Below are 65,189 nucleotides of genomic sequence, written 5' to 3' on the forward strand. Positions count from 1 at the left end.
ACTTTGATTATCCTACTGTGCTCAATATTTTCCCAATGTTTGTGGAAAACAGTACTTGCCTTTTCACACATTCCTGATTTTTGTATCTCCAATACAAATAACTTTGCTTAAACAGTCTCCTGAGGCCTTCCTTCTACCACTTCTGCAGCAATGTGGTCAGAAAGGCAGTCTCTAGGGTGCCACAGTAGTTGTAGTCTTGGTCAGCTAGCTCACATGGACCTGGACGTCTAGATACTGGCTGCAATTCATATACGACAGTCATTGGACTCCCTTTCCTGTGATAACCACTCAAATGGATTTTCACAGGGTCTGGTAACTTTCTCAAACTTTAGTGGGAACTGCATATTCTCCTGAGGACAAGTCTCTTCTAATTAAATAAAGCATGTTCATTGTAATGAATGAACTGCAATTTCATATTTTAACTAAATATTTCTGTTTGACCCCCTAGCAATACCATACCTTTGGTTCCCAGGATCCATTGTTCTTGAGTTACTGTTTCTAGAAAAGGAAATAATGCAATCCATTTATTAGAATTCAGATATTAAAATGGAACTTCTTATCTAATAAGGATGACCTTTATGTTTTCTCTCTTTACTGAAATCGTATGTAAAAATTAACTGCCACGATTTTTAATAGAGCTTACCATCCACATACAGAAGAAATAAAACTTGCGTGTGGCTGTACTGCTGGGTGAAAAGGCTATATAAACATTTCATTTGTTTTTGCCTTTACTGATTTTTAGTTTTACTCATTCATAACAAGTACTGACAGGTAAACTGCACTTACAAATCAACAGAATTTTGGGGTGCACCAAAAAAGCATTCATTTTATAAGAAAATTCACTTTAGGACTGCAAGAATACTCACTTACACATACAAGATTTCTGTACCCTTGTGAATATTCCATTTCAGTTTTTTAGACACTGATGATAATTATATCACCTTCATGCTCTTTTGTCATTTAAAAAGAATGACATGTACCTATGCACTTCTTTCGAGACAAAATCTGAAAACTTATTAACATAATTCACTTCAAAATAAATGTAAATAAAAAATAAAATTAGGTAGGAGCTTTGAATGGCATAAAGCAAATAATTACCATCCTTTATAAACATCAAAAAACATTTGTCAACACGAAAAAGTTGGCCTGACATTTTGCTATTTGTAAGACTGCTTGTGTTTTTCAATTTCTTATTGTAATTAATACTTACTGATATTAAATTGAGGGAAAGCAGATGCTTAATTCTATTAAATAATGCTCAAGGTAAACGACTTGGAAACTTCTCAGTGTCTTACTTTTACAACAGTCCAACCTAAGGTCCAACACATAGAATCTCTTTAGGTCAGTGAACCACAAAGTCAATGCCAATGACTACCATATTAGAATCACTTAGGGAGCTTGTTGAAAAACTCACCTCAAACCTATAGAATCAGTGCATTTCAAACAAACACCTGAGGTGACTCTTATAGACACTGAAGTTTAAGAACCACTGCTCTAGACAATACAAATTCTATCATTTCAGGCTCAGTGCCTTAGATAACACTGGAATGCTGCACTTTGTTTTTGAGTGGCAATGTTTATCACCACCTAGTGGTAAAGTCTCATTTCTATTCTCTGTCCATTAATATTGAGTAGGTTGAGAACAAATTTCTGAGAAAGCTACAATTTTAGAGTAATAATTTCCTTAGTATTTTGCATTAACTTTTTATCAAGGGTGGGATAAAAAAGTTAAAAAAAAACTAAACTTGTAGGGCTTCCCTGGTGGCGCAGTGGTTGAGAGTCCACCTGCCAATGCAGGGGACACGGGTTCGTGCCCTGGTCCGGGAAGATCCCACGTGCCGCAGAGCGGCTGGGCCCGTAAGCCATGGCTGCTGAGCCTGCACGTCCGGAGCCTGTGCTCCGCAACGGGAGAGGCCACAACAGAAAAAAAACAACTTGTAAATAAAACTGCACCATATCATATGAATAAAAAAGTCTATATTTCAGAAGGATCTTTCCTAAAATCTACTCCTTGTAACACTAGTGCCTCTAAAAACATACTTATTTCACAGTGCAAACTATGGTCCTCTTTTAGAGATATAGGGATGGGGTACATTAGCATATTAAAGGCCCCGGAAGCTTCATGGTCAAAAAACCTGTGAACTAATAAATAACTGAACATTTCCTAAATATACTGGACCATGAAAATTTCTTTCCTAAAGAATACGTATTGACTTCTCTCAAGAGAACACTATTTCAAGGAACATAGTTTGGGACATGGTGCTCTAGAAGAGCAAATCTGATAGCTGCTTTCAGCATCTGTGATCTACCGTAAAAGACCTGACAATAAATTTACAAGCAAGTTTGATTGGGCTTTATTTTAAATGTTAGTTATTATGCGAACCACTTATTTGAAAGAGAATTTTATTGATCTGTATTGCTTAGCATTTTCTTTTAAGTAAAAAAACCCCATAACTAATAAAAACCCCACTATGTTGGCAATTTTATTAACTGACGTATGCATGGTATTGAAATATCTATACATTATATTCATATACCAAAAGTGCATTTGAGAAGTAAACATTTAGGTGAAGACATAAGCACTAGATTATTAAATGCTATTTCTTAGGTTCTAGAATTTCCTCATTTTAAGAAAAATGTGCGATTCCGGCTTTTAAAGTTTTAGGGATAAACTGAAAGCAAGAGACAGGAAAGCAGGAATAAGGCTAAACGATTAAGATTAAATGCAACACTGAAGCCAAAGTAACCATTATTTACTGAGGCATGCAATTGGGAGAGAAAACACAAGAGAAACTCACACTGTAAAAGCCAAGAACTGTTTTGTAGACAGAGTATATACATGTATACGTGTTTTTTTCAGAATTTATATGAAGGACTCAAGGAAATAAACATAGACGAGGCACTTCACTGAAACCACGACGGTTTGCTGCAACTGGCTACCTGAGCTTAAATGCAGAATAGAAAATTTGGGGTCATTTAATCTGCACTAGAAAATCAGTGGATGGCAGGAGGGTATATGACAGCTACCATGTGAAATAGCTAACTTCAACAGGGTCCAGTGAAAAACTTTAACAAGTAAAATAGCAGGGAATCAGGTTTTATGTCAATTATGGGGATTAACCAAAGATGTAATGGACTTAGGCAGGCAGTAGGGAGCTTCCCATTTTTACATATTTAGATTAACCACCTGGCAGGAATATTTCCGGGGGAATTCAAGCATTACTTGAGTGTTAAGAGCCAGATAACCTACAAGGCACAATTTAATTCCAATCTGTGAAAATGGAACTATGTGTGCAGTAAATGAGTTTGGGATGAATAAATCTATTGGTAATTAATCCTCAACTCTCCTCAGTTAAGTTTTTCATTTCTAAAGACCCATTTGCTTCCTTTTTAAAATATGGCTTTTGGCTCACAGAAAGATACTTGGTTCAATTCTTGTTCAGTAAGTCTTGCCTGGGAAGATAAGACAGGATATTTTCTTATCTAAATTTATTAAAATTACTGATTCAAAAAAAAAAAGGATTTTAATTTTTCAGCAGAGAAATGTCCAAGTATGAAATATGCTATTATGCTCAGTGAATTTAATCTTTTCACTATTTTTAATTTAACTCAGGATGTGAAAGGCATAATGCGGAGGTAATTAAGTGATGTTTTAACAACTGCATGCCATTTAATGTCTATTTTTTTTAAGGTGCCAAACTCTTGACTTAGATATACCTTTTCTGATACATATCATTCACCTCAAGAGCAGATAAAATTTTTTTCTTGGATTTTCAAAATACAAGCAGAGTAGGCTCCTCATTTTTAATCTTTTATGAAATGACTATTCTTCCTATCATAGCCTGTACTGAAAATTGCTTATATATCATATTTTTGGAGTGGCCATTATGTTCTGTACTTATAAAGGGAAAATGTCCACCTACCAAAGCCACTGATATTTATTTAAACATATTATCAGTGATAACTTAAATTTTTTTTCCCTTAGCACCACTGCTCTAAAATCTTGAAAGGGACTTCCCTGGAGGCATAGTGGTTAAGAATCTGCCTGACAATGCAGGGAACATGGGTACGAGCCCTGGTCTGGGAAGATCCTACATGCCGTGGAGCAACTAAGCCCGTGCACCACAACTACTGAGCCTGCGCTCTAGAGCCCACGAGCCACAACTACTGAGCCCACGTGCCACAACTACTGAAGCCCGCACCTAGCGCCCCTGCTCCACAACAAGAGAAGCCACCACAATGAGAAGCCTGCACACTGCAATGAAGAGTAGCCTCTGCTCGCCGCAACTAGAGAAAGCCCGCTTGCAGCAGCGAAGATCCACAGCAGCCAAAAATTAAAAAAAAAAAAAAATCTTGAAAGATCTGTACAAGATTACCAACAAACTGTTGTATCTTGGTATAAAAAAATCATTTCTAATGATATGTCTTTGGGCTTTTGCTCTAGAGTAAGTGTAAGGAGCCAATCTATATGTGTAGGTTGAGTAGCAATTATATTTTATTGAATCTAAGATGCAACTGATTGAAAACAGCATCTTTATGTTCCACTAAGAAAGAAAAAAAGAGGTTGTCGATTACAGTAATGGATATCAAAATATTTCCAATGTCAGAAGTGTAAAAATGTGCATCTCAAAATCAATGAAATATGTCATTTAGTCAAATTCTTAACCCTGACTTTCAAGTTTTTTCATTTCTGATCTTTTACATAAATAAGGCATGATTTAGTTAAGCAAAGAAAACTTTATTTCTGCCACACATAACAACATATTGCTCTAAGAAACAACTACTATATTAGTTTTAGCATTAACGTGTGGTTTAAAAATACATGTCAACAATCCCTGCTCCCCAAGACAAAACAATGCTGTGCAGAGACTATCAGGTATATGAAAAAAAAAAGCTGTCAACTGTCCACAAGGAGTGCGTCCAGTCACATTTTCAGTCAGTCAGCTGAGGATTATGTCATTAGTCTTTGTTCTGTAGAAAGAACACAACACAAGTATGAAAATCATCACCTGAAAGGAAATAGCTGTTGTATATAGTATACCTAAAAATGTTAGGAGTTATTCCTTTATTTCGTATACCCAATGTTACCTGCTTACTTAATCATAGATGCCTCCAAATAAGCAAAACTAAACTTACTCAGAAGGATGATGCAAGCGGGTACTGAATTTCTGGAGGGAAAATGTTGTAAATTAATACAAAAATCATGCATGTGAGGATGACAGCTTTGGGTTTTATCCCTACACACCAGGCTGATGAGTGGGCGTTCGTAACTGTCTTCTTAACCATGAGTCCAACTAGAGCATGTATGCTGAAATATTTTGTACTTTTGGGTAGCTAAACTCAACTAACCATAATTGTTCAATCATAATTGAGGGACAAGGATAAAATTCAGAGGGATTTTCCTCAAAACAATATGTCAAGATAGAAAACATAGGAAGTGAAAAAAGTGACAGTTGTACAAACCGTTTTATGTGATTAAAAAAGAAGGAAATGGACCTATAAAAAAACACACACACACAAATCAGGATGCTCTAAAATACTAAAATTTCTGTTTTCCTCAAATAGAAGAAGAAACATATTTTGCACATCAGATCCACCTCAAAATAGAACTCAGCTATTTTCAAAGTGATATTCTTAGACCAGTTTCTTCTCCTATTTCCTAGTCATGGCTCAGTTAATCCTAGGCTTATTCCTCAGAGACAAAAGGAACTAGCCTTCATGAGTAGTGTTCGTGTTCTCTTAAAATTAAAGTAACAAATGAAAAAGTGGCCCCCATCTCCCCTAAAATCTTCAATGGTTACAATCATGTAAAACTTAGAAAAGTCTTTCATACTATCTTATTGAACCTTAAAATAATATATTATTTAACGTACCAACAAAAGAGGTGAATCTCATTATGAAGTCCATGGGAAATGGGGATTCGAAGCAAAAATAAAAAAAGCCGTGCTGCAACTAGAAGACATTCAAAACCAATATAGCTCATTATGTCCTACCATTTTCAACTAATCTGACCCTACTTTACCTTTGCCCTGAATATGTATAACAGCTCAATAAAGGGACAAAGGAGAGATTTATATTTCATGACTAGCCATGCTGAAGAATATGCACTTCCTCTAATGTAGGGAATTGGATGAATGCATATCACTTAAACATGATATTATAAAGCTTCATTCTCACACACTTGCTGGCTAGAAGGTAGTTTTGTATCATTAATCTTAGTTTCTTATTGTTTTGATGAGATGACATAAAGGTTTCACTGAAGTCACCAATGCACGAGTTTAGCTCACACTTTCAAAGCATATTAAAATTTTATTTTATAAGGAATTTTGCTGACTCATTTTCTTTCAATAACCCTATGGAAAAACTCGGCCTCAGAAAGGTGAAAAGATCTGCCAAATCATAGTTAAGTGTCAGAGCTGGAACTCCAACTCAGATCTTCTGATTTTAAGTCTAATATTCTCTATACTATATAAATAATTATTTTAAAAAAGGCTCAATCACAGGAGTAATTTATATATTTTCCCCATACTAAGAAGTTAGTATTATTGTCCTTTTTTAAGGACAAAGATTCTTTGAGTAAGAGTAAGAACTGTTATCTATATTTTGAAAGACTCACAGACATGAGTAAGCAGTTTTGTATGCTATTTTAGAAGACAGCTTGTGTAAAGAGAATTCAGTTCTTAATGTTTTATTTGCAAACACAAAAAACTGCTTTGTTATAAGAAAGACTTGTTAATTCTTTTTCACTGGCAAATTTAATATTTCTGAATTGTATGAAGTAACGGGAGTGGATTTTGTAATTAAATAAAACATTTCTAAATTGAGATGATTCATAATGGGCCCAAAAGGCACTTCCTATTGACAACTGCCTTCTGTAAGGAGGAACTAATCACTTGACTTGCTCTATCAGAGGAAAGGTCATCAGCAGTTAGAATTCAGACAATTCATTTTGATACTTCCTAGTTCTCATAATTGGTCAGAAAGAAAACCTGGTGAAAAGAAAATTGCTTTCAAGTAAGTAACTTCAAACTGACTCTAAAGTACTTGCCAACTGCTATTATTTGACCAGCAGTGGACTTGGGAAGCTGGTGTGTGTGTGGGAATGGGGAAGCTCTCAGCTTCCCCTGAAACTCAGGATTCATTTCCAGAATGAAAAAGTGAAAGAATCGAACATTTCTAACTTTCAATAATGTTTCTCCAAACCGTGGAGATGTGAGCTGTCCTAGAAATAGAAATTTAGGTTTGATTTCTTAAAACTAAAAGAAAAAGGAATTCATAAGGCTGTATGTAGCATTATTTATAAGTGACAAGAGTTTCTGGAAATTGTCAAGGTTATTTTTGAAAATACATATATGCACATGAGAGTATTTTCTGAACGTGCAGTTTTAATGTACAAACTCACAAATATGAGTCCAGAAAAACACCAACGTTTAGGTTCAAAAGGTTCAAAAAGATGCATTACAATTGACCCTTGAACAATGTGGGGGTTGGGGTGGCTACCCTCCACAAAGTTGAAAATCTGAGGATCACTTATCATGGGTCCTCCATACACGCAGATACTCCTTACCCACGGTTCTGCATCCACAGATTCAATCAACCTCGGACCCAACCAACCTCAGATCATGTGGTACTGTAGTATTTACTACTGAAAAACATCCACATGTCCACAGTGGACCCATGCAGCTCAAACTTGGGCTGTTCAAGGGTTAACTGTATTTGGTATTGCTTTTTAGGCATTTCACTAGTGAATGTCAAGACATTCTTTATAAAGACTGTCATAAATTACCTCAATTCATAACTCAAAACATTAACTGTTCAAGTTAAAAATCTTTAGAAGTATTCCAATTTTAAAGTTTATGTAACCATATAGTAAAGTCCAATTCTTAATAGCAAAGACCTTCACACACACACAGACACACACACAAATACCATTTAATTTTCTAAACTGAAATCTGATTTTATTTTATAGGATAGACATTCTCCCAGTCAACATCAAAAACATTTTTTAAGTTTAAAAAGTTCAAGTTTAGGGCTTCCCTGGTGGCGCAGTGGTTGAGAGTCTGCCTGCCAATGCAGGGGACATGGGTTTGTGCCCCGGTCCGGGAAGATCCCACATGCCGCGGAGCGGCTGGGCCCGTGAGCCATGGCCGCTGAGCCTGCGCGTCCAGAGCCTGTGCTCCGCAACGGGAGAGGCCACAACAGTGAGAGGCCCTCATACCCAAAAAAAAAAAAAAAAAAAAAAAAGTTCAAGTTTAAAAAATATACTGTAAAATTATCAGCACAGTGCTTTTAAGCCACAGTGCTTTTAACCAACAACTTGTAAATCCTTAAAAAGAAACTCTATACATATTCCTTTCGTTACACTATTTAGCCAATGTGTTTTAGAATTTAGATTAAAAAGAGCATACCTCAAGAATCAGTAAGTTCTTTGTCGTTTGTTAGATTCTTCTCTTGGGGAGTCTGCCAGCATAACTTTAAGTCTGACTCCATTCAGGATCTTTCCATGTAAAGTAGTAATGGCATCATTAGCACTTACTCTATCTGCATACTTGGCATACCCCACATTTTTTCCTGACACAAGGTAAACTTCGATCAGGTTACCAAAACGACTGAAACAAAGTAAAAAAAAAAGATCAACTGAAACTGATAAGTAAAGATGCTCAGGTCTAAAAGTTGGGGTCCATTCTGGACTCCTTTTTTCACTCCTTTTCCCACATCCAATCTCTAATAATGTCAATCTTCCTTCTTAAACATTTCCTCTATCAGTCAATTTCTCCTCATTATCACTCAGATCTCTTTCCTCATTCTGACCATCATTATCTTTTTCTTAGTTTACTCTAATACCTTCTTCACTAGTTTACCTGCCCCCTGGGTTTATCCTTCTCCAATCTATTCTCTATCCTGTCTTCTGAGTGATCTTTCTAAAACACAAATATGACCATTTCCTCCCTAAAAGTCCCTTCAGCTGCTCTTCATGCCGCCAGGGTAAGGACAAGCTCTCTAATATAGCTTGTGGGCCTTTCTTGACTTGGGTCCTTGTCCTCTGCAGCTTCATCTTCCCTCAGTCTCTCAAATCCCATATTCCAACAACCTCCTTCCACGTTCTCTCCGGCAGGCATAACCCCCCACACGCCCAGCTTTCTTCCCTGGTTAAATTATTTGTATCCTCCAGGCCTCCACTATACCTTGCTTCTTTCAATAAGTCTTCTCTGAGTTTCTAAGGCAGGTGCCCCTCCTATGTATTTCACAGACTGAATACTCCTTTTCACCATACAACCTCTCTAGGTTGTAATTTCCTATTCACTTATCTGTCTCCTACATGTGATTAGTTCTAAGAGGACAAGAACTATTACATCTTGTTTACGTAATATAATGTTTGTTTACACAATGTCTCTGGCACTTAGCACAGTGACTGCCTGGTACAGAGGAGAGGTTAAAAAAATAAACGAAATAAATTGGTTAAATAAAAATCAAAATACTTGAACCACATCACTGATATTTTGTGAAGTTCTTTAACAAGTTTCTATCTATCTTTTAAATAAATTCGCTAACATTGTAAGGCAAATAGGAAAAAGACCAAAAAGAAAAAGTTACGGTTAAAGAAGTTACATTAAAAACAAACAAGTCTTCCCCCTTTTTACACTTATTTTATATACGTACGTACATACACACACACACACACACACACACACACACTCTTCCCTACAATCAAGTAATTGTTTACTCAATGTAGTTATATAATCTTTAAGGGTCCAATAGAGTGCTGACAAAATAGAAGATGCTTAATAAGCACTGTTCAGCTGAATTCTAGAGGACAGGTCTATACAGATGTATCTTCTATTAAGAAACAAATGATTTGTTCATTCTATGTATGCAACTTTTCAAAACAATACTCCATGTTTTATGTCTTCAAAACAAAATAAAAGGAAATTCTGTGTGGAGACTTATGACATGTAAGTAACAAAGAAGAGAAGGAAATAATTATATATTTTAAAAGGTGATATAAATAAGAACTTTTTTAAACCACAGAACGAATCATCTGTACCTGAAAGGTACCGCACATAGGAAGCTTCAAGAGTGCAAGGCTGCTTAAATGACTGGTTTAAATAAATTATATTATCTAAAAATGTAACTCTGTGGAATTGAAATCTTACCAGAATATATCCTCTAGTACATCTAAAGGTAAAGGATGTGGATTAAACACGATAAAAAGTCTTTCTTTCACCGGAGTTTCAGGAGGGGCTTTTTTTTTGCATGACGGAAGTACAACATCTGTCTGGATTTGAGGCAGCTGTGATCCAGAACTTCCTCCAAATTGCTGTTGAAGAATTAGGTTCAAAACAAAAAAAAAGAAAAACTGCACTTTAGGGATTTTTAAGTCAAGAGCTAAAGAGATGTGTATCATGGCACCTATGTGGTCTTTTACTATATCTCTGAAAATTTTCTTACACAGGTAATAAACAAAGGCCACATTTATTTTATACTGCTGTGAAGGTTAAATTCTTACCTACTTACCAGAAATTGCTGCTGACTTGGGTTATTCCACACCATTGACGCAAGCTGTGCAGCTACCATCTGTGTTGCCATTTTTCTAAGGAGACTGGAGATAAGAACTGGTAATACACAGAAAACTAGAAATGTTCAGTCTCTAAACAGTAACTTATTTTGTGTGACTTCCTCACCTGAGAGGTCAATTCTATTTTTATTCTCCAAGTCATATCACGTATATCCAAAGCTTGGCTTTAGGCTAGCTCCTGGAATGGTACTTACTCTGATGCATTACTCCCATCATCAATGAAGGAAACACCTATCCGATTCCCAGGAGGATACTGAAATCCATGTAACTTGTATTTTGCATAAATAGCAGATGCTACATTAAAATACTGAACCACTCCATGACCTAAAACAAAGCAGAGAATATACGGGAATTAGAAAAAAAGCAGATTCAGTATCTAAAGTTTGTGTTGCCATAAGAATGAAACAATAGAGGAAAACACTAATATCACACAATTAGTAAATATATAATCAAATGTGTCAGAAACCAAAGTTCTGTTATACATGTGTTCAATACCTGTGTTCCTATAAAGCAAAGTATAAACCAGATGTTGGTAAAAATATGAACATGATATTTTTTTAAAAAATGGTATCATTAGCTTAAGTTCTGTCCAATGAATTTAATTTTAAGATCTTGGCTTTTCTTATATGACAGAGATACAGCTAAAAGCCAACCAGTTTTTCTTAAAATTTTCATTCTTTGAAATATACTTTGAAATTCTAAAATTTTCCCTATCATAGTAAGAAATTAAATGAGAAGTGATATATGAAAAGAATATATAGTCATCTTGACTAGCTGAAGTGGTAGACAGAGAAAAAGTGATATATGTAGTAAAACCAAAAAGCAGGGGAACAGAGGGTTTCAGATCAAAAGTCACATATTTCACATTCCTTTGAAGACCTTTTAGCTAAGGGGATAGATTTCAATTCAGGAAGGTGATGCTACAGGGGGGGGAAAATTTTATACAGGAGCCCTTACATGGCAAGCCCAGGAGCTTGTAACACAACCAAAAGGTTTTCACAATACATTTATACTATAACTCACTTTGGGAATAACAATGTTTTAATTTAATGTTCCTCTCTAAATCTAAGCATCTCAACATTTTAATGAAATTGAAACTCAGGAGCAAATGAACATATAAAACTAATTCAAAAAAAAAATTCAAAAAAAAAATCAAAAAAAAAAAAACTAATTCAAATAGGATTCTAACTATATAATACCTCTATTAATAAAAAGGTGTTCCAATGATACACATATTTATCAGACACATCCAACCAGAGAAACAATAGAGAAGGTAAAGGAACAAATACATTTCAAAGTACCAGATAAAAAGGAAAGACAATACAAAACAAATAGAATTACATATGAATATAATAACAGATATGCCAAAACCCACAAAATGTGCACCTTAGAGTCACAACAAAGAATGACAGCAGGGACTTCCTTAGTGGCCCAGTGGGTAAAGCTCTGAGCTCCCAATGCAGGGGGCCCGGGTTCGATCCCTGGTCTGGGAACCAGATCCTGCATGCATGCCACAGCTAAGAGTCTGCATGCCACAACTAAGAAGTCCACAAGCTGCAACTAAAAAGGATCCTGCATGCCGCAATTAAAAAAGATCCCACATGCTGCAACAAAGACCCTGCATGGGGCTTCCCTGGTGGCGCAGTGGTTGAGAGTCCGCCTGCCGATGCAGGGGACACAGGTTCGTGCCCCGGTCTGGGAACATCCCACATGCCGCGGAGCGGCTGGGCCCGTGAGCCATGGCCACTGAGCCTGCGCGTCCGGAGCCTGTGCTCCGCAACGGGAGAGGCCACAACAGTGAGAGGCCTGCGTACTGCAAAAAAAAAGATACTGCATGCCACAACTAAGACCCAGAGGCAGGCAAAATAAAAATAAATAAATTAATAGTAAAAAAAAAAAAGACTGATAGCATAAGACTGGGTTAAAGTTGGAGATGGTACAAAGTAGGTCAATGACTTTTTAGTAGGTCCTGCTAAAAGACCAGTGCTGGGTAGAGTAATATTGATTATGTGGGAGTGTCTGTATGAAGGGTGTGGACACTCTAGGTCAGTCAGTCTATATAATCTGACTCATCTATTTCCCCTCAACATCCATAAAAAGACACCCTAAAATGACTAAATCAAGTATATCTATAGTACTGGAAGAGATGCCAAGTATGATTTCTCTATACCACCCCTCACCTCCAATTCTTTAAAAACCAACAAACTGAGTGCCTATTATGTGCCAGGACTTGCAGTAGATATCTTATATATATTATTTCTAATTCTTATCTAACCATGGCATAGAAGGTACTAATAATCCCATTTTACAGATGAGGAAAGAGAGACTAGATAGAATAAGCAATTTGCTAAGGTCTTACAACTATGTGTCATTTTTGGGATTTGCACCTGAGTTGGCTGCAAAATGGAATGCCAACCTTTTCCCATTACGCCACTAGGGCATTTTAAAAAAGCCTTAAAAAAATCAAAAGGCTTACAAGAATACAAAGGTGGATTAACCTAACACTAGATAATAGGTTTAATCAATGAACCAGTTACCAAGTTCAAATGGCTGACATTAGAGTCTTGCTTCTACTAAGAGTGGGGAGAAGCAGAGAGAGAAGTAGGGCAATTAAAATGCTTGAAATGGGAAAAATGCTTGAAAAGGGAAGGAGCTCCATTTTGAGGTATAAAGTTTAAGAAAAAGAGACTTAGGGAAGAGGAGAAAACTTTAAGGGTTTTATCACTTTGCCTAGCATTAATGAGAAGTACAGAAAGAGACCCTATTCTAAAGTATTTTTGTTGTACAACTGGAAACAGAATGCTCTATTTTATGGGCGTTAAAACAGTTTTAAAAAAATAAATGACTATAAAGTAGATGTATTCCCAGGGATTTGTTTATTGAGGTATCACTATATTTGAAAGTTTAAGGTAGAGAAAAAAGAAACAAAAAACTGTCATACAAACAGTATCTGACATAAAAAGTGCCATTGGAACAAACGAACTTATTTACAAAACAGAAGTAGAGTCACAGATGTAGAAAACAAACTTATGGTTGCCAGGGGGAAAAGGTGGGGGGAGAGATAAATTGGGAGATTGGGATTGACATATATACACTACTATCCATAAAAAAGATAACTGATAAGGACCTACTGTATAGCACAGGGAACTCTACTCAATACTCTGTAACGACGTATATGGGAAAAGAATCTAGGAAAGAGTGGATATATGTATATATATAACTGATTCATTTTACTGTACAGCAGAGAGTAACACAACATTGTAAATCAACTATACTCCAATAAAAATTAAAAAGAAAAAGTGCCACTGGAGGAAAGCCAGTTTAACAAAACACAGTATATTAAAAAATAATACAGACATTATTTTTACCATAATTAGAATACGGATCTCGTTGAACTTCACAGTATTCCAACCCTGGTACTATATCAAAAATGCTGAAAAGCTGCTCTTCAGTGAAAGGAACTCTTGATACAACTGACAGGCGTTTGGAGATGGATTCCTGGCCTCTGTTGTCATTCTTGTCAAAACTTGAAAATTCAGATTGTTGTTCTCCAACAATATAAAAAAAAGCGCAAATCTTTAAATTTCTATACATTCAGAGATTCATTTAACATTTTAGATACTAGAAAATAAAATGAAGTGTCATTAAGTCCTCTGCATTGAACAAAGGCACTGTCTTTTGTAATATGCTCTTGGTCATCAGCACTATCAGGAGAGACAAGGACAAGAAAACAGACAACTCTCCCCATTTCCCTGCCTTGATGCAGAAATATAAGCAGAACTGTGTAATGTAATTTCACAGGAATACGTTTACTATGCAAAACTGCAAAATATGGCAAGTGTTTCACCTAAAGGGAAGTTTATGCCAAATAACATTTACAGGTCTTACTTTCATCACTCATTTTCCCCCTTTTCTAACTTCTACTTTTGTCATTCCTCTCCTTTCTCTAGCCCTAATTTTAAAGCAGCAGTAACTTAGGGATAAAATTTTAGGATTCATACTGAGGGGATAACTGTATTATGTCTTTCATATTTCTTGGTCAGCTGCCTACAAGCAGCAGCTCACCGCCCCCCCCCAAAATGGCAGTGTAACACTGCCACTGACAGTGACACAGTGTAACACTTAGATAATCCATAACTAACCACAAAAACTATAATTGGAAATAAGTTAAACAAAATAAGCATTAAATAATGACATTAGGTGTCGTGACCAACTTCTTGAAAGAAAAAAAGCCCTATAAATTCTTTTATTCACTACGTGAACTTCAGACTGCTGATAAAAGAGTATTAAAAAAAAACCCTCCAAATCAGATTGCATACACTACTTATGCCATTAAAGTAAAGATAGCCCACTTACCAAATGGAAACATATTCACTCTAGGTTCATGTCCCAAAGTCTCCTGCCTCATATTACTATAATAATCTTGTTCTGAGGATTCAGATGCTTTATTTTTAGGTTCAGCCAAGATTGCCCTAAAACCTGAAAAAGAGAATCCATAAATTTCAAACTTCATAGCAAATTTAACACACCTACAAATATACTTGATTGCTAGTGCTTGACTTAGTTTTATAATTGTATAAAACAAAATCTACACAAACAACCATCTCCACCAGACCTACTTCTTCGCTTTTTGAAAGATGGCAAGGACTAAATGAGAAACAGCAAGAATCCCAAATTATGGGTCAATGTAGATATGAAAGATCAGCAATTCTATTCTATCCTTTCCAGTCTCCCTCTACGACAGATGACATCATCATTCATTCTCTCAGGCTTTCCAACATCAAAATCCAATAGTGCTTCTTCACACCCAACTGTCATCAAGATTCTTCCTTTGAAATATACTTAGATGTTATCTTTCACTCCAACTTCCCTGCCTCTGTTTTAAAATTAGATTCTCGTCAATTAATTACAACCCTTCAACTGATCGCTTTGCCTCTGGATCAAGAGTTTTAACTAGGAGTCCAACGATGAGTTTCAAAAGGTGGGAAGGTTCATGAACCCTCTGAAACTTTAAACATAATGCTTATTCATATGTGCACATGGGCATATTTCAAGGGAGAAGGTTCACAGCTTTCATCATATTATTCAGTGGTTCCAAAAAGGATAAAATGAGCCTCTTTGAATTCTTCCTCTGGAAATCCACTCATGATACTGTGGTTAGATCAACTGTGCTGAAACAGTTTTTGTTATTTTTCTCCTTTTAAAACAATCTACAAGGGATTTTCTAATGTGGACTAAGCTTGAACTCTTCATCACCTCCCGTGTACGGTTCCAATGTACCTAGATTACTCTGTCCCTGTTTCTCAACAGGAATACCAAGCTTTATTCAGATTGTTGCCTTCATGCTATTAAGCAAAGACGTTTATTTCTAGCTCTGTGTCTTTACTAACATTGCTCTCATCTTCTGCCCCGCCTATTCTACACCAGTTGCAAATCCTACCTCCAGATGTATTCCCATGCTCATTTGGTGCACTTGTTTTTCACCATTGATAGGCTATATCACATAGCTCTGAACATTTTCTCATTTGGCAAATTTTTATTGAGTCTACTATAAATGGCAGCATCTTTGCTAGAGATCTCAATGAATCTTAATTGAGTACTACTCAACTGGGTACACTACTATATCGAGTACTACTAACAGCAGTACTAGGTACTTGGGGTGACAGCAACAGATAAATAAGACATAGAGCTTTAAAAAATCTATTATTCCTTAACTATTTTTTGCCTATTAGATCTCGGCTACCCAATATAGCTGTCAATTCCTTAAATGCCAGCGTTGCTATATATTCCATTTGTATCCCTCTACTTATATTGGTGAGTATACCATAGGTACTCAGTTAATGTTGGTTGATTGAGAAATTTAGAGGGATCTGAGAGAAAATTTTGGTGTATACCTTAGGGTTATCTAAGAGTTCTACTGATTAACAATAATCATTTTCAGTATGTATCTATTTTTATAATACCCTGAAACCCACTAATTGAATTATTCTACATCTCATTTCTAAGGGTCAATATAACTAGAAGTATGACAACAAAGAATATTTTCCTTGGCCTCTTTAGAATTCTTATTCTTCAGAATGTACACCAGCAACAGCAGAAGATCCGAATAATGTCACTCTACCTTGAAATTAACCCAATGTGTATTTACTTCACAATGCTAGCAAACCTTAAAAATCCTATCATTATTTATATGTTTATTAGTATACCTAATTCTATTTAGGGTTTAGGTCAAATATAAACAAATATTACAGAATACTTGAATTTCTTTAAAATATAAAGAATAAATATTAAAAAAAAACCCAACCTGAAAGGGTTGGTCAATTTTTTAATACTTAAAATTCTAAATAATTTAATAAACCCCAAAAACCTGTAGAAATAATAACCAAAGTAGGACAACAGCATTTTCACTGAGTTAATGCAGTTGCTCATATTTTTTAAGATAGTACCTCAATGAAAGCCTAATCACAGCCCCCAAATTATTTTCATCCTAGGACTATATATATTTAAACTCCCATTGCTGAGATTAAATTAGCAGGTATGGCTATTAGCACAAACCAGTATTAGATTATAATTAGAATAATTCGAATTTTTTCAAATGTCTATTACAATGATAAATGAACACATCCTTACTTCGATCACAGTTTTCTATTGCTTGGGCAGCCTGTGATGGTTTTAAGTATCGAACATAGCCCAAGCCTTTACTTTCTCCAGTTACTTTATTCTTAATAATGCTGCAATACTCGATATCTCCATACACCTATGAGAGTTAAAAGAAATGATCTTAGAGGAGTCAAAATTAATAACTGAACAGATTTCAGAACTAACTTAAAATTTACTTGTTCTTCTTGCTTACAAAAAAAGAAATCAGAATTTATAGCTACTTTTAATAATGGAATAAAAATGTCACAAACTAATGAGGCACTAGAAAAATAACCATAATGATGATAAAACCAAATAATAACATAACCAAAATAAAGATACTTTTTATTTACTGAGCATTTGCTTTACATATATCACTTTATTGTTATAACAGCCCTTCAAGGATATATATATATCATACTGCTTATTTCACAGACCAGAAGCTGGGCCTTAGAGAAATCAAACAACTTGCCAAAGTCATGGAGGGAGAGCAAAAATTTGTACATGGTCTGGAAAGCTCCAAAGTCTTGCTCAGTGTTGGTTAAGAGCAGAGGCTCTGGAATTGAACCTTCTTTATTTTAATCTTGGTTCAGCCACTTATTAACTGGGCAGTTGCCTATCTCCTTAGCTGTTAAATGGGGCTAATAGCTGTACCTACCTCATAGGGTTGTTTTAAGGGTTAAAAGAGCAAGTACACCTAAAGTGCATATAGAGGGTCTGGGACATAGTCAGCACTCAGTAAATATTAGCTGTAATTATTTATCTGCCTTCTAACATGAACATAAATGATTGTGTAGACTTTTGAAGGAGTGCCTCTTGAAGTACATTTTTAAAATACATTGGTTCACGCAGAAAGTTAATACTCCATGTGAGAAATATGTGGTAAATGTTTACTTTTAATGTTGGAAGAAATACGGGATATAAATTCTTACTGTTTATTATTAATTTTATAAAATTTTCATGTAACCGTTAGTAACTTAACTACTATATATGTATTTAAAAATGCCACATTTGTTCACTCAGAGAAAGATAAAAGTTTATAAGTATATAAGGTAAAAACTTTATTCTTACTATTGGAGGAAGTATGGAATATATATATATTTGGTATTTGTTATTTTTGAAGTATTTTATTCAATCCTCGGTTGGGGTAGGATAGAGGAAGTTTGAAAATTACTTTTTACTACTTGTTTTCTTTCTTGCTTGTTGTCCACATGATTCAGTACTGGGAAGATTAGTAGAAAAAGAATAAAAAATTACAACTCAAGACAATTTAAAAATTGCTTTTTAATAGTTTTTGTGAAAGTGTGTCACTGCTTATAAAAGTCAATGGCTAAAAAGAAATTTTAAATTGTCTCCAAATTTCATTGACTACAATCTAGCTATAGTTCAGAGTTGTAGGTAGTTTTTTTTTTTTTCTTTAAATATAATTCCTTCAGAGGTCTAATTTTAAAACAAAAACTATAGAGGATAAGTCTTTCTGTGAATAAGTTCATCAACATGCCACAGACTTGTAACAAATGTGAGATAATACAGTTCACACACTCAGGCTTGCCTGCCCCACCTCTCCATGAGAGGCAATAGAGAGGAGTGCTAAGAGGGTGCTTTGAAAATTTCAAGACCAAGAGCAGGCTCTGGATTCAGACACCCCGGGCATAAATCTTAGCTCTAACACCTACTAGGTATGAGACCTTACTTAAAACTCTGAGCTTTATACTTCATTTTCCTGAATCTTTATTTTCATTAAATGGGGGGAAAAACACCATCATCAATATTTTCCAGGTTTTATATATTTTTAAAAAGTTAACTTATTTTAGTTTTAATATTTAATAACTAGATTGAAATAGATGACTTAAAAATAGTTATTTAATTCTCCACCACCAATCTAATGATCTAACTCAAACAAAACAAGATTTAGTAATTGTACAACCAATGTAAGACTGTAAGTTATCAAGAACCCTAGCTGATTAGAAAATGTTAAGTACCTTAAATTTTTCCCGTAGATCTTCTTCTGTGTAGGACTTTGGTATCATAACAAATATTCTTGTAAGTTCTTCATCTTCAACATCTCGGTGACTTCCAGATGATCTGGACTGAGCAATGAAAACCTAAGAAACAAACAAAACCCAAAGAATAATGCGGAAATATCAGTCAACTGCTTTCCTACTCCTTAAGAATACTTACTTCATTATTAGTATGGGATTCATGTTAGGTTAAATGCAATGTAATAGCGTCTTATCAAAAAACATTTTGCTAAAGCAATCTTTATTGCAATGACTTTTTATGAGATAACACTGATCTTTGCACTTTTTTTCCGAATTCTTTTTTCCTTTGTATTTTCTTTACCAAGAGCAACAGTCAGTGCACTGAAAGAGAGCAACAGTCAGTGCACTGAAAGAGAACGTGTACTCTAGGCTTGTTGGGTAGTGTTCAATAAATGTCAATTATATAGTTGATTAATAGTGTTATTAACATGTCATATCCTTACTGATTTTGTCTACTTTTTCTGTCAGAGACTAAGAGGAGTGTAAAAATCTGAATATGAATTTCTCTCTCCTTTTAGTTCTATTAATAATGCTTCATGTATTTTGAAGCTCTATTATTGGTTACATGGACATCTGGAATTGTTATGTACTTTTTGATTGATATTTTTATTTTTAGGAAATTATTCTCTGTTAATACCCTTCCTGTTGAAGAGCATTTTGTCTGATATCACACCAGCTTTTTCTATCCTTTTACTTTCAACCTCTTTGTATCTTTATACTTAAAAGTGCATCTCTTGCAAACAGCATTTAGTTTGGCCTTTTAAAAAAAAATCCTGACAATCCCTGCTTTTTAATAGGAGTGTTTAGCCAATTTATGTTTAATTTAATATTGACACAGTTGGGTTTAAGTCTAGATGGTCGTATTTTTGTTTGCTTTCTAATATTAATCCTTAAAAAAGGTAACATGACCATATTCTGGATCATCTCAGTTACCACCTGAATGACTTATGTGAGCAAGAAAATGCACAGAATGGACTGAGGCTCTGTTTTTCTATTAGTAATTTAGTTTTATTGAAATATTATCTGTGACATTAGATTATTACCTGGAATTTAATTTGCTTTGTGGTATTGCTTTAATTTAATTCATAAAATTGCTTTGGTTTTATATTATTCCAGAGGAATGTAAAATCTTTAACTATGATTGTGGATTTGTTTCTAGAGCTACAAGCATAAGAATTTTAATGGTTACTCTTATTTTTTATAACTTGTAGAAATGTAATAAAAATAATGTAAATCACAAGACAGGGCCCTTGAGTATTTTTTTCCTTTCTTCTTCTTCTTTGTCTTTAAAGGGGGGCTGTATACCATTCAGTGTGAGAAAACCTGAACCTATGGAATTCCAGAGGAGAAGGGAGCAACTAAAAGGACAAAGAATTTATAGAGCCATGGGATTTTAGAAATATTGAAAAATAGGGTCATTATGTTTGCTTGGAAAACAGGTGTCACAGAGGTGTAGAACCTTGCTTACAAGATACAGCTAGAGATACACCCCTAGATAGCATCTACTTCCAGTTATTCCTTTGATAAACTTATACCACATGCCAAGCACTGTATAAGGTATTAGTAGTAGAGTATTAAGTAACACAGAAATGGCCCACTAGAAAGTTAGTCCAGTGCATGTATCAGTAATGGATGGTCAATAGGGAAATACAAATAGGGAACCTTTAAGTACAGGAAGACACTAGGAGAAAAAAAGAGTTTCAAGTAAGATTTGTGATTGGAGGTGCCATCAGATCACAAATTTTTAAATTTTAGAAGATTGAAGCATTTCAAATTTCTGATAAAGATGACAATGTCTAAGTAGAAAACATGTATAATAATCAACCACCTACTGGATGATTTCTCCTGAGACTTTATGTTCACAGACTATGGCTCTAAATTCTTGCAAAGCTAAGAACTAAGATTTTTCTCTTGTTTTCTAGGTTTACCCTTTTCCTCAAGATAATGTAGCTGATCACTCACAGAATGAGTCTCATTTGGACAATCTTTTCTGGCTGTAGGCCTGGTATTAAAATTTTCTTATTTGTCTTGTAGGGCCTTTGGAACTTTGCAAAAGCAAAGTACATGAGAAACACTGAAGGTGAATTAATTTAACTGGAAATACTGAAAAACAAAACAAAAAACCCCACTACATTCCAGCAGAAGACAGCCCAAGTTGAAGCTGCTGAAGAATGAATTTAGACTGTCTAGCTAAGGCACTAGTGCAACAACCCTCTGGCTGAAACTGAGTGGACAAAAATGTGAAAAACAAAACTTAACCTTTAATTATCTTTGGGAATCATTTAATTTCTCTGTGGTGAAAAGGGGGGGATACATTTTAGTGCTGGAACTTTTACTTCTCTTGTAGGAATTTAATGAAGGCAAGGGGGGCCTATAGGTTTCAAATTTGGGGCATTTTGGGGAGTTTCCAAGAAGATCTCTGTGATTATACTATATTCAAAGTAAAAAAATCCTCCCTGCTAAGATCATAATTGGAAGGAGATGAAAATTATCAACCTAGTGCAGGAGTCAACAAACTTCAGCTTCCTGTTTTTCTACAGCCCATGATCTAAGAATTGCTTTTACATTTTTAGAGGGTTGTTAAAAAACAAAAAGAATGTGTGACAGACTGTGTATGACTCACAAAGCCTAAAATATTTACTGACCCTTTACAGACAAAGTTTGCCACCCCCTGATCTAGTATATACTGTGGCCTTACACTTAATTTCATTGATGATCTGTCCTGACTCAGAGGGTCTGGGAGGTGGGAGGAGAGGGAATGTCTATTGTCTAATGTGTTGTTGGTGTATTCCTAGGCTCCTCTCTTTTTTGCAAGAAAGGCCTACAGAGACTGCTACTATGGACAAAGATGTACTGAGGGTTCACCTTGTACTGGCTCTGTGCTAAAAGGAAAGATTAAGTCAAATACCCTCAAAATCACCCTTCCTGCCCTGTGTCAGTATATTAATTTTACAGACAAGTTAAGTGTGGAAACTTAATATAAATACCACCATTGTTAATTAAGAGTATTCAAAGAGGCATTTAATATTAATACAATTACACTGCCATCACAATGATTTGGCTCTTTTTTTTTTTTTAAAATTATATACATGCAGGGCTTCCCTGGTGATGCAGTGGTTGAGAATCCGCGTGCCAATGCAGGGGACACGGGTTCGAGCCCTGGTCTGGGAAGATCCCACATGCCGCGGAGCAACTAGGCCCGTGCGCCACAACTACTGAGCCTGCGCGTCTGGAGCCTGTGCTCCGCAACAAGAGAGGCCGCGACAGTGAGAGGCCCGCGCACCGCGATGGAGTGGCCCCGCTCGCCGCACCTAGAGAAAACCCTCGCACGGAAACGAAGACCCAACACAGCCAAAAATAAATAAATAAATAAATAAATAAATAAATAAATAAAATACATACATACTTTGGTACTGGGAAAATGGCTAACAAGGGAGAGCCACAGTTACATGTACTTTTATCAAGTCTTTAAGCACCTTACCTGCCTGAGGAAAAGCAAAGTTACTTGTTTTTATACACGGTAAACCGCGAGGTCTGAGGAGGATCAGAGAAGTCCTCAAAGTAGGTCAGGGTCGGAGCTGGGCGGTGGATTAGCGACGGCGGGGGCGCGGGGCTGTCCGGGCACCGCAGCTCTGCAGCCGGAGTAGCCGCAGACGCCTGGTCCGACCCGGGAGCGGACGTTCTCTCTGCATCCCCCATCCCCCCGCACCCCAGTGCAGCCCTGCCGGCGGGGGGTCCGCAAGAACACTCTCTGCAACGCCGTCCTCCCCTCCCCGACCCCGACCCCGGAATGCCAGGTGCTGCCCAGTCCGCCCCCGCGAGCGGATGTACCACCCCTACCGCAGCCTGACACCGACCCCGGGGGCACCCCGACCCGGCCCCCGCACCTTGATGGGCTTGGTGTCGCTGGGGCTGAGGCACTGGCCGTGCATCTCCTCCATGGCCCTGCAGGCCTGCGAGCTGCGGGCAAACTTGACGAATGCAATGCCCTTGGACTCTTTGGTGTGCTTGTCCCGCACCACCCAGATGTCTTGGATCTCTCCGAAGGGCGAGAAGCGCTCCCTCAGCACCGACTCGGGCGTGTACTTGCTGATCACCAAGAAGATGCGGCTGTTGGGCGGCTCGTCCAGGCTGTCCACGCCCGGGCGGAAGCCTCCGCCGCTCGCACAGCTCCCAGCTTCGTCCATGGTGCTCCACTCCGGCGCGGGAGCCAGGCCCGCACCCCTTTACTCCTCCTCGCTCCCGCCGTGCCCGCCACTGCAGCAGCTGCCCACCCAGTCGCAGCCAGCCTCGCGTCCGCTTCCGGAAGACGGAAGGGTCTGGGGCCCGGCGCAGGCCGGCCACGCAGGGTGCCGGCTTTGGGGTCGGGGAGCTGCTGCGCCCCCTAGCGGCCCGGGGGAGCCTGACGCAGTCTACGGCGCCAATCCCGCGGAGCCAAGGCCCACGCACCAGGTGTGTGGTCCTGGTTCCCTGTTGCTATAAGTGTCTGGTGCGCGGGCTTTCCCGTCGCTGGCTCTGCCCCACTCCCAAAGCCCATGGTGTCTTCCCCCAACCTTGCCACCTTGGTCGTAAGCTCACTAGAACAGCTCTATAGGACTGAGTTAAAACGTTCAGCCTTAGAGCTGATCATCCAACTCCAGCCTCATTGTTGAGAAAACTGAGATGAGGAATTGGGGCCCATGGAGTAGCAAAAGGTAATAGAAAAACAAACAATAGAGCCCAAACCAGAAACAACTCCATCTTCTGATCTACTCAACTCCCAGAAGCAACCGTGGAAGGTTTAAGGGCAGAAAGAATGCAGCGCACAGCTGTGGAACTAGGAGAAATCCTAAGGTGCAAGCAAAGTGGGAAATCTGTACTGACTTCTAAGGCTTGTTGTTAATGGGCCTTGAGGAGAGGTCAGCATAAAATTGGCAGAAATCCAGAAACAAGGCAGTGGCACTGGAATGAAGTGAAAGGAACAAACCAGAAAATGGTTCAGGAGCAGAGCTTCTTAAATGTTCAAGTCCAGGGTTACTATGAATGAAAATAGGTAAATACTGTTCATTGGGTGCCAACCATAAGCCAGGCTCTGTGCAAGGAGATAGACATACAATGCAGAAATGGAAGGACATGACGCCTGCCCTAAGAGAGCTTTTTTTCTATTGTGGAAGTCTTACATGAAAATATATAATGCAAAGTAATATCAGATTGTGTTAAATGCTTTTGTCACTGAATTGTGTGAGCTTGGACAAATTACCTCATGCTTCCAACTTCAGTTTCCTCAACTGTAAAGTAGAAATAATATTACCTACTAAATAGCATAGTTGTCAAGCTTAATTAATTCATCCATTCTATTAAGCCAGAAATGTTTTTGACTGTCTACTATGTGTTGGGAACTGTGCAATACCCAAGTGATATGTCTTAAACAAAATGATCACTCTCCTTGCCTCATGAAGTTAATAGATTGGGCTTGTCTAGTTAGGATTATTTGAGATAATATATATGGAGCTAATAGCTTAGTGATCAAATAAGATAATATGCGTACAATGCACGATGGAGATTTTCTTATTCCATTTCACTATGGTGTCCACTTCCCCACTCTTGATATTGTATAGTTGTATGATGGCAACCGAAAGTTAGGGATTCTGGGTTCCCAATCAGGCTTTAGCACAAAATTGTGACAATTTCTCCTTGTATTACGGTCCACATCTGTAAAATGAGGGCTCTGTTTACCCTGGAGCTTAGCAAGTTAAGGAAGTATCTTATCTTAACTTTCCACTTCTCTTTATCTTAGCCAGACCAATCAAAGTGAATGAAAACAATGTGGTAATGTAATAATTTTATTGATGTGATGAAAGTGTGGATTCTAGCAATACTATTTTCCACCAGTGCCATCTAGTGGAAAATGTATAATTTTCTTAAACTGCACTTACTGGGAAATTTCTATTAGTAGAACAAGATTACCGATTGGTATCCTGAAAATTTTAGAGCAGTTAATTTTATTTTAGAAGGGATAAAAGATTGGATGAAACAAAACCAGAATCAGAAATATTGGGTAATGCTGAGAAAGCAAAATTTCTTTACCATTTAATCATGTGAAATACCACATATTCACTGAAAATAAGAAATTTACTTATAAGTTACTAAATTATAGTAAATATATCTTTCTTTGACTTGTCTATTTATTTTAAACAGATTTATTGAGATATAATTCAAATATCACACAATTCACCCATTTAAAGTGTTCATTTAAATGGTTTTTAGTATTCACAGAGTTGTGCAACCATCACCACAATTGTAGAACATTTTCATCACTCAATAATGACAGATTTGTCATGTTTCAAATCATATAAAATCACATTTGAACATGAATCACATGTAACTAAAACAGCTGAAAATTCTGAGATTTGAAAGGATGATTATTAATTTGTCTTATGTTAGAGAAAAGATATGCTGGGCCTTTGCAGATTAAAATAAATAAAACACATAGCCTATAATGCACAATTATTAGAATAATAAACACATTAGAATGATAGACACTGAATTTCACATGAAATTCAGATTTCCCTTGAAATTTTTTCTTCTGAAGTTCTTACTAATTTTTTTTAAAAATGAGAGATTGTATTGTAACTTATTTTTGAAATGCAAGAATAAAATAGTAAATTCTTGTCATCGTTTTCCAAAATTTCTCCAAACTATGATCTATTTACAATGAGGCTTATTGGTTATTGAGATTAGTCATCATACATTATATTTAAGTAAAAATGTTTTGCCTTATTTGCAAATTTTTACTAGATTTTACCACTGATATTTGTTGGTGATCAATTAGTAACCTTGAGATTGTTCTGTAGGAATATGGTCCAGAGTATCCATTTTTTTCCCATCCTGTAAGGCTACTGGCTACTGATAATATATGCAAGCACCTAGCCTGGCTTGTGGTAGCTACTCAATAAATAATAGTCTCCTTTTATTTCTTGAGTTTGCATGCTTTGTTTGAGTTTGAGAATAATATTTAACACCAGATTTTTTTTCCCCCTTTTGATTCAATTTGATGAAAGACATCTTTTAAATATGTAGCTCACAGGACAGAACACATAGGTATCACTTGGAGTAGTTTCATTCAACCATCTGGTAATTGTGGCTATTAAAATTAATTAAAATAAAAAAATCAGTCGCATTAGTCACACCTCAAGTGCTCAAAGTTACTTGCGGCTAGTAGACAGTGTCCACGCTGAATATTTCCATCATGGCAGAAAGTTGTATTGGACAGAGCTCCAGAGAACAAGAAAATGGGTAAATCTCACACTTACCTATTACACAAAATTTAATAAATTATTTTAATATTCCTATTTCTCTGCTACAGCCTTACCACTCACATCTCACTGAATTAATTATGTAACCACAGGTAAACTACTTTTCCTTCTCACGTTTTCCTAAACACGACTTTGACTTTCTTACGTTTCTGCCTTCAATACCCTCGTCTTCTTATAGCTTTCCCAGTCCTCTCCTTTATATCTTCCTCCCTCGCTCATTCTCTGTTTCTATTCATACTCTATTCTGCTCTTTTGGCTATTAACGAGCAGGTTGCAACCTCGCTGTCCGTTCTTGTATTATTGCACTTTTTATGTAGCTCATTTATAATGATTTAACTTTTAATGTACTTAAATCTTGCCCCAGCTGTATTGTAACTCATAGAAAATTGGCGCTTCAGGTCAGTGTTTGTCCTTACGAGTTGCCTGGCACCGTGTCTTGCCCATAGAATAAGTAGTTGCCTTATTCATTTATTGACGTGATTTGACTCCCGCAATCAAATACTAACGGACCATTCATAAAACGTTGGATTCCTACTTCAAGCAAGAGCTGGTACATATTGTGAATATACATAGATAATTTAACTCTTCAGTTAGGTAAAAGTGAAACAAACGAAGCTGGACCCTTACTCTGTCACATTTACACTCAGTCAGTGACAGCTCGGCAGCGCGAAGCTTTAGGCCCCTGCGAGAATTGCGATTCCGTGGGATTTGGGAGCCAATCAGCAGTGCCGATGGAGCCCCGCCTACCACTGGCTGGCGTCCACCAGAAGCACATGCAGGCCTGGCGTTTCAGTGCGGCCTTACCAGGCGCTGCAGCCGCCGGGCAGCCAGACTTGAACTTGGGGCGCACGCTTTGGCCGAGCCGCCGCACAGTTGATGTTAAAGGTTCTCTGGGGGAGCGGAGGACGGAGCAGCTGGCCCTGTGGTAAGTATGGGACTAGGTAGGAGGGGGTGGGCCGGGCCCTCATGTGATCTGAGCACTGGTTATGGGCCATGACGCAATTTGGGCCTGGGTTCACTCAGAGAGGAGGATCCAACCGTTTGATTAGCAAGAAGCTCGCCTTAGCCCCAGCGAGGTGGGGCCTGGGTATCCCTGAAAGTGCTACAGAAGACAGTTTCTAGAGAGGGACCTCTCTGCAGCAGCCTTTCTTTCTTTCTTTTTTTTTTTTTTGCGGTACGCGGGCCTCTCACAGCTGTGGCCTCTCCCGTTGCGGAGCACAGGCTCCAGACGCGCAGGCTCAGCGGCCATGGCTCACGGGCCCAGCCGCTCCGCGGCATGTGGGATCTTCCCGGACCCGGGCACGAGCCCGTGTCCCCTGCATCGGCAGGCGGACTCCCAACCACTGCACCACCAGAGAAGCCCCTCGGTTGGGTTTGGAAGGTAAAAATGTGCTTAGAACTGTACTGTCAAGAATTAGGTATTTTAATTATTTATGTAACAGTAACCCTTATGTGGAATCCATCCCCATTCCCACCTCCCCCGCAACCATTCTTTAAAGAATACAAACTGCAGGAAAACAAAACCCAGGTACTGCATTCATTAGCATTTCAAACTAAAATTTTTTCAATAAGTTAAAATTATTTTAGTTTTTATATCATTTTAGATGGAAGAGGCATTTATTTAGGTACATAACAGAGTTTTTGGCAGTCTTTTTTTTTTTTTTTTTGTGATACATGGGCCTCTCACAGCTGTGGCCTCTCCCGTTGCGCAGCACAGGCTCCAGACGCGCAAGCTCAGCGGACATGGCTCACGGGCCCAGCTGCTCCGCGGCATGCGGGATCTTCCCGGACCGGGGCATGAACCCGTGTCTCCTGCATCAGCAGGCGGACTCTCAACCACTGCGCCACCAGGGAAGCCCTGGCAGTCTCTTTTTAAAATTGTTTTTTATTATTTGTAAGAATTCTTTATTTTATTTATTTATTTATTTGTTTAAATTTATTTTTGGCTGCATTGGGTCTTCATTGCTGTGCGTGGGCTTTCTCCAGTTGCAGCGAGTGGGGTCTACTCCTTGTTGTGGTACTAGGGCGTCTCTTTGTGGTGGCTTCCCTTGTTGCGGATCCTGGGCTCTAGGCGCGTGAGCTTCAGTAGTTGTGGCGTGTGGGCTCAGTAGTTGAGGCACGCAGGCTCCAGGGCACACAGGCTTCAGTTGTTGTGGTGTGCGTGCTCAGTAGTTGTGGCTCGCGGGCTCTAGAGTGCGGTCTCAGTAGTTGTGGTGCACGGACTTAGTTGCTTCGCAGCATGTGGGATCTTCCGGACCAGGAATCAAACCTGTGTCCCCTGCATTGGCAGGCGGATTCTTAACCACTGCGCCACCAGGGAAACCCCAAGTTTTTGGCAGTCTTACCGAAATATCTTTAGGCAGAATTTATTGTGTATGTCTATCACTGTGTAACAAAACCCTCCTTACTTAGAACTGTATATTTTCTACTACATGTACTAATGCTGACTGAACTCAGTAATGTTTGATTGTTTTTAGGTAGTGCTTGATTTAGTCTGGTAGATTTGTTTACAGCTGAGAGTGTAAGGTAAATAGGAAATTATGTATTACATGTAGCTTGCTGTGGCCTCATTTCTATATGGTATTTTATAGTTTTGTCTATTATTGCAGGCATGTAAATAATCATAATAAATATCATATTTAATCACCTTTCCAATTTGTTATGTGATTATTTTTAAGTAAGGGAATACCAATTTAGACATATATGCTTCACGTCATTGTTTGCACCTCTACTTTTTGGAAGTGAAAAGAAAAATAGAATATTGTTGTCTTAGGTAAATTACTGTAATTGTTTGAAGGCTGAAGGAAAACCAGGCTTATACCAACAGCAATTTCTGAAGTAGCAATGGCTAGAAATTCAAAATAAACCTGATAAGTGAGATGATTCTTTATAAAATTGAATGCTATGTTTGTGTTTTTGAGCACTCAGAATTTAAAGCATGTCTGCTTTAAATTATATTTTGGTTTAATATCATTAGTATTCACTTCAGTCAAAGTGATGAAATTCCTTTTTATCCAGCCTTGCAAATCAGATATTTTCTTTGGTTTGTGGTTTAATGTTTCATTGCAGAGCAAAATGGCAAATGCTGAGGCAGGCAAGAAGATCTTTGTTCAAAAATGTGCTCAGTGCCACACAGTGGAAAAAGGTGGAAAACACAAAACTGGTCCAAACCTCTGGGGCGTTTTTGGCAGAAAAACAGGACAAGCACCAGGATTTTCTTATACCATTGCAAACAAAAACAAAGGTAAAAACTAGGCAGTTGTTGGAGAGAACCAGGAACTTTGTAGCAAAGAAGAAGGCACAGGATTTGATATAATAATTTCCTAATTTGCAGAATTAAAAATGAAATCCACATGTTTATATCATGGAAATATTGATTTATGTCATAAGATCTGTGTTTGGATAACTGGTCATCTTTATGATCAGAGAAATTAGTAATCCTCTGTGGCATAAGTTTTTTTGCCTATACAAGGAACTTCATTTTATGCAATACATATATCTTGAAAAAGCATGAGCTAAATTTAAAAAAATCAAATTATGTTTTAATGGCATAATGGCAATTTTTTATTTGTAGTAGTGATTCTTAGCAGGGTGTGGGGAATGTTATATAGTTTGAAAAAGTATATTCAATCATTTCTTTGTTGGTGGAAAGCATGTAGATGACAGTTAATTTTAGGATTGAAATTCAAAATGGTTGCAAAAGACTAATATCTTTGCAAAGCAATTTATTACTCTTGGAGATATCTATATCTCTATATACTTACGTATATAATTAGCATTCACTTAAAAATAGGGTACAACTCTAGTTTTTAAGCTGTTCTTGGTGTACAGAATGGACTTGAGGACAAGGTGGGTGGGGAAGGGGGAAGCTGGGATGAAGTGAGAGAGTGGCATGGACATAGATACACTACCAAATGTAAAATAGGTAGCTAATGGGAAGCAGCTGCATAGCACAGGAAGATCAGCTCGGTGCTTTGTGACCACCTAGAGGGGTGGGATAGGGAGGGTGGGAGGGAGATGCAAGAGGGAGGAGATATGGGAATATATGCATACATATAGCTGATTCACTTTGTTGTACAGCAGTAACTAGCACAACATTGTAAAGCCATTATACTCCAATAAAGATGTAAAATTAAAAAAAAAATTGTTCTTGGTATCTCAGCATTTCTTACAGGCCCAAATTTCAGATCACTACTACACCACTGTTTGGAAAGGTTTTTATTTTATTTTGTTTTATTTATTTATTTTTCTTTCTATTTTTCTAATTGAGATGAAATTCACATAACATACAATTAGCCATTTTAAAGTGTAAAATTCAGTAACATTTACTGTATTCACAGTGTTGTACAATCACCACCTCTCTTTAGTTTCAAAACTTTTTCATTATCCCAGAAGTATCCCTGTACCCATTAACTAATCACTTTCCATATCCCCCTACCCCCATCCTTTGGTAACCACTTATCTGCTGTCTCTATGGATTTGTCTACTCCAGATATTTCATATAAAAGGAATCATGTAATACATGATCTTTTATGTCTAGCTTCTTTTGCTTAGAATATTTTCAAAATTCATTGAAGTTGAAGCATGTATCAATATTTCATTCTTTTTTTATGGCTGAATACTATTCCATTGTATGTATATATCACAATTTGTTTATCCATTCATCAGTTGATAGACATTTGGATTGTTTCCACCTTTTACCTGTTGTGAATAGTGCTACTATGAACATTTGTGAAAAAGTGTTTAAGTCCCTGTTTTCAGTTACTTTAGATCTATACCTAGGAGTGGAATTGCTGAGTCAGTTAACTACGTTTAACTTTTTGAGGAAAGGTCAGATTGTTTTCCACAGTGGCTGCACCATTTTACTTTTCCATCAGCAGTGTAAGATTCTTATTTCTCTGTATAGTCACCAACACTTGTTCTTTTCTTTTTTAATTGCCATCCTAGTGGGTATGAAGTGGTGCCTGGTGAGTTTGCTTTGTATTTCCTTAATGATTCATAATACTGAGCATTGTTTCATGTGCTTGTTGGCCATTTGTATATTTTCTTTGGAAAAATGTCTGTTTATATTCTCTCCCCATTTTTTATTTGGGTTGTTTGCCTCTGTTGTCGAGTTATAAGATTTTTTATGTATTCTGGACACTAAACCCTTATCAAATAAGTGACTTGCAAATATTTTCTCATATTCTGTAGATTGTCTTCATTTTTTAAAATAATGTCTTTTGATGAACAGTGATTTTTAATTTGTATGAACGCCATTTATCTATTTTTGTTGTTGATGTTGCTTGTGTTTGGGTGTAAAATCTGAGAATCTATCATGAAATCTAAGGTCATAAAGACTTACCCTATGTTTTCTTCTAATAGTTTTATAGTTTTATCTCATATTGATATTTAGGTTACTGACCTACTTTTAATTAACCAAAATTAATTATCATTAATTTTTTATATAGAGTGAGGTAGTGGTCCAACTTCATTCTTTTGCATGTGGTTATCTCGTGTTCCTAGCACCATTTGTTGAAGAGATTCTTTTACGGTTGAATTGTTAAAAATCATTTTACAGCCTTGTTGAAAATCAGTTGGCCATATATGTTAGGGTTTACTTCTGGACTTTCAATTCTCTTTCATTTGTCTGTACATCTATTCTTATACTAGTGCTATACTGTTTTGATTACTGTAGCTTTGTAGTAAATTTTGAAATTGGGAAGGGTGAGCCCTCCAACTGTGTTTTTATTTTTCAGTATTGTTTTGGCTATTCAGGGCCCTTTGCAATTCCATGAGTTTGAAGATCACCTTTTCCATTTCTGCAAAAAAGGCCTATGGAATTTTGATAGAGCTTGTATTGTATCTGAAGATTGCTTTGGGGAGTATTGCCATTTTAACACTATTAATGTTACATTCTGTGAACGTGGGATGCCTTTCCTATTATTTAGCTCTTCTTAAATTTAGCAGTATTTCGTAATTTGCAGTGTGCAAGTCTTTCACCTCCTTGATTAAATTTATTTCTACCTATTTTATTCTTTTAGGTACTATTATTAATAGAATTGTTTTTAAAATTTCCTTTTCAGATTGTTCACTGCTTGTGTGTAGAAACAGCTGATCTTTGTATGTTGATCTTGTGCTGTGCAACTTTGCTAAATTCATTTATTAGCTCTAGTAGATTTTCTGTGGATTCTTCACAATTTTCTATATAGAGAATTATGTCATCTGTGAATAGAGATAGTTTTAGTTCTTCCTTTCCAATCTGAGTAGCTTTTATTTCTTATTCTTCCCTAATTGCTCTGGCTAGGACTTACGGTAGAATTCTGAATAGCTCTGGGGAGAGTGAGCATCTTTGTTTTGTCTTGTTTATTTTTTGGTTTCTTTTAAAATTAATTAATTTATTTATTTTTGGCTGCCTTCAGTCTTTGTTGCTGCGCATGGGCTTTCTCTAGTTGCGGCAAGCGGGGGTTACTCTTTGTTGCGGTGTGTGGGCTTCTTGTTGCAGTAGCTTCTCGTGTTGTGGAGCATGGGCTCTAGGCATGTGGGCTTCATTAGTTGTGGCACACGGGCTCAGTAGTTGTGGCCTACAGGCTCTAGATCGCAGGCTCAGTAATTGTGGTGCATGGGCTTAGTTGCTCTGCGGCACGTGGGATCTTCCCGGACCAGGGATCAAACCCGTGTCCCCTGCATTGTCAGGTGGATTCTTAACCACTGTGCCACCAGGGAAGTCCTTTGTCTTGTTCTTGATCTTAGGGGGAAAGCTTTCAGTTTTTTACCTTGAATATGGTGCTAGCTGTGGGTTTTCCATAAATCCTGTTTTTCATGTTAAGCAAGGTCCCTTCTATTGCTGGATGTTTTTATCATGAATAGGTGTTGGATTTTGTTAAATGCTTTTTCTGCATCTGTTGAGATAATCATGTGTTTTTTTCTTCCTTTTGCTCTGTTAATGTGGTATATTATGTTGATTTTCTTATGTTGAACCATTCTTGCATTCCTGGGATAAATATCACTTGGTCATAGTGTGTTATTCTTTTAACAGTGCAGTTGGATTTAGCTTGCTAGTATTTTGTTGAGGATTTTTGCATTAGAGATATTGGTTTTTTGATTTTCTTGTGATGTCTTTATCTGGGTTTGGTGTTTGGAGAAGTTTTAAATATAAATTATTGGCAGCTGTAAGTCCTCTTCATAAGTGATTTGAATTTACTATTTAAAAATTCCTTAATTGGTTTTTTAGTGCTTGTATAGACTAAAGTACCTCATTTGATTAGCTTTGCAGACCATGTTGCAGGAGAAAGGCTTTAATAAGGTGAGTTGGCATCTTGTGCATTATTTTTTGAGTGCACATATAGTAGCTTACACTTTGTCAAAAGAGGGATTCTACTTATTTCAACCTGTGTTAATGTTTCTAGTAAGATAGTGTTTGCAGTTCGTTTCAGCCTGTTGAGGTTTTTGTTTGTTTGTTTGTTTTTGTGAAACTTGTACAGGCATACCTTTATTAGACTTCTCAGATGTTGCAGGTTTGTGGCAACCCTGCACCAAGCAAGTCTCTCAATACCATTTTTCCAACAGCATTTGCTCAGTTTGTGTCTCTGTCTCATTTTGGTAATTCTCACAATATTTTAAACTTTTAGATTATTATTTTACTTGCTATGATGATCTATGATCAGCAGTCTTTTTTTTTTAACATCTTTATTGGAGTATAATTGCTATGGTTCTTATTATGATTGCAAGACACACTTTACTTTAGCAACAGCCATCAGGAAACTTTGAAAAAAACCAAAGTTTATTACTCATAGGTCCTGGAGGGTACACAGCATGTGTGGGGCTACCCAGTGTGGTATCAGGTAGAAAGAGAGCGTGGGCTTGGAGTTTTGCTTTTATTGGGGCTGAGAGTGGGGTGCCTAGGGTTTTGTGGGTTCACTCTTTATTGGTGAATTTAAAATATAAAAGCAGGAATTAAAGCATGGGAAGGGAAAAAGCAAGGCAGTCAGTCAAATGGTCAGTTATATGGGTCTGCCTTTCTGAAAAAAGGGAACTTCATGGGTGGGCATCCTTGCTCTTTATCTACTTTTATAGCTGGCGGTGCATTTATTCAAGATGGATGTATTTGAAGGGGATGCCTCAGCAATTAAAAGCTTAATGTCGAGCACTTACGTTACAATCAAAAAGGCTAATTGTCAGTTACTTACACTACAGATAGATAAGATGTAAAGAAATTTTTGTTACCTGGAATTTTTGGGAAAGAAACCTTATAGATAGTCAAATGGTTTGATTAAAACAAAGTTCACACATGTCTAGATCGTCAGTTTTTTTGTGTATGTGAAAATAAGGTACTTTGCATTTTCTCAAAGCCTTGAGAGCAATACAGTTTAGTAGGATGGAGAGCTGGCAAAGCCATTTGTTCCTAGACTTGGGTGTCCAAGCAAACTAGGTTGGCGTGGGGAGTATATGGTAAGTCTGTTTTAGAGCACTACTACTACATCTTAGCATTTGAGGATGGTAATAGTTTCCTAGGGCTCCTGTAACCAAGTACTATAAATTAGGTGGCTTAAAATAGTGAAAATTTATGGTTTCATAGTTCTGGAGGCTAGAAGTGCAAAATCAAGTTGTTGGCAGGGCCATACTCTTTCTGAAACCTGAGGGCAATCTTCCCTTGCTTCTTCCTGTCTTCTGGTGGTTTGCCAGTAAACTTCGTGTTTTGGGCCTACAGCTGCATAACTCTAGTCTCTACCTTCATTGTCATATTGTCCCAATGTGTCTCTTGTCTTTACATGGCCTTCTTACAAGGATAATAGTAAAATTGGATTGAGAGACCTATCTTACTCAGTGTGACCTCTTTTCAACTTAACTAAACACACCTGCAATGACCTTATTTGCAAATAAAGCCACATTCTGAGGTACCAGGGGTTAGGGTCTCAACATAACTTTATTCAGGGGGCACCCACAGTAAAGGACCACATATATATCAAATAAATACATAGATAATTGATAAAAATACTTATATTAAAACAACATAGAATAAAATTTAATCTTTGTCAAGTCAAGCATGTTTATCACCTTCTTAAACATCAGTGTAGTTGTTAGTAATACAATATCATTGTATTTAGTATATGCAGAAATGCTGGTTAGTAGATATTCTATAATAAAGAATTGTCTGGTCTTTGTCTCAGGTTCCTGGGAGGGATCTCTAAAACCTTGGAATTTTCCAGTGATAGGAGCATCTTTGTTACTCAGGGTTGGGTTCTGGGACTACAGCCTGTGTTTATGCTAATAAGATGACTTGTGGTAGGCTCCTTGATAGTTTCAGGATGAGGGCTGGGCAACCTGGAAAGACCAACAATGTAATTAGAGAATTGAGGCTTTGGGCTAGGTCATATCAGTCTGACCTCCAAGGATAGAGGACAGGGGCTGGAGATTGAGTTCAAGCACATGGCTAGTGATTCATCAATCATGCCTACGTAATGAAACCCCAATAAAAACTCTGGCCACTTTCAACTGGAAGCTCTACTTGAGCTTCCTGGTTGGTAAACACATCAATGTACTGGAGGGGGATGAGTCATGATTCCACAGGGCCAGGGCCAGGAACCTCTGTGTTTTTGAGTTTCCCAGACCTCACCAACTGGGTCTCTTCATTTAGCTGGTACTGATTTGTATCCTTTATAGTAAAACTGTAATTTTTAAGTAGTGCTTTCCTGAGTTCTGTGAGTTGTTCTTGCAAATTATAAAACCTAAGGGAGTCCTGGGAACCCTTAAATTTATAGTCAGTTGGTTAGAAGTTTGGATGGGCTGAGGACCCTGAACTTGCAGCTGGTGTCTGAAGTGAGGCAGTCTTGTTGGGGACTTTGGAGTCTGTGCTAACTCCAGGCAGTTAGTATGAGAATGGAATTGCATTTATTGCAGTAGGATTTACAATTGATAGACTATTGAATAAATCAGTCTTAAACTTGCATTTATTGTATGCATTTATATGGCTCTTTAACTTTTAAAGTAATATTTTTCTATAGTGTCATTTTATTATTTTATTATCCAATTATAAGAGCAGTCAACTTTTGAAGTCCTAATTTTTAGAACAGTTATAACCTAACATTTGTCCCTCTAGCTGCCAATATGTTAAAGACTTTTTTGCTTATTAACATTGATTTAAAATCATATTAAAGCTTATTACAAATATATCTTTTATTATAGGTTTTTATCAAAGATAAAAGGCTGTATACGGCTTGGCTTTAACATTATTTAATAATTAGAAATAAAATTTTCCAGAGTCAGATTGTTTAATTAATACTTATGACTTATTTGGGGACATAATATTATTTGTTAGTTCTACTAATGAAATAATAATAAGTAGCAGAATGAAATTGGACTCTTATTGTTCACCACTGACAAAAATTAATTTGAAATGGATTAAAGATTTAAACATAAGACCAGAAACCATAAAACTTCTAGAAGAAAACATAGGGAAAAGTTCCTTTACATTGGTCTTGACAGTGATTTTCTGGATATGACACCAAAAGCACAAACAACAAGAGCAAAAATAAATAAATGGGACTAATTAAAGTAAAAAGCTTCTGCACATCAAAAGAAACAGTCAATAAAATTAAAAGGCAACCTACTGAATGGGAGAACATATTTGCAAATCATATATCTGATAAGGGCTAGATATCTAAAATATATAAAGAACTCATACAACTCAATAGAGGAAAAACCAACCAGATTAAAAAATGTACAGAGGAACTGAATAGACATTTTTCCAAAGAAGACATATAGATGGCCAACAGATACATGAAAAGGTACACATCATTACTAATAATCACGGCAATGCAAGTGAGATTATCACCTTACACCTGTTAGAATGGCTATTATCAAAAGACAGGAAATAGTAATTATTGGGAAGGATGTGGAGGAAAGGGAACCCTTTTACACTGTTGGTGAGAATGCAAATTGGTAAGCCACTGTGGAAAACAATATGTAGTTTCCTCAAAAAGTTAAAAATAGACCTACCATATGATCCAGTAATCCCACTTCTGGGTATATATTCAAAGGAAGTGAAAGCAGAATCTTGAAGAGATATGTGCACCACCATATTCATTACAGCGTTATTTACAATAGCCAAGATATTGAAATATCCTAAGAGTCCATCAGTGGATGAATGAATAAAGAAGATGTACTGTATATACACAATAGAATATTATTCAACCATGACAAAGAAAGAAATCCTGCTATTTACAACAACTTGGATGAACCTTGAGGGCATTATGCTAAGTGAAATAAGTCAGACAGAGAAAGACAAATACTGTATAATACCACTTACATGTGGAATCTAAAAAAGCCAAGCTTAGAAAAATTGAAAGTAGAGGGGTAGTGACCAGGGTTGAGGAGTTAGGGTAATGGGGAGATATTGGTCAAAGGGTACAAACTTCCAGCTATAGGATTAACAAGTTCTGGGTATCTGATGTATAACATGGTGATTATAGCTAATAATACTGTATTATATACTTGAAAGTTGCTAAGAGAGTATATCTTAAATGTTCTCACTACAAAGAAGAAATGGTAATCATGTGATGGGGTGGAGGTTTCTGCTAATGCTATGGTGGTAATGATTTTGCAATATGTAAGTGTATCAAATTAACATATTGTACACCTTAAGTTTATAGAATGTTATATATCAATTATATCTCAGTAAAGCTGGAAAAAATAATGTAAGTAGCTTACTAGGTTAATTGAACAGGATTTTAAAATAATATTATTTAGAATAAATAAAGATTTAAAAAATACTTTAGGACAGCTTGATCAAAGACAGACTTGATAAGAAGAGCCAAGAAGTCAGTAGTTCAGTTTTAATACAAATTGTGGGAAACTGTCAGCCGTAGTTTATTTTCCATGTATGGTGTTGGAAATAATTAGACCATTTTAGTTTTCAAAAGAATAAGGAAATTCTCATATTTTAAAGAAGATTGTTCCATATGACTTGCTTAGAGTATAGTTTTACAAAATTCATGATTGTGGCAATAATTTTATATAGTGTGGTTTAAAAAAATTGTAGCTAAATATGTATAACATAACATTTACCATTTTAACCGTTTTAAAGTGTACAGTTCTGTAGCATTAAGCACATTCACATTGTTCTGCAGCCATCGCCACCATCCATCTCCACAAGTTTTTTATCTTCCCAAACTGAAACTCTGTACCCATTAAACAGGCCCTGGAAGCCCCCATTCTGTTTTGTCTCTGAATTTGACTACTCTAGGTACCTCATATAAATGTAGTCACATAGTATTTGTCTTCTTGTGACTAGCTGATTTCATGTAGCATAATGTCTTTAGGGTTTATTCATGTTGTACCATGTGTCATAATTTCCATCCATTTAAAGGCTAAATGATATTCCATTGTATGTATATACCACATTTTGTTTATCAATCAGTGGACACTCTGGTTACGTCCAGTTTTGGCTATTATGAATAATGATGCTATGAACACAGGATATAAATATTTGTTCATGTTCCTGCTTTCACTTCCTTTGGGTGTAATACCCAGAAGTGGAATTGCTGAATCATATGAAAATTCTGAGTTTAATTTTTTGAGAAATAGCTGTACCATTTTCCATAAGGGCTCTATCATTTTATGTTCCCACCAGCAATACGTAAGGATTCCGAGTTCTCCACATCTCAGACAACACTTGTTATTTTGTTTTTTGTTTGTTTGTTTGTTGATAATAGCTTTCCTAATGGATGTGAAGTGATATCTCCTTGTGGTTTTGGTTTGCATTTCCCTAAAGATTAGTGATGTTGAGCATCTGTATTGTTTTTTTTTAAACATCTGTAAATGGATACAATTTTTCTTTTGAGAATAGTACTTTATACATATTATTGAATAACTATATGCTGTTTGCATTTTGGGGGCAATGATAATTGAAACAAATTGAATTAACTCATGATTTGCCCAGGGTTGTGTGCTAACAAGTGATATAACTAAGATTCAGACTCAGGTCTTCTTCAGCCTTTGATGAAATCATATCATGGGGTTAACATATTAGCTGAACTAACATTATTATTATCTTTTTCCTTTTGTCATGTCAGATCTATTAAAATAAGCAGTAGGACACATAAAATCATAAATGTACTAATAATTTAAAAAATATTTTGAAACCCATTTATATTATATGAAAATTCAGATAGTTTAAAAGGATACTTCCCAGTATGAGTGATAGGAAATTATGTATATTCATGTCTCCCTATCCTCCCCTATTCCTTTCCCTTTACCAACTAATTTTATATGGTAATATTATTCTTTATAATTTTAGTGGCTGTATTCATACTTTAAGTTATATTGTATGCCTCTATTATTTTATTTAACTACTTTAAGCAATATCTGTCTATTCTTCACTCTGAAGGATGAGAGAATCAAAGTGGTTATACAACCTCCAATTTTTTCATACTCTTTTATTATTTTTTTTTTTTGCGGTACGCGGGCCTCTCACTGCTGTGGCCTCTCCCGTTGCGGAGCACAGGCTCCCGACGCGCAGGCCCAGCGGCCATGGCTCATGGGCCCAGCCGCTCCGCGGCATGAGGGATCCTCCCGGACTGGGGCACGAACCCGCGTCCCCTGCATCGGCGGGCGGAATCCCAACCACTGTGGCACCAGGGAAGCCCCAATTTTTTCATACTCTTAACTGAGCTACTTATGTTGTTATTTCTGATTTGACATGATACATATAATTTATATCCTATGTAACTATAATTACCACAGTTGCTTTAACATTTGTCCTACATTTAGATTGTATTAGTGCTTATTCCCAGCTTTTACCACAGCGTCTATATTTACTTTTTGGTTGGTAGAAGATTATCTATCAGTAGTTATGCCAAGAAAGAATTACTGGAACCATATTACTCCAGTTCTTGATGTTTGAAAAGATCGATGGATTCCCATTACACTTGAATTGTTTGGCTAGACGTAAAATGATTGCATGATACTTTTACTTCCTCAGGATTTTGTATGCTTCATGTTGAACTTTTCTTTGGAGAAATCTGAAGCCAGCCTGATTGTTTTCCATTATAAGTTACTTGTTTTTATTTTTGTTTTACTCTTTTCCCCTTAAGTTTCAGTAAAATTCGTATTGAAATTTAGTAATTTACTAGGCTGTGTATAAGCCTTGATTGATCTGTTTCAGATTTTCCTGGACATGTGTTCTTCCAATTGGCAGATTCAGGACTTTTTTTTTCTTCTTAACATTTTTATTGGAGTATAATTGCTTTACAATGGTGTGTTAGTTTCTGCTTTATAACAAAGTGAATCAGTTATACATATACATATATCCCCATATCTCTTCCCTCTTGCATCTCCCTCCCTCCCACCCTTCTAGCTTGTCACAAAGCACTGGACTGATCTCCCTGTGCTATGTTTCCCACTGGCTATCTGTTTTACATTTGGTAGTGTATATATGTCATATATACACTACCACTCTCTCACTTTGTCCCAGCTTACCCTTCCCCCTCCCCGTGTCCTCAAGCCCATTCTCTAGTAGGTCTGCGTCTTTCTTCCCGTCTCGCCCCTAGGTTCACTTTTTTTTTTTTTTTAGATTCCATATATATGTGTTAGCACACGGTATTTGTTTTACTCTTTCTGACTTACTTCACACTATATGACAGACTCTAGGTCCATCCACCTCACTACAAGTAACTCAATTTTGTTTCTTTATATGGCTGAGTAATATTCCATTGTATATATGTGCCACATCTTCTTTATCCATTCATCTGTCAATGGACACTTAGGTTGCTTCCATGTGCTGGCTATTGTAAATAGAGCTGCAATGAACATTGTGGTACATGACTCTTTTTGAATTATGGTTTTCTCAGGGTATATGCCCAGTAGTGGGATTGCTGGGTCATATGGTAGTTCTATTTTTAGTTTTTTAAGGAACCTCCATACTGTTCTCCATAGTGGCTGTATCAATTTACATTCCCACCAACAGTGTATGAGGGTTCCCTTTTCTCCACACCCTACACCCTCTCCAGCATTTATTGTTTGTAGATTTTTTTGATGATGGCCATTCTGACCGGTGTGAGATGATATTGCATTGTAGTTTTGATTTACATTTCTCCAATGATTAATGATGTTGAGCATTCTTTCATGTGTTTGTTGGCAATCTGTATATCTTCTTTGGAGAAATGTCTATTTAGGTCTTCTGCCCATTTTTGGATTGAGTTGTTTGTTTTTAAGGACTTTTATTTTTGAAAGTTTTCTTGAATTATATGTTTTAATAATTTTATACTATTTCATTTGTTTTTATTAAAGAAATCTTACTTGGGCCATCAATTGTGCATATTTGGGATATCTGTTGTCTAAATGTCTTCTATATGTGTTATTTTTCCTATGATTGTTTTAAACTTTTTATTCTCATTTTGTTTTTATCAATATTTTCAAGCCTGATTGTGCTATCAGTAGTATCTATTCTTTTTGCTGTTATTTATGTCTTTCTGTTTTATCATCTCCTTGAACCTTTGTAGCTCTGCTATAAGCCCTTGATTTATAAAGACCTTTTTTTTCTAGCTGATAAGTTGTGTTTTTTGGTCTTTATTGGAGTATAATTGATTTACAATGTTGTGTTAGTTTCTGCTGTACAACAAAGTGAATCAGCTATATGTATACATCTATCCCCATATCCCCTCCCTCTCGAGCCTCCCACCCTCCCTATCCCAGCCCTCTAGGTCGTCACAAAACATTGAGCTGATCTCACTGTGCTACGCAGCAGCTTCCCACTAGCCATCCATTTTACATTTGGTAGTGTATATATGACAATGCTACTCTTTCATTTCATCCCAGCTTCCCCTTCCTCACCTGTGTCCTCAAGTCCGTTCTCTACATCTGTGTCTTTATTTCTGCCTTGCCACTAGGTTCATCAGTACTGTCTTTTAATTTTTATTTATTTACTTTTATTTATTTAATTTTATTTTTTAACATCTTTATTGGAGTATAATTGCTTTACAATGGTGTGTTAGTTTCTGCTGTATAACAAAGTGAGTCAGCTATACGTATACATATATCACCATATCCCCTCTCTCTTGCGTCTCCCTCCCACTGTCCCTGTGCCACCCCTCTAGGTGGTCACAAAGAACCAAGCTGATCTCCCTGTGTGATGCGACTGCTTCCTACAAGCTATCTGTTTTATATTTGGTAGTGTATATATGTCCATGCTACTCTCTCACTCCATCCCAGCTTACCCTTCCCCCTCCCTGTGTCCTCAAGTCCATTCTCTATGTCTGCGTCTTTATTCCTGTCCGGCCCCTAGGTTCTTCAGAACCATTTTCTTTTTTTTTAGATTCCATATATATGTGTTAGCATACAGTATTTGTTTTTCTCTTTCTAACTTACTTCACACTGTATGACAGACTCTAGGTCCATCCATCTCACTACAAATAACTCAGTTTCCTTTCTTTTTAAGGCTGAGTAATATTCTATTGTACATATATGCCACATCTTCTTTATCCATTCATCTGTCGATGGGCACTTAGGTTGCTTCCATGTCCTGGCTATTGTAAATAGAGCTGCAATGAACACTGTGGTACATGACACTTTCTAAATTATGGTTTTCTCAGGGTATATGCCCAGTAGTGGAATTGCTGGGTCATATGGTAGTTCTGTCTTTAGTTTTTTACTGTCCTCCATTCCCACCAACAATGCAAGAGGGTTCCCTTTTCTCCACACCGTCTCCAGCATTTATTGTTTGTAGATTTTTTGATGATAGCCATTGTGACTGGTGTGAGGTGATATCTCATTGTAGTTTTGATTTGTATTTCTGTAATGATTAGTGATGTTGAGCATCCTTTCATGTTTTTGTTGGGAGTCTGTATATCTTCTTTGGAGAAATGTCTATTTAGGTCTACTGCCCAGTTTAGGATTGGGTTGTTTCTTTTTTTGATATTGAGCTGCACTAGCTGCTTGTATATTTTGGAGATTAATCTTTTGTCAGTTGCTTCGTTTGCAAATATTTTCTCCCATTCTGAGGGTTGTTTTTTCGTCCTGTTTATGGTTTCCTTTGCTGTGCAAAAGCTTTGAAGTTTCATTAGATCCTATTTGTTTAGTTTTATTTTTATTTCCACTTCTCTAGGAGATGGGTCAAAAGGGATCCTGCTGTGATTTATGTCATAGAGTGTTCTGCCTATGTTTTCCTCTAAGAGTTTTATAGTGTCTGGCCTTACATTTAGGTTTTTAATCCATTTTGAGTTTATTCTTGTATATAATGTTAGGGAGTGTTCTAATTTCATTCTTTTACATGGAGTTGTCCAGTTTTGCCAGAACCACTTATTGAAGAGGCTGTCTTTTCTCCATTGTATAGTCTTGCCTCCTTTCTCAAAGATAAGGTGACCATATGTGTGTGGGTTTATCTCAGCTTTCTTTCCTGTTCTATTGATCTATACTTCTGTTTTTGTGCCAGTACCATACTGTCTTGATTACTGTAGCTTTGTAGTATAGTTGGAAGTCAGGGAGCCTAATTGCTCCAGCTCCATGTTTCTTTCTCAAGATTGCTTTGGCTTTTCGGGGTCTTTTGTGTTTCCATACAAATTGTGAAATTTTTTGTTCTACTTCTGTGAAAAATGCCATTTGATAGTTTGATAGGTATTGCATTGAATCTGTAGATTGCTTTGGGTAGTAGAGTCATTTTCACAATGTTGATTCTTCCAATCCAAGAACATGGTATATCTCTCCATCTGTTTGGATCATCTTTAATTTCTTTCATCAGTGTCTTATAGTTTTCTGCATACAGGTCTTTTGTCTCCTTAGGTAGGTTTATTCCTAGGTATTTTATTCTTTTTGTTGCAGTGGTAAATGGGAGTGTTTCCTTAATTTCTCTTTCAGATTTTTCATCATTAGGGTATAGGAATGCAAGAGATTTCTGTGCATTAGTTTTGTATCCTGCTACTTTACCAAATTCATTGATTAGCTCTAGTAGTTTTCTGGTAGCATTGTTAGGGTTCTCCTTGTATAGGATCATGTCATCTGCAAACAGTGACAGTTTTACTTTTCTGATTTGGAGTCCTTTAATTTCTGTTGCTTCTCTGATTTCTGTGGCTAAAATTTCCAAACTTTGTTGAATAATAGTGGTGAGAGTGGGTAACCTTGTCTTGTTCCTGATCTTATTAGAAATGGTTTCAGTTTTTCACCATTGAGAATGATGTTGGCTGTGGGTTTGTCATATATGGCCTTTATTATGTTGAGGTAAGTTCCCTCTATGCCTACTCTCTGGAGGGTTTTTATCATAAATGGGTGTAGAATTTTGTCAAAAGCTTTTTCTGCATCTATTGAGATGATCATATGGTTTTTATCCTTCAATTTGTTAATATGGTTTATCACATTGATTGATTTGCATACATTGAAGATTCCTTGTGTTCCTGGCATAAATCCCACTTGATCATGGTGTATGATCCTTTTAATGTGTTGTTGGATTCTGTTTGCTAGTATTTTGTTGAGGATTTTTGCATCTATGTTCATCAGTGATATTGGCCTGTAGGTTTCTTTTTTTGTGACATCTTTGTCTGGTTTTGGTATCAGGGTGATGGGGGCCTGTAGAATGAGTTTGGGAGTGTTCCTCCCTCTGCTATATTTTGGAAGAGTGTGAGAAGGATAAGTGTTAGGTCTTCTCTGAATGTTTGATAGAATTTGCCTGTGAAGCCATCTGGTCCTGGGCTTTTGTTTGTTGGAAGATTTTTAATCACAGTTTCAATTTCAGTGCTTGTGATTGGTCTGTTTATATTTTCTATTTCTTCCTGGTTCAGTCTCGGAAGGTTGTGCTTTTCTAAGAATTTGTCCATGTCTTCCAGGGTGTCCAATTTTTTGGCATATAGTTACTTGTAGTAATCTCTTATAATCATTTGTATTTCTCCAGTGGCTGTTTTTACTTCTCCTTTTTCATTTTCTAATTCTGTTGATTTGTCTCTTCTCCCTTTCTTTCTTGATGAGTCTCACTAGTGGTTTATCAATTTTGTTTATCTTCTCAAAGAACCAGCTTTTAGTTTTATTGATCTTTGCTATTGTTTTCTTTGTTTCTATTTCATTTATTTCTGCTCTGATCTTTATGGTTTCTTTCCTTCTGCTGACATTGGAGTTTTTTTGTTCTTCTTTCTCTAATTGCTTTAGGTGTAAGGTTAGGTTGTTCATTTGAGATGTTTCTTGTTTCTTAAGGTAGGATGGTATTGCTATAAACCTCCCTCTTAGAAGTGCTTTTGCTGCATCCCATACATTTTGGGTCGTTGTGTTTTCGTTGTCATTTCTTTCTAGGTATTTTTTGATTTCCTTTCGGATTTCTTCAGTGATCTCTTGCTTATGTAGTAGTGTATTGTTTAGTCTCCATGTGTTTGTATTTTTTACAGTTTTTTTTCCTGTAATTGATATCTAGTCTCACAGAATTATGGTCAGAAAAGTTACTTGATACGATTTCAGTTTTCTAAAATTTACCAAGTGTTGATTTGTGGCCCAAGGTATGATCTATTGTGTGGAATGTTCCATGAGCCTTTGAGAAGAAAGTGTATTCTGTTGTTTTTGAATGGAATGTCCTATAAATATCAATTAAGTCCATCTTGTTTAATGTATCATTTAAAGCCTGTGTTTCCTTATTTATTTTCATTTTGGATGACCTGTCCTTTGGTGAAAGTGGGGTGTTAAAGTCCCCTATTATGATTGTGTTAATGTCAGTTTCCCCTTTTATGGCTGTTAGCGTTTGCCTTATGTATTGAGGTGTTCCTATATTGGGTGAATAAATATTTACAATTGTTATATCTTCTTGGATTAATCCCTTGATCATTATGTAGTGTCCATCTTTGTCTCTTGTAATAGTCTTTTTTAAAGTTTATTTTGTCTGATATGAGAATTGCTGTTCCAGCTTTCTTTTGATTTCCATTTGCATGGAGTATCTTTTTCCATCCCCTCACTTTCAGTCTGTATGTGTCCCTAGGGCTGAAGTGGGTCTCTTGTAGACAGCATTAAACAGGTGTTGTTTTTGTATCTATTCAGCCAGTCTGTGTCTTTTGGTTGGAGCATTTAATCTTTTTACATTTTTGGTAGTTATTGATATGTATGTTCCTATTACCATTTTGTTAATTGTTTTGTGTGTGTAATTGTAGGTCTTTTCCTTCTCTGTGTTTCCTGTCTAGAGAAGTTCCTTTAGCATTTGTTGTAAATCTGGTTTGGTGTTGCTGAATTCTCTTTGCTTTTGCTTGTCTGTAAAGGTTTTAATTTCTCCATCGAATCTGAAAGAGATCCTTGCTGGGTAGAGTAATCTTGGTTGTAGCTTTTCCCCTTTCATCACTTTCTATATGTCCTTCCACTCCCTTCTGGCTTGCAGAGTTTCTGCTGAAAGTTCAGCTGTTAACCGTATGGGGATTCCCTTGTATGTTATTTGTTGTTTTTCCCTTGCTGCTTTTAATATTTTTTCTTTGTATTTAATTTTTGATAGTTTGATTAATATGTGTCTTGGCGTGTTTCTCCTTGGATTTATCCTGTATGGGACTCTCAGCGCTTCCTGGTCTTGATTGATTATTTCCCTTCCCATATTTGGGAAGTTTTCAAGTATAATCTCTTCGAATATTTTCTCAGTCCCTTTCTTTCTCTCTTCTTCTTCTGGGACCCCTATAATTGGAATGTTGTTACATTTACTGTTGTCCTAGAGGTCTCTGAGACTGTCTCAATTCTTTTCATTCTTTTTTCTTTATTCTTCTCTGTGGTAGTTGTTTCCACTATTTTATCTTCCAGGTCACTTTTCTGTTCTTCTGCCTCAGTTATTCTGCTATTGATTCCTTCTAGAGAATTTTTAATTCCATTTATTGTGTTGTTCATCATTGTTTGTTTGCTCTTTTGTTCTTCTAGGTCCTTGTTAAGCATTTCTTGTATTTTTTCAATGATTTTGGATCATCTTTACTATCATTATTCTGAATTCTTTTTCAGGTAAACTTCCTATTTCCTCTTCATTTGTTTGGTCTGGTGGGTTTTTACCTTTCTCCTTCAACTGCTGTGTATTTCTCTGTGTTCTCATTTTGCTTAACTTACTGTCTTTGGGGTCTCCTTTTTGCAGGCTGCAGGTTCATAGTTCCTGTTGTTTTCGGTGTTTGCCCCCAGTGGGTAAGGTTGGTTCAGTGGGTTGTGTAGGCTTCCTGGTGCAGGGGACTGGTGCCTGTGTTCTGGTGGGTGGGGCTGGATCTTGTCTTTTTGGTGGGCAGGACCATGTCCGGTAGTGTGTTTTGGGGTGTCTGTGACCTTATTATGATTTTAGACAGCCTCTCTGCTAATGGGTGGGGTTGTGTTCCTGTCTTGCTAGTTGGTTGGCATAGTGTGTCCAGCACTGTAGCTTGCTCGTTGTTGAGTGGAGCTGGGTCTTAGCGTTGGGATGGAGATCTCTGGGTGAGCTTTGGCCATTTGCTGTTACACGGGGCCGGGAGGTCTTTGGTGGAGCAATGTCCTGAACTCAGCTCTCCCACCTCAGAGGCTCAGGCCTGACACCTGGCCATAGCACGAAGACGTTGTCAGTCACACGGCTCAGAAGAAAAGGGAGAAAAAGAAAGATAGAAAAAAAGAAATAAAATAAAGTTATTAAAATAAAAAATATTGTTAAAAAATTTAAAAAGTAATAAAAGAAAGAAAGAAGCGAGAGACCAAACCAGGAAACAAATCCACCAATCATAACAAGCACTAAAAACTATACTAAGAAAAAATACCAGACAGGCAGAACCCTAGGACAGATGGTAAAAGCAAACCTATACAGAGAAAATCACACAAAGAAGAATACAGTTACATACTCACAAAAAGGGAAAAAGGAAAAAAAATATATATTTATAAAAACAATAAAGGAAGAGAACAACCAAATCAATAAACAAATCTATCAATGATAATAAGCTCTAAATACTAAACTAAGATAAACATAAAACTAGAAACAATTTAGATGCAGAAAGCAAACCCCCAAGTCTGTAGTTGCTCCCAAAGTCCATGGCCTCCGTTTTGGGATGATTCCTTGTCTATTCAGGTATTCCACAGATGTAGGGTACATCAAGGTGATTGTGGAGATTTAATCTGCTGCTCCTGAGGCTGCTGGGAGAAATTTCCCTTTGTCTTCTTGTTTGCACAGCTCCTGGGGTTCAGCTTTGCATTTGGCTCCGCCTCTGCATGTAGGTTGCCTGAAGGCGTCTGTTCCTGCTCAGACATTACGGGGTTAAAGTAGCAGCTGATTAGGGGGCTCTGGCTCCCTCAGGCCAGGGGGAGGGAGGGGTACGGAATGCGGGGCGAGCCTGAGGCTGCAGAGGCTGGTGTGATGTTGCTACAGCCTGAGGCGTGCCGTGTGTTCGCCTCGAGAAGTGGTCCCTGGGTCATGGGACCCTGGCAGTGGCGGGCTGCACAGGCTCGTGGGTGGGGAGGTGTGGATACTGACCTGTGCTTGCACAGAGGCTTCTTGGTGGCTGCAGTAGCAGCCTTAGCATTTCATGCCCATCCCTGGTGTCTGTGCTGATAGCCGCGGCTCGCCCAGTCACTGGAGCTTGTTTAGGCGGAGCTCTGAATCCCCTCTTCTTGTGCACCCTGAAACAGTGGTCTCTTGCCTCTTAGGCAGGTCCAGAGGTTTTCCTGGACTCCCTCCCAACTAGCTGTGGCACACTATCCTCCTTCAGGCTGTGTTCTTGCAGCCAACCCCAGTCCTCTCCCTGGGGTCTGACCTCCGAAGCCCGAGCCTCTGCTCCCAGCGCCGCCTGCCGTGGCGGGTGAGCAGACAAGCCTCTCGGGCTGGTGAGTGCTGGTCAGCACCGATTCTCTGTGCGGGAATCACTCTGCTTTGCCCTCAGCACCCCTGTTGCTGTGCTCTCCTCCATGGCTCCGAAGCTTCTCCCCCACCACCCCCCATCGTCTCCACCAGTGAAGGGGCTTCCTAGTGTGTGGAAACTTTTCCTCCTTCACAGCTCTCTCCCTGAGGTGCAGGTCCCGTCCCTGTTCTTTTTTCTGTTTTTTCTTTTGCCCTACCCAGGTATGTGGGGAGTTTCTTGCCTTTTGGGAAGTCTGAGGTCTTCTGCCAGTGTTCAGTAGGTGTTCTGTAGGTGCTGTTCCACATGTAGGTGTATATATATATTTTTTTGTAGTACGCGGGCCTTTCACTGTTGTGGCCTCTCGCGTTGCGGATCACAGGCTCCGGGTGCGCAGGCTCAGCGGCCATGGCTTATGGGCCCAGCCGCTCCGCGGCATGTGGGATCTTCCCGGACCGGGGTGTGAACCCGTGTCCCGTGCATCGGCAGGCGGACTCTCAACCACTGCGCCACCAGGGAAGCCCTGTAGGTGTATTTTTGATGTATTTGTGGGGAGGAAGGTGATCGCCACATCTTACTCCTCCGTCACCTTGAAGGTCCCCATATTTATTTATTTAAAAAAAAATATTTATTTATTTTAAATAAATAATTTATTTATTTTCAAAAATAAATTTATTTATTTTTAAATATTTATTTATTTTTAAAAGTAAATTTATTTTTTAAAAATTTATTTATTTTTTAAAAATAAATTTATTTTTAAAAAATAAATTTATTTATCGTTGGCTGCATTGGGTCCTTGTTGTGGTGCGCAGGCTTTCTGTAGTTGCACCGAGTGGGGGCTACTCTTTGTTGCAGTGCACTGGCTTCTCGTTGCAGTGGCTTCTCTTGTTGTGGAGCATGGGCTGTAGGCACAAAGGCTTCAGTAGCTGTGGCACGTGGGCTGAGTAGTTGTGTCTCACGAGCTCTAGAGCACAGGCTCAGTAGTTGTGGTGCGTGGGCTTAGTTGCTCTGCCGCAGGTGGGATCTTCCCGGGCCAGGGCCCGTGTCCCCTGCATTGGCAGGCAGATTCTTAACCACTGTGCCACCGGGGAAGTCCCAGTACCTCTTTTTAGATTCCATATATGTGCTTTAGCATACAGTATTTGTTTTTCTCTTTCTGACTTACTTCACTTTGTATGACAGACTCTAGGTCCGTCTACCTCATTACAAATAACAAAGACCTTTTCTGAATCCATGGGAATGTGCTCCTGATTTTTTCTGCTTAGTGTATATAATTTTTGTTGTGTATATTTCATTTAACTTTTTTTATATTCCTTTCTGCTGTGTGTGTGTATGTTGTGTGTGTGTTTTAAGTACTCTTTCATGGTGATTCCTTTCTGATTACTACTCATCTTTTGATTAGGACAATTTGCCCTTGATTGGTTATTTGCAGAAGGACAGTAAGAGTGAGGGTCTGAGTGTTCCAGTTGGTTATAAGATCTTCCTCACCCACAGTTATGTGTTAGAGCTATGTGTATGTGTATATGTTTGCTGCAGGGTTATTTGGCTCTTCAGCTGACAAAGACTGGCAGCTCCAGGGTTATCCAACACCTCAAGTTTCTCTTTTATCCTATTACAAGGTAGAATCTTTCTTTTAAAGATGTGTTTTCTTCTTTACTCCTGGCTCCCCTGGCCCTCCATGTTATCAAATTGAATTTAGGGAGACTTTCACAGCCAGCCAATATGTACTCTACTCTCTTTGGGCCCAACAGAGGGTTATGACTCTGCACCTCAGGATTTGTCACTTATTTTGGAGAACTTTTCTCTTCTTTAGAAATTAGTGAAAAGTGTCCTTTCACTCTGGTCCAGGTTTTATGTCCTTGGTAGTCTTCTAAGTGTATCAAGTTTGGTGGTAGAGGCACTCACTCAAAAATTTTATTGAAAGTGGAACTAGCATTTCTGTTTCTCTTTGTTCATGTTCTTTTCAACTGGCTTTAGAAAGGAAAAACGTTGGATGCAACTTCTCTCTCATTGTAAAACTGGATTCCTGAACTCACAGGTTTTTGTTAGAGATCCTGACAGAGGCAGCTTGGTGTGATTGGGAAAAAGAGAAACAAAAAAACATGGAAATATAAGTTACTAGTTACCAGTTCTTTACTCTGTGTAGCCTTGTCATCTTAGGGTAAGTTATTATCCTCTCTTTGGGTCATCATTTACTCATCTGCAAAATGAGGATTTTGGTTAATTGATCTCTAAGATAGAAGGAATTCTCTGTGATTCTAGGAGGATGGCATACTGCTTAGGCCCAACATGTCTGGGTTGGTAGTTCATTGGTGTACCTTAGATAATCTTAAACAGCATTGGATTTCTACAAAGAAGCCCAAGAGTAGATCACCGAAGACTAATTTTGGAATTTTCTTGTAGGTCAGAAACTAAGTATTCTCAGTTATAATAACCTTCCTACTGAGTCCAAGAGTAATCTTTTGTTCACAAATGTGGGTCACATCAGAAAGTAAACCTTACAAATGTAACTTCACAAACTTAAAACTATTTTCACCTTTATAGGTGTTATCTGGGGAGAGGAGACTCTGATGGAATATTTGGAGAACCCAAAAAAATATATCCCTGGAACTAAAATGGTCTTTGCCGGTCTTAAAAAGAAGAGTGAGAGAGAAGATCTTATTGAGTATTTGAAACAGGCAACATCCTCATGAAATGCTCTTACAACTTAAAAATTATTAGTTATAAGCCAAATTTTTCCTATTTCAAATATTGCATGTTTGAAGAAGTCATATTTGACCTTTCCTGATCAGCTTGTAGTAAGTTTAACATTTTAAAATAAAAGTTGATTTTTTTTTTTTTTTTTTTTTTTGCTGTCGTGGGCCTCTCACTGTTGTGGCCTCTCCTGTTGCGGAGCACAGGCTCCGGATGCGCAGGCTCAGCGGCCATGGCTCACGGGCCCAGCTGCTCCGCGGCATGTGGGATCTTCCCGGACCGGGGCACGAACCCGTGTCCCCTGTATTGGCAGGCGGACTCTCAACCACTGTGCCACCAGGGAAGCCCAAAAGTTGATATTTTTGATTGTGTGTAATCTACTGATCAAATGTCCTTCAGAGTCTGAACTTGATTTTATCTGGTCGCTAAGGATGTGGACAAGGTCAGGATGGAGGAAGAGAGGGAAGGAAACTGAAACATTGCTCTTCAATAGTCTCTACATGCACAAATATTTTATAGGCCTAGCAACTGCTGTAGATGATGGAGATAGCTTCCACATACTTATTTCTCTGCAATTTAAATGTAAATATAGCAGACATTAGGTTTAATTTTCATCAAGCTGTTTGGTTATATGTTTGCCTTTTATTATAAACAATACTTAAAGTAACTTTAAGGGAAAAAAAGTAGGGAAGATGAAGGCAAATATGTGATCTTAGGAATATTATCGGGGGAAAAAAGGCAATTGTTGACCATGGGTGACATAAAATAAAACCTAGAGAGAAGGAGAAAAGCATGTTCCATGTTAATATGCATTTATATCACATAACATTCTTTTTCTGAATTAATCTTTTTATGATGCCCTTCTAATCCTGAGTAATATAAGGCTGGACTGTAGGGAGGGATAGCAGGGACCCTGAGAGAGAGGGAGAAAGAAAAACAACCCTCACCCTAAATGTAAAAGACCTCCCACTTCACAGCAAGTGGGAATGAGGCCTGGTGGGGCAGGTCCACCACAGGGCCCGTGTGGAAGGGAACGGTGGCTCTGAGATGGCCCCTGAAATGGCTTTGAAATCCTACAAGTACTCTGTCACCCAAACGACACGGCCCCATACAAGGACAAGCTGTTTCCTTACCGGAGAGGTGGATAATGGACTGGTCGGGGTCATTATGGGTGAGGATAAGATATTCATTATCTCATTTCCACTTCACAACAACACCTCTGTAAGGTGAAGTTTACCTTCTACAGTGAGACTTAGAAAGATCTGGTGCCAGAACCAAAACTTAGATCTTCTACTCCAATTCTTGGTGACTTTTCAACATGTCCTAGGAATATGTTAGCTAGTTAACTTACTAGGAAATGCCACTACTGAGAAGATATTCCTGTCAGAAAGTTTCCAAAGTGAGGGGAATGTGGTTGAAAAAGCTGTGATTTCCAGAAGGTTCCTCTAAATCATTTAAGTGCCTGGTATCACTCTTAATGCTTTGGCAAGTGGGAGAGAATGAACTCCTCCTGGAGCCCAGGGCCGGTGTTGAATAGGAGAGTGTGTCCCTGTGGGCCAAGAGAGGACCTTAGGCAAAGCTGACCTTGTGACTTTCTCCCTGGAGGAGTTCTTTGATGAGGGCAGAGACATCTGTAGGGACTCCAAACATGTATTAAGGATGTTGCCAGTGTCAGAGCTGAGTTGGGTTTGCAGGGATGTAGAACTGGGTGACATACCCTGTGTTCTAATTTGCATGAGACATAGAGCTCTGTGAGAAAGAGCTTGAACTCAATTCAGATTTATAATTATAGTTCAGATTTATACAGTCCTGATAGATAAACTTGGTGGTACTGAGAAAAAGCCACATTGCACAGGAGCAAGAAGGCCTCCTGTTTGGAGTTTAAATACTTTTTGACTTAGGAATAGTAGAAAGAAGATAGTGTGAGAAGAGCTGAAATGATAAAACGTAGTTGGTGGAAATGGAGAAGCATTAAGTAGATTTTTTTACATTTAAAAAATTGAGCTAGTGATAAGGTGTTGAGTGTTGTTTTACATTTTATGTTTGTCTAGGTAAGAGCAAAATAAGTACCTCTTTGCTGTTAGAAATGTTTCTAATATTAGATAGGAAAAAAATTTGGAGGAAAATTTGCAAATAAATACAGTAATTAAAATTCTGTATTTTCATAGGCTTTATCACTGAATGAATATATGTCGACTTTGAGAGGCTTAAATCCATCTTAGGATCAATTTAAAGTACATGAAGGAGCTTCTGGGCACTGTGGTAATTTGATATTGTGCCAATTTAGCTAAGTTGGAACTGTGTTTTCCAGAGCTCTCTTCTCTGTATGGCTCCTGGTTAGGGCTGGTCACATGAGAAATCTGCCTGAGATTTGGAAAGCAGCAGTTAAACGGAAGCCTTTACGTTTGTAAGCTCCATGTAGGGTCTCAGGTGCAACTCATACTTGTCACTACAGCAGCCTTTGGGTGGTGGGGCAGCAGCTGGGCACTCAGCGCCTCCAACTCCTACCAGATCTTTTTCAGCTTTTCTGAGTCCAAGACCAGGGGTTCAGGGTATGTGCTGCTTTGAGGGGGAAGGCTTAGGTCAGGTCATCCATATAATCAAGGTGTGAAATGGTGAGAAACAGACAACACTGGTACCAGTTTGTCCTCACAGGTTTGTCCTTGCTCTCTGTAGTTTGTTCTCGGCTCTTCTTCCTGACTTCCTGCCCTGCTGACCTACAGGTTCATCACCAGATGCAGAGACAGTAACCTTCCGTAATCTTCACCAGCTCCCCTTTGTGGTCTTAGGAAATTTGATCCTTTAGCTGTCCCTTTCTGAGACATTATTTATTTCCCTAGCTTCTCCCCAAATTATGTAAAGTCTAATCTCTGTAGTAATTCCCTTATTCACACCACTCATAGTGGTCCTGCTTTCCTGGTCAAACCCTAACTGATACAGGCACCGTATCTGTGCAACATACCTTCTTGTGAATAACAGGACCCTCTAGGGGAATTACTCTCTGAGTGCTCTTCAAGCTAAATTTGGTGTACCTTGACAGAGCAAAGGAAGGAATAATTAACTTTACAGTGACCTAATGTTGTCAAGATATTGAAGTCTGCCAATGTCTCCTAATCTTGAATTAAAGATTCAGTAGAAAAAAGATTCATGTTAATAAGAGAACACATTCTTATTATTATGAAATCTAAAATAAAAAGTAAGTGTCCTTGTTTTATAGCACCATTAATAGGAACCAGGAGACTTCAGTGACCAGGAAATGTTATGCTGTTTGCATACTAACAAAAAGATATCTGAAATGTATTGTAGACAGTTGGATGATTATATAAGATCTACATTTATTACTTTTAGCATAGGCAATTTTAATATATATCTTGATAGGAATCTGGAAGAATAAAGTGTTATTTCATTTAATTAGAGTGAAAACATGAGATCACTTGGCAATTATTTGTGTCTTGGAAGGAAAAGAGAGAACTCATCAGAAAGCAGTGGAACATTGTTAGTTCCTGTGTTCTTAAAATTTTTTACACTAGTAAGTGAAGTACTTCTCAGATGTAAACCTCGTCAGGGGTTCTTGTGGGAAACAACATACCATTTGTTTCTTAAGAAGAGTAACTTTTTGAATTGAACCCTTGTGTCCTACAAGAGGTTGTGTATAATACAGCATGATTTTGAGAATATTTTATTGGCTTATTCTCCCTCATCATCACATTAGAATTTAGAATCAAATTTTCTTTTCTGTATTTTTCACTCAGTGATCATTGTTACCAGCTTGTGAGTTTGAAATCACAATCTCATGGAGTTCTTCATCTTGAATTCCTCATTCCCCACAGAGTTGGGCCTCATTTAAGCACAGAATACTATGGTTGTAGGGCAGCTGAGAGTAGGGAGCCACTGGAGGGGTGAGGTGTTGTACGAAGGAACGAGAGCTGATGACAGGCACTAAGAAGGCAGAGGGAAGGGTGCAGAAAGGGGCGAAATCTATGAAATTCCTCATCTGTAAAATGGGGGTTTGGGGCCAGATCTCTCATTTTCAAATACATTTTATTTACAGAACCATTTGTTCATATGCAGTCCTCCAAAGAAAACTCAGTATTTAAAACAAAAGTACTCTGATTGGGGAAGGGTCAGACACATCCCTACTCCCCCACATCTTATTTCCCTGCCTCCTATGAGTAAAACTACTTTTGAATAAAGTATACAAGCTAGAAAACGTTTGAAAACTGTTGGTTCCCATATTCTCATTTTATAGTTGAGAGAACTGAAGTTCAGAGACTTGTCCAAAATCAAACACTTAGTCAGTGTTAACCTTCAAAACTGAGACTAGAACCTGTGTCCTGATTTCCAAATATCTGATTTTTCAACTTTTTATGTGGGATTCTGGCTAAGTCCATACTCATTTAATTACTGTTGTCAAATCTACATCTTCACACTTAACTTTCCTTTATAAAACTGCAACAATGATATGGAATCAGAATCTTTGAAATAAAATCTTTCTGTGTTAATCCTGCCAAGAGGTTTATTTTTGGTTCATTTTCCTTTTTTGGAATAGTGTGTGAAAATCATGACTATATAAATGCTGTTTGATAATGAAAATAAGGGTGATGATTTTAAACCATTGTGTGCCTATCTCTACCACAATAAGAATATGGTCTGCTACAGTAGAAGGTTATTAATAAGTGAGCTTATATAATAAATATTTATTGTGCATCACGGCAGCTGGTCTCCAGAAATGGCGGTCAGTAAACTGGCTTGCAGGTATTCGTGCCTTTTTGTAGTCCCTTCAAACGTTGAATCTGGGCTGACCTTGTTTCATTTTAATGAATAGAACGTGGTAGAAGTGATGGTATGCCAATTCTGGTCTTAAGCCTTAAGAAGCCTGGTAGCTTCCTCTTTTGCGTTTTTGGAAGATCTAAGCCGCCATGTAAGAAGTCTGGCAATCCTTCTGGAAAGACCACATGGAGAAACCTTATGGTGAGTGAGAGGGCCTGAAACTGTCGAGAAAGAGAGAGAAGGAGAGGGAGAGAGATTGATTTAGCTGGGAGAGAGAGTGAGAGAGAGAAATCAATTGATTCAGCTGTTCCAGAGACCCACTGAGCCCGGACTTCAGCCATCTCTGTGAAGGGGCCACACAGCCTGGGCCATTTAGTCCAGCCAAGCCCCCAGATGACAGCAGCCCAAAGATTGTTTTATGTTTAACAGTCACAGTCCTTTTGAAACACTGTCCTTTTTTTTTTTGTGGTACGCGGGTCTTTCACTGTTGTGGCCTCTCCTGTTGCGGAGCACAGGCCCCGGACGCGCAGGCTCAGCGGCTATGGCTTATGGGCCCAGCCGCTCCACGGCATGTGGGATCTTCCCGGACCGGGGCACGAACCCGTGTCCCCTGCATTGGCAGGCGGACTCTCAATCACTGCGCCACCAGGGAAGCCCTAAACACTGTCCTTTTAAACACAGTCCTTTTTTAATACAACTGTCTCCAAACATCTTTTTAAATTTTGTTCTTATTGTTGATGGTTCTTTGTGCTTATCAGGGTTTCATGGAGTCATATTCTTTTTCTGAGCCATTTCTCAGCCCCAAGACTGTCTTATTTGGCCTTTGTTGCACAGAGTATTTTCAAATTTTATCTGAAGTTGAAATGAGAAACAGTTGTAGCTTTCAAGGTGGCAACGCCTAGGATTTCTGGGTTCTCTATTTTCCCTTGCATCATGCTTGTAGATAGGCCTGTTCTTTTCATGAGCTCACCTTTTTTGTAGAATCTTGTTAAATACAGCTAGGAATGACCAGAGTACACAAGTAACATTTTGTTTTGCATTCTCTTCACCCAAAGCCATAAATTTATTAGGTTTATTACCTGCTGTTTAAGTTATTGCAGGTGAAAATTTCACCAAATATTTGATCCTTGCATAACACGGGTCACCATTTTTCTAGCTCCGAATAATAGTTTCCGTGCCACCTGCTATCTGGTGCAGAAGATAGGGCCACATAGCAGCACCCCACTTCTAGGTACCAATTTCTGTATTAATCAACTTTGCTCCAGTAACAATATCTTAGGGGCTTGCAACAACAAAACATTTATTTCTCATTCACATGGCTTGTATCCTGTAGTCAACTGTGGCCCTACTCCAAGTGTCTTCTCACTCTGGATCATGTTAAAGGAGAAGTACCTCTATGAGACAGTCCCATTTCCCATTCTTATGGAAGAGGAAAAGATCAAGAGCCCTGGAAGAAGCTCCTGATGCTTCATAAAGCTTCTGTTTAGGTGTGGCATACATCGAGTGACCAAAACAGGGTAAGTGGCCTAGCCCAGTACCAGTGAGGTGAGGGGGTATGCTCCCTCTGCAGGAGGAATGGCAAGCCATATAACAGTAGTAGGTCATCCCTTCAGAAGGAAGAGGGTAGTGAATAATGCAAGCAAAATACCATCTACCATAAACATGTGTATGTATTTCTTTTGCTCATATTTTCACTTCAGACAGTTACTCTGTTGGACCCAGCCTTTTTGCTCTTTGATTTACCTGTTACCCTGATCAGTCATGCTATATATAGGTGTTAACTTTGCTCTTTTTTTAAAGTTAATTTTTAAATTTTATTTTTTTAAATTGGGGTTGACATATAGCATTATATTAATTTCAGCTGTACAACATAATGATTCAAATTTTTATATACTGCAAAATGATTACCACAGCAAGTCTAGTTAACATCCATCACCATACATAGTTACAAAACTTTTATTTCTCCTTGATGAGAACTTTTAAGACATACACTCCTTAACAACTTTCAAATATGCAATACAGTATCGTTAAATATAGTCAGTCACCATGCTGCATATTATATTCTCATGATTTATTTATTTTATGACTGGAAGTTTGTACCTTTTGACCACCTTCATCCATTTTGCCTATCCCCCACCCCCACCTCTGGCAACCACCAGTCTTTTCTCTGTATCTGTGAGCTTGCTGTTTTTGGTTTTTAGATCCCACATACAAGTTAGACCATTTGGTATTTGTCTCTCTCTGTTGGACTTATTTCACTTAGCATAATGCCCTCAAGGTCCATTCATGTTGTCACAAATGGCAAGATTTCATCCTTTTTTACATCTGAATAATATTCCATTGTGTATATATACCACGTCTTCTTTATTCATTCATTCATTGATGGACACTTAGGTTGTTTCTACATCTTGGCTGTGGTAAATAATGCTGCAGTAAACATATGGATACAGATATCTTTTTGAGTTAGTGGTTTTTTCCTTTGGATAAATATGCAGAAGTGGAATTGCTATGCCATGTGGTAATTCTATTTTTAATTTTTTGAGGAACCTCTATACTGTTTTCAATAGTGGCTGCACCAAATTGCATTCCCACCAACAGTACACAGGGTTCCCTTTTCTCTGTATCCTCACCAACACTTGTTATTTCTTGTCTTTTTGATAATAGCCATTCTAGCAGGTATGAGTTAATAATCTCATTATGGTGTTGAGTTGCATTGCCTTCATGATTAGTGATGATGAGCACCTTTTCATGTATCTGTTGGCCAGCTGTATGTCGTCTTTGGAAAAATGTCTGAATGTTCCTGAATGTTCCTCTGCCCATTTTTTAATTGTTGCATTGTATGAGTTCTTCATATATTTTGGATATTAACCCCTTATCAGGTAGATGATTTGGAGATATTTTCTTTCATTCTGTAGATTGCGTTTCCATTTTGTTGATGATTTCCTTTGCTGTCAACTGCTGCATTCTTGTTTCTCAATTCTCTACTTGCTTGCAGCTGCCTACTCCCATTTCAGACTTGCTCATATCTGCATTCTGGATTGTGAAACCATCAGCTTTGCTCTAACTATCCCTGCTCTCCTACTACTTCTCCAATTCTGATATGTGAGGAAAAAAAACCAAAGCCTTTGAAAATTCCAACTTTAGATTAACTATACACTAATGATCAAATTATTGTGCAGTTTTACTTGAAGCATGAAAAATTAGCTACCTTTGGTAGCTAGGACTAGAAGATTCTATTCTACTATTATATCTGAGAACTTTGGTAAACTACTCAATATAATTTATCATTGGAAGTTAAATTCTGATTTAGAAGAGACAGTCACTTCTCTTATAATTCTGGATAGGATAAACATGGTCTTCTTGGAGAGTTAATTTTACTTGATAAAAACCTTTTTTGGATTTTTATTCTTTTGAAAGGTTTTATTCTGATGTGGAAGAATGTCTTTAATACACTGTTGAGTAAAGAAAGTAAATTTCTTGGGGCTTCCCTGGTGGTGCAGTGGTTGAGAGTCCACCTCCCGGTGCGGGGGACACGGGTTTGTGCCCCGGTCTGGGAAGATCCCACATGCCGCGGAGTGGCTGGGCCCGTGAGCCATGGCCTCTGAGCCTGCGTGTCCGGAGCCTGTGCTCTGCAACGGGAGAGGCCACAACAGTGAGAGGCCCGTGTACTGCAAAAAAAAAAAAAAAAAAAAAAAAAGAAAGTAAATTTCTGATCAACGTTACAGAACGGTTCAATTTATATATGTTTTTTTTCTGTGCACATACAAAAATATGTATATATAAAGGTATCTATATATCTATTTGTCTATTGATACATACTATACTGATAAGTGTGTTTCTAGGGAACAGGGATGGAAGACTTTTATTTTTCCTTTATATAATCTTGTTATATTTAAATTTTTACAAGTATATATTATCCTGTCAATAAAAAGAAAAAAAGAAAGCACAGAAGTCACTAAAATTTTGTTGCCGATGTAAAAGTAAAATCTGTGAATTCTTTTTGTGTGTCAGTAAATCTCATTTTATGAAAATTTAGAAAGAAGAACATTTCCATGCATAGTGAGTTATTGGGAAGCTTACTTTGCGTGTATTTTGGGAATGTGGAGTTAGTTGTACCGCCTGCCGGAAGGCATGGTGGCTACTGTAGCAGGGAGCAGTAATGCTGACACGTCCTGAGAGGGCTGGTTGTATTGATCTGCAAGACTCCCCTGAACATGTGCAAAACCAGGACAGCCAGTTCTTTTGAAAAGCAAGTGCGTCGTCTTTCTAAGCAGTGTTTTTTATTTGTTTGTTGTTTATGTTTTTTGGCTTCTCACATTGGTTCAATTTCCTGCCGCGATTGTGCTCTTTCACATATTTAGTTCTGTTAAATTCTATCTTTCTCTACCGTGGTTTTTTTTCAGTTACCCCCAACTAGCAGAAATTATGGTTTTAAAAATAATTATTCATGTCAGCATTTATGTTCCTTAAAAATAGTGTGTTTAAAATTGTATTTCCTTAAGGAATATGGATTGGTGGTTAAAATAGTGATAGCAATAACAATAATAGAATAGCTAACATTTACTGAGAGCTTACTATTTGCCAAATACTGTTCTAAGTGCTATACATGTATGAACTCATTTCATCCTCCAGACAATCCTGTTAGGGAAATGATTCACATTTTATAGATGTAGAACCTGAAGCATAGAGAAGTTAAGTAAGTTGCCCTACTACACCTAGCTTGAAACTAATGAAAATATGTTAAATAGAAATTCTGACCACCCTAAAATCATTAAGGGCAGTGACAGAGATTGCCTTGTGCTCCCCACAATGGCCTTCACTGTGACCATGATTATGATAGATAGCAGAATTCCCACTTCACTAGGGAATCTGCTAAAGGAGAAAAGCCAGCCTACAAAGTACATATTTAAGACACAAGTCTGCAATTTCAGAAAAAAAGACCGGGTTAGAAGCAATACAATGAAGTCACTACCACAGACAAACAAACAAACAAACAAAAAATGCTTTAAACTCCCTCCAAGGTCATTGTCAGAATATCTTTGGAGGGTAAAGTTCATTTAATAGGGAAAATTTGGAGAAGCCCAATCGAACAGATGGATGAAAGAGTGCAAGAAAAGGCAGCCAGGCTGAAAATGACAAATTTTACTTTGCTCGAAAGAGTATTTGGATGAGAAACTGAAATTAACCACATTCTTTATCTTATTATTGTATTATGGCATGAATTTAATAATTTGGCCAAATTTTTTGTTTTTTTCTTTACTATATTTATTATGTTGATATCTGGTAAGACATTTAAATTGTTCTATTTCTAGGTGGTAAAATAACTGGTAAAGAAATTTCCTACACTTACAAGAGTCTCATTAAGAAGCAGGTTTTGTGCTGAAAAAAAAAAAAAATACACAGTGAGAAAATCTTTCAGAGGCTAAATTTCGGGGGAAATATCCAGCATCAGGTTCTATCTTGGATTGACTGTTTGCATAATGCACAAGGCTACACTCATTATCTGTTCTTACAGCACATAACAATGATGTGATTAGAGTTTCTGGAACGGTAACTAATTATGTTAGCTGCTATTTCACATTATATCCGATATTAGGAAGATTATTTTGGCAAGAGATTCATAGTTTCTCAAAGTTCAAATTGTTTTAATTTTGATATATTTATTTGGGGGAAGGTAAATTCTAACATTAAAACATTATAAATGTTTTATGGAGAGCATGTGGTATGTTGTCAAAAATGTTTATTTGAAACTTATAGATTGGCCTTGTTCTCATTTATCATAATCACTCGAAAGATAAAAAATAAGAGTTGACATGTTTGCTTTTTGATATTAGTTGCTGTTAAAGTTACTCTTGGGAGTAATATTTCATCTTTGAATCAAACTGTAAATAACAGATGAGACAAATGGAGACTGTCTTTTAAGTGATAAGGCATCCTTATTCTATTCTTACAGTGTTTTTCCTATAATACATGTAAAGCAGTAACTGGAATGATTAATTACTTTGATTTAGTGAATGAAGGCATGGCAATTAAGCAGAAAGGCCTCAGTATTTAATATTTATTATCCTTCTTCTTATGTGTTAATTCCCTAAATGAAAACTGAACCATCTATAGTTGAATTTTCCTCCAATTTTTTCCTCCTTTTGTTCTGGTATTAGTGGGCCTACACTTTCAATATTAATACTAATTATGGATTATTATTAGATATAAACAATATCATACGGCATTTAAGAATACGTCTGATTTCTTTTTATAGATTTCCTTGTCTGTCCTACTCCATCAATGGTAGTTTGTATTGTCAGCTGTAGTTTAATGTAAATATCTCCCTAGCTAGACTATAAATAATGTTCTTTGAGGAAAGGGATAATCCTTTGACTATTTTATATTCTCAGCGTCTAACTCAACATTTGATTGTTTAAGATAGTTTTAGCAAAGTTACCTTTATAAAGATTCAAGGAATTTTAAAAATATTAAATTTGTGTGTATTCTACTAAGTTTGAGTCTCCAAATGTAGAGAAAATATTTTGAGACTGTTAAAAGCCAATGAATTAATTTTATCAGCATATCATTCTTCAGCAAGATACTTTGATTATTGCTGATTTTTCTTCTGAGATAAAATACTCTATTGATTTTAAGAAGAAGAAAACAGAATATGTAAAACATTTATGGCATGATATGGAAACATATTTTTCTGTATCTTCATGGGTCATTATTGTTCACCTAGATATCTTTTAAAAATTTTAAATTTACCTTCTAGGTACTTATTTTTCTTTAATACAATTATGAATGCGGGTGGGCTTGTTGCTCAGAGTGGTTTCAATTTTTTAATTGAAAAAAGAAGAGATAAATAAAAGAATAATAAAATGTGCTTTGATGTAAAACTTTTTAAAATGGAGAATTAAATGCATCATATTGGGTTAAATAAATACCAAGTATTAAATAATTTATAGCAGATATCTGACCAAAATATATGGAAGCAGGAGGACAGATCACACAGGAGGATAGAACACTGCTTCTTATTATGGAAACAGGTAAAACTTCATGTAGGATGTGACATTTCAAATGGGTCTAAGTGGAACAGAGAAGTTAGAGAGGCAGGACAGGGGAGAAGGGCTTTTCAGGAGGAAGCCAAGAAGAGAGAAGGTATCTGCATGCTTGGAGACTGTGTGGTAGGGAGTAGCAGAAGATGAGAACAGAGATGGAAGATAGAGATACAATGATGAAGGATCTAATATTTGTTTCCCAGGGTTGTTATAACAAATTACCCCAAACTTGGTGGTTTAAAGCAGTAGAAATTATTCTCTGACAGTGCTGAAAGCCGGAACTCCAAAATCAAGGTGTTGGGAAAGGTTTATTTATTTATTTATTTTTCTGGAGGCTCTGAGGGAGAATCCATCTCTCACGTCTCTTCTAGCTTGTGGTGGCTGCCAGCAATCCTTGATGTTCCTTGGCCTGTAGATGTATCACTCCAATCTCTGCTTCTGTCTTCACATTGCCTTCTCTTCTATGTATCTCTGTTTTCTGTTCTGTATCTTATAAGGAAAACTGCCACTGGATTTAGGCCTAAGTTCAGGATGCTCTTATCTTGAGGTCCTTAACTTAATTACATCTGCAAAGACCCTCTTTCTAAATAAGGTCACGTTCACAGGTTCTGGGAGGACATGTCTTTTGGAAGGCTGCCATTCAACCCACTACATGTCTTTGACAAGGACTTATGTCTATAAGTAAAGAGTTTATTTAAAAATAAAGTTTATAAGTAAGGCTGTGCCATTATTACACTTGTTATGTGGAAGACAATACTGTTCAGTAGAGAACTGGACAGTTAATGAAGGCTTGAATTAAGGCACGTGGGTTTGGAGGAGAGAATCCGGTTTCAAAGAGAAATTTCTAAAGTAAAATATATAGAATTGAATGACCTAAGGTGTGGAGGAGTGAGAGTGATGTTGGAGATGATAAATTTGAGGTGTCTGTGAGATATTTAGGAGCAAATTTCTCATAGCAATTGTAAATGTGGGTTGGGGATTCAGGGGAGAGCTTGTGTGGTTGACTGTCAAATTGGTGGCTCCCAGTGAACCACAGCTGTAAGGATTCACATCCTTGTCCTTCCTCTGCATTTAGCTTGGCTATATGATTGGCTTTGGCCAGTGGGATATTAAGTATGATGCAAGCTTGGTAAGCTCTTGCACATTGGGCTTATCTTCTTGAAACACTCCCCCTTGGAACCCAGATGCCACACTGTAAGGAAGGACAGGTTGTCCTTCTGGAGAGAGAAGCCATATGAAGAAGAACTGGAGGATGAGACAGTGAGAAAACTGGAGGCTTCTGTGGCAAGAGGCCTCCTGGAGGAGAAATGAGTAACCCCAGCACTGAGGTCCTGGATGTGTGTAAGATGCCTTCTTGGAGGTTCCAGTGCATTCCAGCGGCCAGC

At 37.5% G+C, this 65,189-nt stretch overlaps 2 protein-coding genes across 4 annotated transcripts; one reads left to right on the forward strand and one right to left on the reverse strand.

Annotated features, from left to right (window-relative positions):
• Positions 1–459: 459 nt before the first annotated feature.
• On the reverse strand, positions 460–23,612 carry RBM45 (RNA binding motif protein 45). 3 transcript variants are annotated; one of them, XR_016394120.1, is made up of 11 exons: positions 23,145–23,612; positions 19,198–19,320; positions 17,207–17,333; positions 14,933–15,055; positions 13,945–14,124; positions 10,771–10,900; positions 10,516–10,600; positions 10,155–10,318; positions 8,409–8,609; positions 5,874–5,952; positions 460–4,971 (listed from the first exon to the last, which is right to left on the reverse strand). XR_016394120.1 is itself a non-coding variant. In XM_089916628.1 (10 exons), the coding sequence occupies exons 1-9, from the start codon at positions 23,442–23,444 to the stop codon at positions 8,417–8,419; spliced, it is 1,425 nt and encodes a 474-aa protein (XP_089772754.1). In that variant the 5' UTR covers positions 23,445–23,612; the 3' UTR covers positions 460–498; positions 8,409–8,416. The 3 variants fall into 3 exon arrangements, 2 of the variants coding, with proteins under 2 accessions (XP_089772754.1, XP_022425833.1); XM_089916628.1 differs by lacking the exon at positions 5,874–5,952 and having other exon boundaries at positions 460–498; XM_022570125.2 differs by lacking the exon at positions 5,874–5,952 and having other exon boundaries at positions 23,145–23,610.
• A 6,015-nt stretch (positions 23,613–29,627) lies between these two features.
• Positions 29,628–52,316, forward strand: LOC111172911 (cytochrome c 2). Its single transcript, XM_022570120.2, has 2 exons — positions 29,628–29,796; positions 51,842–52,316. The coding sequence occupies exons 1-2, from the start codon at positions 29,628–29,630 to the stop codon at positions 51,988–51,990; spliced, it is 318 nt and encodes a 105-aa protein (XP_022425828.1). The 3' UTR covers positions 51,991–52,316.
• The last annotated feature ends 12,873 nt before the right edge of the window (positions 52,317–65,189 follow it).

The sequence above is a fragment of the Delphinapterus leucas genome, chromosome 8, assembly GCF_059928025.1.
Source record: "Delphinapterus leucas isolate spDelLeu-1000000601 "Yukka" chromosome 8, BTC_Dleu_Yukka2, whole genome shotgun sequence".
NCBI lineage: Eukaryota > Metazoa > Chordata > Mammalia > Artiodactyla > Monodontidae > Delphinapterus > Delphinapterus leucas.

Coding starts and splice junctions, on each gene's coding strand:
- LOC111172911 (XM_022570120.2), top strand. CDS start 29,628: ATGGCAAATGCTGAGGCAGGCAAGAAGATCTTTGTTCAAAAATGTGCT. Junction 29,797..51,841: donor CATTGCAAACAAAAACAAAG/GTAAAAACTAGG, acceptor TCACCTTTATAG/GTGTTATCTGGGGAGAGGAG.
- RBM45 (XM_089916628.1), bottom strand. CDS start 23,444: ATGGACGAAGCTGGGAGCTGTGCGAGCGGCGGAGGCTTCCGCCCGGGC. Junction 19,321..23,144: donor GCGACACCAAGCCCATCAAG/GTGCGGGGGCCG, acceptor TTTGTTTCTTAG/GTTTTCATTGCTCAGTCCAG. Junction 10,319..10,515: donor CAAGTCAGCAGCAATTTCTG/GTAAGTAGGTAA, acceptor ATTCTTCAACAG/CAATTTGGAGGAAGTTCTGG.